Here is a 72,089-nt window from a genome sequence, read left to right on the forward strand (position 1 = left end):
AATCAGAACTTTAGATGAGGTCATGAGGGTGAGACCCTGGTGATGGGATCAGTGCTCTTATAAAAAGTGACACCAGAGAGTACTCGTTCTTCTCTCCCTCCCTCCCCCACCACCTCCTCCCTGCCGCTTTGAAAACACAGTAGGAGGAAGGCCATGTGCAAGCCAGGAAGATGGTTCTACCAACCATCCTGGCACTCAGATCTAGGACTTTCAGCCTCCAGAACTAGGAGATAATTAATTTCTGTTGTTAAAGCCACCCAGTCAATGGTATTTTGTTATGGCATCCCAAAACTAATACACAGCTGTTTCTAGTTAGACAGATGTTTGGCATTGCTTCAGGGGAAAATAATCTGAATGATTAAATGCATTTTTTACTCCAGATGTTTTGGCAAGGTGAAGATGAAGCCAATATGTGCTTGTGGGATGGCCCCATGGCTGTCCTGGGGAGTAGCTTCTGGGCAAAAGGGGAAATTCTAGGAGGGGCCAGAGGAAACCCCCTTTTCTTCCATGTCAGGAAAGCACATACACCTTTTTGGAAAGAGGATATTCCATAAGCAAGCTTTATGGAGATTTATGAAATACATACAACCCTCTCCTTTGAGTTGCAAGCACACTACATTGAATAAATCCACCTGCTGGTATGACAGTGTCTTCCTCCAATCTGGTCCTGGTAGCCACTGTTGAATTTGTGGTTGAAAACCTCAAGAAGGAAATTCTGACCAAGGTCAAATGAGTGAGGATCAGAATGTCAGAAGATGAAAGTGGTGACTTGTAGGTACTTGTACTGAAAAGTACCAACTGTATTATGATAAAAGGCATATTAATGCATAAATACTAGGTATGGATAATTGTGCTCTCATTTCAACTTCTTCACCCTTCTAAAACCCAGTAATTTTATTATTAACAATTCTGAATTTCTCACATGTGACTTGAAGAGTCAGGTTTGCTGACTCCACAGAGGAGAATTCTCTATTATAGTGGGCAAACTTTTTCAATAAACACTAAGTAGTACATATTTTCAGTTTTGCAAGCTATATGTGTTGCTATGACTCAACTTTGCTGTTGTCACACAAAAGCAGCCAGGCACAACACTTAAACAAAAGAGTGTGGTTGTGTTCCTAAAACACTTTATTAATCAGAAGAAGTGGCAGGCAAGGTTTGGCCCAGTGGGCTCTCCTTTGCCCATGTCTACTCTACTGGGTTAAATGAGTAAGTGTTTTTAGGGTGAGTTATGCAGTGCCTGGAATGTGATTATATCTCCGGAACTGTTGGCTATTGGTTTTCTCTGCCTGGCATGAAGCAAGGCAGAAGTATGCACTCAGGAGAAGTAGGTTAGTATAGAGTGAATGCGAGTCAAATGAAAATAAGGACAGGGAGCCAGTTGAGGGCAAGTGCACACAGCACTGGCACTTGGCACAGAATTGCCTTAAAGATGGTGTGTTTATATCAGATAAAGGGCTAGTTTCCAAGATCTATAAAGAACTTATTAAACTCAACACCAAAGAAACAAACAATCCAATCATGAAATGGGCAAAAGACATGAACAGAAATCTCACAGAGGAAGACATAGACATGGCCAACACGCACATGAGAAAATGCTCTGCATCATTTGCCATCAGGGAAATACAAATCAAAACCACAATGAGATACCACCTCACACCAGCGAGAATGGGGCAAATTAACAAGGCAGGAAACAACAAATGTTGGAGAGGATGCGGAGAAAAGGGAACCCTCTTACACTGTTGGTGGGAATGTGAACTGGTGCAGCCACTCTGGAAAACTGTGTGGAGGTTCCTCAAAGAGTTAAAAATAGACCTGCCCTACGACCCAGCAATTGCACTGTTGGGGATTTACCCCAAAGATACAAATGCAATGAAACGCCGGGACACCTGCACCCCGATGTTTCTAGCAGCAATGGCCACGATAGCCAAACTGTGGAAGGAGCCTCGGTGTCCAACGAAAGATGAATGGATAAAGAAGATGTGGTTTATGTATACAATGGAATATTACTCAGCTATTAGAAATGACAAATACCCACCATTTGCTTCAACGTGGATGGAACTGGAGGGTATTATGCTGAGTGAAGTAAGTCAGTCGGAGAAGGACAAACATTATATGTTCTCATTCATTTGGGGAATATAAATAATAGTGAAAGGGAATATAAGGGAAGGGAGAAGAAATGTGCGGGAAATATCAGAAAGGGAGACAGAACGTAAAGACTGCTAACTCTGGGAAACGAACTAGGGGTGGTAGAAGGGGAGAAGGGCGGGGGGTGGGAGTGAATGGGTGACGGGCACTGGGGGTTATTCTGTATGTTAGTAAATTGAACACCAATAAAAAATAAATTAAAAAAAAAAAGATGGTGTGTTTTAGTTGGTTCAGGCTTCTATATCAAGTACCATAGACTGGGTGGGTTACAAACAACAGAAATTTCTTTTCTTTTTCTTTTCTTTTTTAAGAGAGAGAGAGCATGCATATGCATGCACAGGCAAACATGGGAGAGGGAAGGGGAAAGACAGAGGGGTAGAGAGAGGGAGAATCTTAAGCATGCTCCACATCCAGTGCGGAGACCAAAGTGGAGCTCATCTCATGATGCTGAGATCATGACCCAAGCCAAAATCAAGAGTCAGACACTCAACTGACTGAGCCACCAGGCACCCCCAGAAATTCCTTTCTTAAAGATCTGGAGGCTGGAAATCCAAGATCAGAATGCCAGCATGGTCAGGTTCTGATGAAGAAACTCTTCCAGGTGGCAGACTGCCGAGACCTCTCCGGCAGAAAGAGAGCTAGAGGGCTGTCTGGGTTCCCTTTAATAAGGATACTAATTTTATTTATGAGGGCTCCACCTTTCATGGCCTAATTACCCCCTAAAGGCTCCACCTCTTAATACCATCACATTGGGGGTTAGGATTTCAACATATGAGTTCTGGGAGTACATATTCAGACCATTGTAGTGTGAGTCTCTTGCGGTGCCAGGACGTTAACATGTCATGTGCCATCTTGGAGCAGGCCATCCTTACTTTCTCTTCTACATCAGTTTTATAAACTAACAGTCTATACATATTCTGCATGCATAAGCTACCTTTATATCCTACACCCCACAGTACCCAGCAGCATTGGAGGCTATCAGTGTGACAAGACAAAGCAAATAAAACTCTGAACCCCAAGGCACAGTGTCATCGTACATGATCCAGATTAACTGTACACACTAATATTCCTGCATGATTTACAAATCTTTTCCCTTAATTCTGGTTGCATTAGCTTTTCCATTGCTGTATTGGCTTACTGCAGGTGTGTAAAAACATTTGAGCATGATGAATTGTTTCTTCAAGAGCCAAAAGGTAAATGATGAAAGAATTGGATAGAAAACATGTTAACAAGATATTTTATATTAGCTCCAAGGAGCTAGATCAATTACTATGATGTGTTACATGTTCAGAAGTCAGGAAATTCTAAATTATGGTTCCCAGTATGAACGTAACTCAGCCCCTTTGCACATGCAATATTTTATATGACTGTATATGGTGTTAACTTTAATGCTTTAACATCTATGCTTAATGTGGCAACTATAAATTTGAATTTCTTGACTTCAGAGGTTATAACATTTAACCATACAGCTGCACTGACATACTTACTGCATTCAAATATTTCTTGGTGTAATATTTTGAAAAATAAGTGCTCTATATGGATAGTTCCAGTCTTTTGTTTGTTTGTTTGTTTTTGTTTTCATGCAGGAATTAAAAAAAAAAAAAGAATATGGCCCTGCCACTGTTAGCTCTGTGACTTTCTCTAGGTCATTTGAAGTAAGTGGGATGTGACTGAACAATTTTCACTTTCCGGTGGTTTCTACACCAAATCATACCTTGAGGAAGAAACATTTTCTGAACATTGTTGCATCATTTATTTCAAAGGGTTTGGTCACCCTGCAGATGGTGTGGACAATATAAGACAAATTCAGAGTTTAATTTCAGGCTGCATTATTCACATTGTAATAACTATAAATGGAATCCCCTTCAGTTTAAAATCTAACACAAGAGTCTAATAGGTGATTTATAAATGAAAAATTATGCATGCCTGGGGTATAACCACTTTCCCCCATTAAGAATCTGGTATCAGGCCACTTGTTCCTTCTAGATATATTTCTTTGCTTCTGTGTACACATTGTTTTAGGTAAGCAGGTTTCTCTAGTTTCAGAGAAATTCACCTCTCCTTCCCCCCATCCTCATACTACTTGGGGCTACAACTTTCTCCGGTTTTAGCAAATACATTGTGAAACAGCTGTCCTGGCCACTGCTGGCAAGAAGCTCAAGGAGCCCGGAAGGAGTCTGTACTCTTAACCACTTTGCTATTATAATTGGTCCCAAGTTTCTTGTTCTGGGGCCAGGTACTCACCACACACACACACCCCTATATGTAGGTATAGTGAGTATGGATCTTATTTCATAAGCTCAGGTGCGCAGGAAATGTAGCTTTAAAATTTTTTTCTTCCAATCAACTTTGAATTCCTGGCACCTATCCTACTGGTCTATATTATGCACTGCCCACAAGAGCCATACTTTAAATATAAGGACACAGAAAGGTTGAAAGTAAAATAATGGGAGAAGATAGACTATACTAACATTAACCAAGTTAATGGTACATCTGCTATATCTATACTAATAACAGGGTAAGCTGGCATATCTGTACTAATATCAGACAAAATAGATGTAAAGGTAAGAAGTATTACTACAGATCAATGAGAACGTTTAATAATGTTTAAGGGAAAAATTCAACATATTTATGGTACCAACCTAATACCATAACTTCAAAAAATATAAAGCACACTCTAGCTGAAGTAAAAGGAGATATTGACATATCTATAATCATAATTGGATTTCTTAAAATAAGCAGCCAAAATGGTTAGAATAAGCAGTTATATGAATATAGCTTATTCTAACACAACCGTTAAATATGTAGATAAGACATATGTGAGAATATAAAAGATTTGACCAATATTATCTACCAACTTGACCTAATTGAAATTCATAAAACTCTACACTTAACAACTATATAATACAAATTTCTTTCCAAGATGCATGGAACATTTATTCACCAGTATTGACCTATATTTTGAGTCATAAAGCAAATCTCAAAAATTTAAAAAGATTAGAACCATGTGTAGTATATTTTCCAACCATAATGGAATTAATTTAGAGATAAGTGCAGAAAGATAACTCAGAAACCCTCAAATGTTTGAAAATGAAGCAATACACTTCTAAACAACCAGTGGGTCAAGGAAGAAATCACAATAAAGATTAAAAACATTTTCACTGAGTGATCATGAAAATACAACATGCTAAAGCTTGTAGGATAAAGAAGTGCTTTGGGGAAAGTATGTGGCCTCATATGAACATGTCTGAAAAGAGGAAAGGCTGAAAATCAAAGGTCTTATCTTTTTGTTTTTTTTAAATGTATTTTTATTTTTTAAAGCTTTAATTTAAATTCCAGTTAATTTAAAGATCTTATCTTACATCTCGGAAAGATAAAAAAAAAGCAGATTAAAAGGAAAGTCAGTAGTAGAAAGGAAATAAGAAGGATAAGATCAGAAATTCATGAAATAGAAAACAAACACACAACAGGGAAACATCAAACTGAAAGTTGGTTCTTTAAATACACTAATGAAATTGAGAAACTCCTAAGAAACCAATAAAAAGAGAAAACACAAATTACCAATATCAAGAAGGAAGACTGGAGATATAGTGATGTGATAGATATTAAACATATAATAAGAGGGGATTATGAACAATCTAATCCAATGTATTTGAAAATTTAGAAGAAATGGACAAATTCCTAGAAAAGTTAAACAACACTAAAAGAAGGAAAATATAATCTGAATTTCCTATTCTAGTTTAAAAAATTGGTTATGTAATTAAAATTCTGCCCTCCCTCCCCCCACAAAACTCTAGTCTCAGATGAGATATCTAAGGAAGAATTTATACCAACTTCTTATACACTCTTCCAGAGGATAGAAAAAGAGGCAGCCCTCCCAGCTTATTTTGTGAGATAGCATAATTTTTATGCCAAATTTTGATAAATACATAAATGTGTATATATTAAAAATATATAATAAATCAATACATAAACAAATACCCCCCCCATTTAAGATCAACCTTCTTTGTGAACATAGGTGAAGAAATCCTGAATAAAATATTAAATAATCAAATACAGTGAATATCTACCTACCTACCTACCTACCTATCATCTATCAGTGATGATACACAGCCACCAAGTTGAATTTATTCCAAGAATGTAAAAGATTAACTTAAGTTGGTTATAAGGTCAACCAATGTGATTCATCAAATAAATAGAAAAGAGGAAAAGAGCTTATCATTATGTCAGTTTTATAAGATTCAATACTCATTTATGATTTAAAATAAAACTCTTAGCAAGCTAGGAACAGAAGGGAAATTTTTAAATCTAAAGTGCATCTATATAAATCTCTGGCAAACATACCATTAATACTATGCTAATACTATTAAATGCTTTTTCCCTGAGATAGGAAATGAAATAAGATAGTTATTATTTTTACTTCTGTTCTTCATGGTGCTGGAGGGCTGAGACAGGCAAGAAGTGAATGAAAACATATAAAGATTGGAACGGAAGAGATGAAAATGTGTTTATTGAAGATAACGTTTCAGTTTATAGAATATTTGAAAGAATCTATATGTGAACTATTATAAACAATAAATTAATTGTGCAAAGTTGTTAAACATGAGGTCAATATAAAAATTATTTCTACAATCTGGCAACAAAGATCAAAATGTCACTTTAAAGTGAAAACATTTAGAATAAAAACCATCAAACATGTAAATACACTTAATTACTTTATATAATAATATGTAATGTGTGACTTTATATAGGGAAAGTATAAATGATTACCGAAAGAAATGATAGAAGATCTAAATAAATGGAAGGATATACCTTTCTCATTGATTGAAAGACTTAAAATGATAACAATTTTAGTTGATTTATAGATTCAAAGTAGTGTCAGTAAAAAACTCCAGCAGGTTTTTCTTTTGATAGAAATTGACAAGCTCTGTCTAAAATTTATATGGAAATTCAAAAGGACAAAAGAAGACTAATAATCTTGAAGCATAACAACACTGAAAGATTTACAATGCCAATATCAAATTTTATTGCAAGCAGAACGAATTAAAATGGTGTGATATTGGCGTAAGGAGAGAGCAAAGAACAGGATAAACAGAATAAAAAGTCCCCAAACAGACTCTCATCTATGTGGTCACCTGATTTATAAGTGTCACTGCACTGTGGTGGGCAAAGGAAGACCTTTTCAATAAATTGGTTCAATATTTTAACTATTTTGGAGGGAAAATGAATTTTTACCCCCCACTTCACACTGTATATGAAAAAGTCAAATTCAGAGGATCACTAGTCTAAATGCAGAAGATAAAAAATAAAGTTTCCAGAAGATACCACGTGAGAGTATCTTCATGATCCTGGGATAGGGAAAATTTCCTGAACAGAGCACAGGAAGCCTTAACCATGAAATATGATTTATAACCGTTCTCCATGAAAATTAAGAACTCATCAAAAACACATTAAGAAAGTGCAAAGGCAAGTCGCAGAATAGAAAATATTTGCAGGTCAAATAACCAAGAAAGAACCCACCTCCCTCCAAATGAAATAGCCCTTGTCTTAGTCTGCTCAGGCTGCTGTAACAAATAGCATACCCTGGGTAGCTTACAATCCGGAAACTTATTTCCTCAAAGTTCTGGAGGCAGGAAAGTTGCACATCAAAGCTTCTGCAAGTTTCAGTTCCCTGTGAGCACTCTCTTCCTGGCTTGCAGACAGCCACCTTCTCAGTGTTCCTCGCTGGCAGGGGGGGGGGGGGGGGGGGAGAAAGAGAAGATCTGGTGTCTCTTCCTTTTTTTATCTTTTTTCATTCATAACAACACCAATTCCATAGGATCTTCCACCCTTCTGACCTCATTTACTTTGTTCACCTCCCTAAAGGCCTTGTCTCCAAAATAGTCATGCGGGGATTAGGGTTTCAACATACACATTTTGCAGGGACACAGTCCAGTCCATTGCAACTCTTAAAAATCAATTTTAAAGTTCAGACACAGTTAAAACGGTGACAAAAGATTGGAGCAGGTACTCTGCAGAAGAGAATGGCTCAAAGGCCACTGTGTATATGAAAATGTGTTCAACATCGCTGGTTATCAGGTGAATTAACATTGAAACCACATTGAGATACCATCACACACCTGCCGTGTGGCTAAAACCAAAGGAAAACCTGACAACAGCAGGTGTTGGTGAAGCGGTGGAGCAAGAGTCCCTCTCATACATTATTGGTGGGAGTATAATTCAGGAAAACTGATCGGCGATGCCTACTGAATGTGACCTAGCATATCTGGGTTCATCAAAAGACATGTGGGAGAATGTTGTTAGCAGCATTAGTCCCAAACTAGAAACACCTAGTGTCAATCGACAGTAAGACAGATACATAAATCCTGGTATATATGTATCACATATGTACACATATTTACATATACATACATAACAATATTATATAGCAATGGATGAGTGCACACGACAGACAAAATGTTGAGAAAAAATGCAGCACAAAGGAGGACACATGGACATATTTATGTACTGTTAAAAATCAAGTGAAATCTGGTAAAATCTATGGTGACTGCAGCCAGAAGAGCGGTCTTTTCTGGAAGGGGTAATAGCTTAGAAGGGGTGCAGTGGGCTGCTGGGCTCCGCGAGGTTCTGTGTCTTGGGTGACTGTCCCGTGGGTATGTTTACTTTGAAAATACTCACTGAACCATATAATTTCATGTGTGTTAAAGTTCCATATGAAGGTTTTCAAGTGTGTACAAAAGCAAATCATTTTTTCCTGTTGCTTAAGCATTGAAATGGGCAGCAAAGAAGGAAAACCAATAGTTATTAAGAGTTTGCTGTGTGCCGGGCCCTCACTTCCTGCCGTCCGTCCACCAGACCTGCTGTGGTCAGACAGGGAAAGCCCACGGTTCTCTTTAACCTGCCTTCATTATGTGGCCTCCCCTCCCGTGTGGAGGCAGGAGGAACCGCAAGGTGCCCACTAGTTTGTGTCTGTGTGCCGTGGGCTAGGGATGGGCCCTACCTGGAGCACGGAAAATGACATTAGGGAAGGGAGACTCCCAAAGGAAAATCAGGGCTATTTTGAGAAGAAGGAAAAGTGGGTGCTAGGGCTAAAAGTCCTCAGTATTCCCTGGAATTGCACAGGAAATATCAGGATATCTTGTTTAATAAGGATTTTCTCCCCCCCTCCCCCGGCTTGGATCTCAGTGTACAAGTTATTCTTTTTGCTAAACCACCAGATAAAAGCTCACTCTTTCATGCCTGTAACGAGGCAGAGTAAGGAGCACAGGGCAAGGGCATAAAGAGCCAGCTGGAGAGAGACAGCAAACTTCTGGGCCCTGCAAATAGAGCAAGAAGCAATTTTCTTGGTGGTAAGTAGCCAATTGATGAATACGCCGGATTTAAGTGAACTTTGAATAACTGTATAAACTAAGCTGGGTTTTTGTTTTGGCAAGTAGTACTAAGGACTCTGGTAGACAAAACTGGCCTAACTCCAAAGCTGGCCTGGACGCGAATGGCACAAGTCTAAATTACTTGGGTAAAATTAGAACTTAACTATTGGAAACTCATTATTACGGTGGTTAGTGATATTTAATTTGGCTTTATCCTAAATTGTACAGAGTTCATTCCAGTATGTAAATTAAATCAATAAAAAATTGTCCTTAAAAGGCGTGTTTCTGCTTTTCTTTTTTAAAAATCCTGAGTTGAGATGTTTCTCTGGACATGCTGGGCGTCAATATGTGAATTAGCTAGGAAAGTATCTGATTCTTTGAAGAGACAGAGTATGCAGTGACTGTTAACAATCTCTTAAGGGAACATAAATTCTTGACCAAGGATCTTAACTTGGAGTGATTCTCTCTGGATGAGCTTTATAATACACATTTACCACACTTAGTTCATTGGGGGTCACACGATTTGCAAGATTAAATCATAAAACATATGTACTGCAAGGGGCAGATGGGGGATGGCCGATGGTGAGTTTCAGGAAATTTGAAAGGAGTTCACCGTGGGCTGGGGAAGACTTCATGAAAGAGGGACCCTGGCTAGGGACCCAAAGGAAAGTACAGCCTTCCATTCATGGCAAATGTGGGCTCCTACTGGCATGCACCTCAAAACTCTCCCAGACTCCACCCATTACCTGCTTGCAAAGCTACTTCCACGTTTCCAGGAATTCATTACAGCAGCCCCTGACGTCTCGGTGCCCATTTTCTTCGTCCATTCAGGCTGGTATAACAAAACACCGTAGGCCAAGTGGCTCATAAACAAGAGAAGTTTATTTCTCCCATTTACGGAGGCTGGGAAGTCCAAGATCGAAGTGTTAGCAGGTTCGGTGTCTGGTGAGAACCCACTTCCTGCTTGGTAGGCCGCCACCTTCCTGTTGTGCCCTCACATAGTGGATGAGAAAAACTCCAATCTCCTCTGCTCAGGATGAGGACACTAATCTTATTCACAAGGGTTCCACTCTCATGACCTAATCTCCTCCCAAAAGCCTGACCTCCAGACACCATCACATTGAGGGTTAGATTTAAACATGTGAGTTCCGAGGGACAAAAAAAACCCTCAGTCTGTAGCAGGAGTTAAGTCTTAGGGAAGAGGAGAGGGGAGTGGGTGTGATGAGGAGAGGTACCATCATGTGGAGGGACGCAGGGGCAGTAGTATGGAGGACCCAGACTGGGTATGAGACAACTCTTGAGGCAGCCGGTCAACTCCCCCAATTCCATCTTCTTTTTGAATTGCCTTTGAAACACAGGAGTGGGTCCCCAACAGTGATGTCTCTAATACATGACCCTGACTCTCTGTGCCTGGCTGATTAACCTACTTAGGATCTTAAGAACTTAGAATGGGAAACAGAATCACAGAAATGGTAAATTTTTGAGCATGGTCTCCATAATGATAGATGTACTACAGCAATGCCTCTCATTTTAAAGAGCCTTTTCAGACATTTTTTTCCCTAATGGCTCCCACACCCATGAAATTTTAATACCATAGATATACTATATATCTGTACATGTGCTATGTGTATATCTGTGCTTTACACATAAAAGAGCAAGAGCATTTTTTTGCCCTATCCCACAGGAATCCATTCTTGCCCCCTTGAGGGCAATATCACTGAGGAAATATTTTTTAGAGAGAACATTTCTGAACTCCTATAGTTGGTCCCTGGAGTATCACTGTTTCCAGACTTTTCTTAGTCTTGTTTGTTCAAGGCTTCCTTGGAATTTTTGAGATATTGCTTCATCTTCTAAAAATGTTCACTTTCTGTTACTTGCAACCAAAATAATCTAAAAGAAAAGCAAAAATATTTTCTAATAAAGGCTTTAGAGAAATTCAATCATGTTTAGAACACCCAGAGGGCTACCTCAGGGTCTTTATGCCATGACGCTCCTTATCAGATATGTTTTCATATCGGCACCTGCTTTTTTTTTTTTTTTTTTTTTTGCTTGGAAAGAAAGGGCAGATACTGTTTTTTAATTCAAATTGGAGGCACTCTGAATACCACATTTAAATCTACATGTTATAGAAAGGCAACAGGAAATTGTTCTGAATAATGGAAAATACATCTGTGTCTGAGTAATTTAAAGATACTGAACCTATTTTCATTTGCATTTTACACATGTATACCAGCCATTCCACAAAATGCTGAACAAGTAGGAGAATCGATAGCTGAATTTAATTTTGCACAGAAATTTAAAAGCTGGTAGAAATAGAGGATTAGAAGAAGAGTCTTATCTCATCTCATCTCATCTCATGCACTCTTACACCATCAAATCAAATCTGAAATAAGTGTGTGATTTGTTGTTTCCTTTAAGAAACTTATTTTAAAAGTTTATTTTTTATCTTGAAAATTTATTATAAGTTTCTCTTTGATAGGACTCAAGTTATGACTTTTTGATTAGATTTTTATTTCCCACATCTTGTGTGCGTGGTTTTATTTTTGTTTTCGCTAATAGTAGAAATTAAAGACCCTATTTTTTATAGTCTTTATACTTTGTTAATCTGGTTCTTGATGGTTTATCTCTTGTTCTCTTTATGCTGCCATTCTCCTAGATTTGATGAATCTTTATTACAGCTTTTAATTCCTATTCCTTTTGCAGATATATATATAATATATATATCTCCTTTTCTTTATTACTTCCATATTTGTAATGATATCCTCTCGAAGTCTTTAGATTATCTTCCCATTACTTCTGCTTTTAAGTATTTTTCTCAGTTTCAAGTGCTTCTTTATGTTACCATTGTATTATTTTCTCGAATATGTAATTGTTAAAAACCACAACATAAAAAAAGAATCAAACATCCTTCCTGTGCTTCTACTGGGGCCTCGCAAATATTTTACCTTCAGTGAAGCGGGTGAATACCAGCCCTTTCTTAGCATACTGATTTAAAGGAACCATCGCTGATTCTTTTCTCTGGTGGGAAAAGCCAATTACAAAAATTACGTTTAGTAATGTAGTAGATGACAATCTCCATTCACGGACTGGTTTCCTGGGTAAGAAGCATCGTGTAGGCTCTTTACATATGATCTAACTTAATCTCAAGACAATGCTAAGACATAAAGTTATAACTCCACTACCTCATGGGGTTGCTTAAAGAAACCGAACCTTACAGAGAGGGTGATAGTGAATAATTTTCTCAGGGCTGGAGAATGGCTGAAGAAAAAAAATTCAAATCGAAATAAAATATAGGTCTATATAATCCTGAGGCCTCGTCTCTTTCTACTTGGGTAAATGCTTTTAGAAAGTTTAAACATATTAAAAGGTAACAGGTCCATGCAGATTTATCAAATAACTTGGGGTGTTTAGGGACTACACAGGTGCCTGGAGCATACTAGGTACTCCTTGTTTGCTTTTGAATGGATGTGTGATGAATTAATTAATAATTAATCAATGATTAATCAATGATTTAGAAGGTGAACCAGGGGATCCCTGGGTGGCGCAGCGGTTTAGCGCCTGCCTTTGGCCCAGGGCGCGATCCTGGAGAACCGGGATCGAATCCCACGTCAGGCTCCCGGTGCATGGAGCCTGCTTCTCCCTCTGCCTGTGTCTCTGCCTCTCTCTCTCTCTCTCTCTCTGTGACTATCATAAATAAATGAAAAAAATTTAGAAGGTGAACCATTTCTTGGAGTCTTTTCTAACCAGGTAGTGAGTCCGTGGTTTCTTTTTCTGATACACTTTGCACATTCGTGCAGTCATACTGACAAGGACGATCCAGTGTGGAGAGAGAATTCATGGTTTGTGTACGTGATTGTGGTTTCAGTAAAGCAACATTTCGTCCCCTCCTTCTGTGCGCCTTGCTTTGGCTCTCACACCAGCCTGCTAATGGCCAGGACACCTGCAGTCTGCGGGCTCAGCTATTGCCTTGGTAGCTGACAGCAGCTGTCAGCTGGGGGCCGAGGAAGTTTCTCTCTACTAGTAATCAGACGGTCTCATCACAAGGACGGTGTTGGAACTTTGTCCACTTCCTGGGCAGAAGAGCTCTCTTGTGGTTAGGATGGAGTCAGGCACCCTCTTCTCATCAAATTGTGCATGGGTCTTTCCAGCTACTTTAAACTGGCCTCTATTTGCATCCACCAGCACCTTGACTGGATGTAGGCCCAAGGGTAAGGGGCCTGCCTTTCCCATTGGAGAGAGCAGAATTGGCTTCTCTGAGGCACAGAGATGGTTTTCTTTTTTAAAAAATATTTATTTATTTATTTATTTATTTATTTATTTATTTATTTATGACACACAGAGAGAGAGAGGCATAAACACAGGCAGAGGGAGAAGCAGGCTCCATGAAGGGAGCCCCATGTGGGCCTTGATCCCGGGACTCCAGGATCACGCCCTGGGCCGAAGGCAGGTGCTAAACCGCTGAGTCCCCCAGGGATCCCAGTTTTCATTTTTTATTTTATAGACTAAATTACAAGATTCTGCAGCAGCAGGGGAGACTGGCTAGAGAAATTGGAGGGAGGCCTTTGAATATGTAGGCATCTGAACACGTATAATGGGTCACAGGCAAGTTCTTGTTTATAGAGGAGTTGACAGGAGCCATAGGTGTGCATCCTGGCTTTCCAGCAGAATCTCTGAAGGAATGGAAGCCTGGCTCTCTTCCTGTATCATCCTTTTTGTTCCGTGTCCACTTATATTCAGATCTATGGTATTTATCAAACACCAACAAGGAGCCAGTCCCTGTGCTGGATATCTTGTGGGCAACACAAAAGAAGAAAAATTCTTGAGCCTAGTGGAATGTTCCAGCAGAAAATTTTTATAGATATAAAATTTATATGGTAATGTAAGACGGCATAAATCGAAATGATTGATCATGATACAGGCGGTCAGTGACACCTGCAAGCTGCTGTGGACCGCAAGCTCCAGGAAGGCAGCCACGCTGGATCTTGACTGCTGTACCCTCAGCCCCTGGGACAGCCCAGGGCTCATGGCAAGGGTTGTCATGTCAATTGTCAAATGATTTGTCAAACAAACAAGTGAATCGGAGCAGTAAGGAAGGTGAAGTGGTATATATGGCAGTTAGGTGACCGAGCTCTAGACTTTCAACCACTGGTCTTTCCTTCACTCTGTGACGTTGGGCTGGCTTCTTAATTTCTCCAAGACTCATTGTCCTTGCTTGCAAAACAGGGTGGTCATGAACACCCGATTCGTAGTGTTGTTATGAGATCAGAGTGAGATCTCGTCTAAAAGAAGATTAGCACCGTGCGAGGTTTATAGTAAGGGTACAATACAGTTTGGGTATTAATGGCTAGAATGTCAGTTGGGGTTGATATCATTTGGAGGTGAAATTGATGGATTAAGGGAAGACCTGGAATCTATATCCAGCTCTGCCACTAGCAAGATGGGTGATTTGGGGCAAATCAGTTTCCCTCCCTGAATCTTCACTTCCTTATTTACGAAGGAGGATTTTGGAGAACAGGGTCTTTGAGATTGCATCCAGCTTTTTCAAAGTGGAGTTGAAAAATTAAATGCTTACAGGGGCCTGGCAGGTTACAGGAACAAGTCAAATAAGCTCAGGATAAGAAAAATTTGACCCCAGCGTCCAGGGACAACTGAGAGGCATGGAGACTTTACAAACCAAGCTCTGCTGCTGAATGCTGCCTTGGAGAATGTGTCCTTATCAGTATCCCATATTCCAGATTTTGCAGAGAAGCCAGGGATCCACATTTTCTATGGATTCTGACAATTTTTGAAAAGTAGCACCTAATTCAGTTTTTTTTTTTTTTGTTAATTCGTTTTAAATATTGTTTGAGCCATTACTTCATGAGCCAAACAAAATCCCTCTGTGGGTTACTGATTCGTTGCTTCTGATGTGGCTCCAGGAAGATAAGAAATCAGAGCCTGAAAAATGAATCTTTAGGGCAAGTTTTAACAGAAGCAGAATCATTCTGAGATATGGTGGCTTGCCCTTGCTTTGCTTATCAAGGTTTTTTTTTTGGGGGGGGGTGCTGACCTGGTGCTCACCAACCCAGACAATTACCTACAGGTAGAAAGAGGACTGAAACTGAATCCTATTCCTAATTAGGTCAGAAATACGAAGTCCTCCCTTTCTCTGATATTTCCAGCCACTTGCAAGCTGTTTTAGCTGCTTAAGAGTATGGAACATGGCTTAGGATTCTTCAGAGGGAACCAAAGCTAACATACCCACGTGATAGTCTCCGCAACCACTTTAACACCAGCTCTCAATGGGGGATTCTCAGTCTGGGAAGGGGGATGACCCCTCAGGACCCCAATGTTGGTAGAAGATATAGTATAAGGATGTCTCTACCGTCAGGGGTTTTGACATGCTTTTTGCAGGGTGGGAACAAGAGACTTGGGATTGCCCACATTGCTGAGAATCACAGTTGCAGCGTTTGAGGTCTTGGGAAAGACAGAAGATCTTACTGAGTCCATCCATTCAGACTGGGTCAGTCGAGGTTTATGTGAGACCCGGGTCCATTAAGAATGTCCTTCTGGATGGGTGGCAGTCAATTTCTACAGTTGGAAAATTCATCTTGATTCAATTGACTGGCTTCGTGTAGGTATCAGCGGGAGTCAAACTGAGCATGATGTGGTCTTTAGATCATCCAGCAGCTGACCGAATCAATTGATTTTTTTGTAACTGTAGCTTTTCATTTGGCATCATAAAGACATACCCTAAATAAAGCATTAGCCTCTAGAATGTGTTTAAATTGAATTTCTGGATACTTTGGCATGTATCCAGTTTTAAATAAGTTCTGATCTAACTGTATCTAATCTCTAATCAAAGGATCTTAGTATATGGAACATTCTCGTTAATAATGATACCTTAGACATCCATTAAGTCTGGACATTAATTTTATGGAAATTCTCCAATACATCTCCATTAGAATTTTTTTCTGGGAAAAATTAGTAATAAAAGCTTTTAATAAATGTCATAAATATCTATGTTCAATCAAACTGCTACCCTAATTAAAACCAGACCAAAACAGAAATTAGTTACTTGTGCTAAAAGTCATGACCTTCAGAAGACATTTGGAAGAAAGAAATTATGTGCTCTGTTATTATTCAAAATTTGTTTGTGGCAAAGAATAATTGGCTAGAGCAGATTACTGGCTCTTTGACTACTGTGTGGATTCTCTAGTCTTGTACACCTAGTGGCTCGCGTGATAAAATGGTCTGTTCATCTGTGGAAATGAGCTTTGCAGCCAGGAATGTCAAGGTTTGAGCCCTACACTCTATACTCTGTAGCCCTATACTAGTTCTGAGATCCTGAGAAAGTTACGCAATTTCCTGAGTCTTGCGTCCAGCATCTTTAAAATGGGTCAGTGATATCTAGTAGGAGTATGGTGAAGATCACATCAGATTCTGTACAGAGAGCATCCAAGTGCTGCACTTGGCCCAAAGGTGGTACTAAGTTAATAGAAACCATTATTCTTAACATCCAGGATTGAGGGGGTGGGAAAGAGGGGTAATAAAGAGTGAGCGCTGGCTTTTATTCTCACCAATATACCTAACCACATTTAAACCCTTTCTTGCAATTCTTTGGCTCTTTCTACCCCTTGCTCTTGGTAGTTAACTAAATTTGATTGTGAATGAAATGAAAATATGTGTTCCAGTCCTTTTCTTTCCATGAAAGCATTGAGTGTAGAGTACAATTGCAATCAAGGATTTGCCCCGTTTGACTTGGCCTGGATAACCACAATCCAGCACTTAAGGGATGTGGGTGTTGGGAGTATATTTGGAAAACTAGGAAGACAGAACGTAGAACCAGCTGCCCAGCTGCCCAGTGCATGCTCACTTGCATTTGACCTGTATTATATGACCAAAGCCTTGGTTCTCAAGCTTCAGGCATCTGGTCCCTGCATCCTCTGTTTCTTGACTTTGGCCACCCCCTGAGATCCTTCTAGGTAGATGGTTATAATTTGGAAATGAGTTAGAAGTCATCTAGTCAGTGAATTTCCAAGTTGCTTCATAAAGGCAGTGGAACCCTTTCTTTAAACAAAATCTTAAGAGGAAATGTAAATGAATAAAAGAGATAAAAATTATAATTGCTCTGGTTTTAAGCCAGAGTGGAGGGGCTGGGGGTATTTTCCATTCATCCCTTGTTCCATCCCCCTGCTGTTTCTAAGAATAATAGTTAGAAAACCATTAATTCTGGTTTGATCTTCTCTGGAAATAAATTCTGAGAGGATAATTGATCTGCTCAAGGTCACATAGTTAATTAATGGAATAGCGAGTCTAGGGCACAGGTGTACTTACTTGAGGAGCTGCGTGAGGATCATAGTATTTGCGGTGCTTTTGTTGGACTATAACATCAGTAAAGTTTTATCCTTTATCTGCTGTGTTCCTGCTTCCCATGGCCCTGTTACAGGCTCCGGTCAAAGCTTTTGATGCCACAGAAAGTATGTATGGTTTGCACGTGTAAATACAGGTGTGGAGAATGAAGGCTAATATCAACAATGGCATGACATAGACTAGGTCATCAAGGCTTTCATTCAGGGACTCCTTTATAGTAGAGGCCTCTGCTTAACCACCCAAGGTCTATAGGTACCCAACTCAGGATTTAAAGATTGTTTTAGCCTTTTTGATTATTCAGGACCTCTTTGCCTTTCTCTGGTTCCTGTGTGCTTTTGTGCCTGCCTTAAATGTGGCTTGTGGACTCCTGAGAACTGGAAAAGGTCTAGCTTTTGTCCAACTTTTCAGATTCTAGGCCGAGCGGGCTCATGCGTGGGCAGGTCTGTCGGGGAGAATGTCCTCACCGAACCGGCTCATTCTGTGTTGTGGTGTGAATCCAGCAAACTCCAGACTAACAAGCGAGACTGGATTTGGCCTCTTACAAAGTAGAAAGCTGTAGACAATTTAGGACGTAAAGCTAAATGAATGGAAAGAACAATTAAAAATTGCTCACAGTTTATCATGACTCTACACTTTTAACTTCTTGGTGTGTTTCTTCTCTCTTCTTTTTTTTTTTTTCTTTTAAAGATGAATATAGGGCAGCCTGTGTGGCTTGGCGGTTTAGCGTCGCCTTCAGCCCAGGGCATGATCCTGGAGACCCAGGATCAAGTCCCACGTCGGGCTCCCCGCATGGAGTCAGCTTCTCCCTCTGCCTGTGTCTCTGCCTCTCTCTCTGTGTCTCTTGAGAATAAATAAATAAAATCTTAAAAAAAAAGATGAATATAGCTTTAATGTGTTAAAATGGTTTCCTACTGTAAATAATTTGATTTTCATACTTCTTTCCTTTTATAAATGATGCTGTGACAACCCATGTAGCTGAGCCTCGGCTCACCTCCCGTGAATATACTCCTGGGTGTTTGCTCTCTGGCTCATTGGGAATGTGTAATTTTAAGGTTTTTGAGATCTACTGTCTATTACGTAATCTTGATTTTTTTAAAAGGTGTGGTTCATTTAATTCTGTTAGACACTCTTTTTAACCTATTAATAATGCTCTAAGTAATCCTTCTGTTTTATGACATAAACTGCTGTTCTGATCATGGCTTCAAAAAAATCAAGTGACATATTGTTTCAGTATGATCATAAATATGTCTTTCAAACACAGGCAATGGGAAAATTGCAACACTTTGAATTATAAAAGCTTCAGGCCCACTGCGTCATTCTTCTTGTTGTTTTATTTTTGCTCTGAGTATTATTAAAGGGTTGCAATTTAATTGCTTGCTCTGCTAGCTGGGCCCTTTGCTGAATATTCTATAGCCATTATTTGATTTAATCCTCAAAATAACCAAAAATTTCCACTTGATAGATAAAGAAACTGAGGTCCATCAGTACTGCACCTTGCCAAATGTCAGATAACTAATGTGGCCAGTGAATAGCAGCCCCTGAAGGTGCGCATGTCCTAATTCCAGGAACCTGTGACTATGTGGCAAAGGGAGATTGACCAGATATGATTAAATTAAGGAGTTTGAGATGGGGGAGAGTATCCTGAATCGTCTGGATGGGCCTAATGGAACCACAAAGATCCTTATGAGTAAAAGAGGGAGGCAGGAGGAACAGAGTCTGAGGAGATGTGATTCTGGAAGTAGAGGTCAGGATGATGGGATTGTGGGAAGGGGCTATGAGCCAAGGCCGACAGGTGGCCCCCGGAAGCTGGAAAGGCAATGAAACATCCCCCTTTAGAGCCTCCAGAAGGAGAAGTTAAGTAACTTGCCCAGGATCCCAGGGCACCTGTCACCGAGATGACCCCCCAAGCCTGTGCTCTTTTTCTTTTCAGCATGCTGCCTTCCCAGTCCATTACAATTTTTTTTACAGAGAATCGAGGATGGTTTGTTTAAGCTGCAGCTTAAAAAATGGAGTTTGAACTCTTTGGGTAAAACTAGTTTGGATAGGAAGACTGCTACCCACACCTATTGAAGCTGATTTATTCCCTAGAAATGGTGTCGTCAGCGAGAGTGGGTGCACAACCCTCAGGCTAGCTTGCTGGAGTGACAAGTGGGTAAGATTGGCCTTCTGTGTCTTCCTGGCGGATTTTAATTGTTCTTTTGGCTGGAGTGAATGCAACTTTTGTTCTAAAATTGATAATGAGAGACTTCTATTGCCCCTCTTATCTCCATGAGAGATATATCTACATTTTTTTTTATTCCATTACATGTACATCTGTGGTTACGCTCTTCTTTTTCTAAATGTAATTATCCAGCTAGGCTAAATTATGGAAAAGAAATTATAAAAATCTTTTCCTGCCAACAGTCTGAATCCAGCCAGCACATTCTTGGTGGTTTGAATGTTGGGTATAGTTTCACTTTATTTTGCCTTCTCCCCTGCCCCACCCCCACACACTTTTAAAGCTCCTGCACATTTTTTAGTGAGACGGACATTTCTTAAGGTGGTTCCTTGGGCAGAGCACTATTGCCAAGTGATATCTTTGTCCAAACTTGGTTGGGGCAGGTACATTTTAACTTGCATATTTAATTTTGAGGCATTGTTATCCAGAAAGCAAAAATGCACACAGTAGCTTTTATGTATTATGAGTTATGCACAGAATGAAATCACATTTAAAATCGTAACTGGGATTCAGAATGTGGCCTATGTCATACACAATCTATTTTTAGTGAGAATAAAAATAATTTAAACAATTCTTTAGAAAGTTGGCTTAACCTACAAAGGGGTTTATAGAGCAGCATGGCAATTAGAGAATAAGAGACACTAAATTGTGTTTGGTTTTCCAGTTTTGCTCGGTCACAGACCCTGCACAGCGCTCTCTTACTCACCCATTATTGGCAGGAGCATGAACTGGTCTAGTGTTCTTGAAGAGTAAACTGGCATCGATTAGTAATCTGTGGGATTACCTTACACCACAGATGTTTCACTCCTCATTAGACATTCTGGAAACGCATGCAGAAGTCCACAAGGTAAATACAAGGATGCTTCCTGCTTGTCGCTCATGGTAGCAAGAGTTGGAAGTCATCTGGTCTCCATCGCTGGAGGAATGGCTTTGTAAATTATGTCCTGTGCTTCTGCTGGAACATAATTGTCAGAAGCAATGTGCTTGCTGCGTTTCCATATAGCATCATGGAGGCCTAAAAAATAATGTTGGGTGGAAAAAAGCAACAAATTGGGAAATGCGTGGTCTAAAGGAAGACATAGTCCGTAGCAAGGAAAGGGCTTCATTATTCACTCACTCTTCACAAAGAAGCAGCTGCTGGAGCCAGCTGGCCTGGAGTGGGATCCCAGCTCTTCTAGTTTTGTGATTTCCTTTTAGCTCGGTGACTGATCAGATCATTTAACCTCCCTATGCTCCAGTGTCCTGAATTGTAGACTGAGTTTCATACTAGTACTGACTTCGTAGAGCTTAATGGAGCTTAAATGAGTTAATATATAGAATGTGCTGGGCCCATCGTAAGCACCATACCATTAAGAGTTATTGTTATTCATCTAGTCAACTAATGTTTAGTAAGGATGAAATATAAGGTGTCCTGAGCCGTACACGGTGCTTCCACCATCCAGACAGGAGGGGAAGAGCCAGGAAAACTGAAAGGTCGATATAGAGCTGGCAACGAGGCTCCTGCAAGACTCTGTAGATTTGGGGATTGTTACTAGCTAGCAAGGTATTAAAGTAAATGCTGTTAGTGACTTTTCTTTGGTGGTGAGGGTAAATTTAACATTGAGCACAATATACAATTTTGAGTTGGATCTTACTGGCTGGGTGGAATGGTTGGCAAAATATTTCTTTGGGTTTTGTAGAAAATAACAGCTGTCTGTTTCTGTACGGTGGCTGCATCCACACACCTGCTTCTCCGAATTCCAAATGTATTGGTCCCCAGGACTTGGCTCCCCAGGGACTTTGCTACCAGAGAAAGGCATGCACATAGAGGCAGCAAACGTGGGTGACTGGTTGGGGGGACCCAGGAAAACTGGAGAAGAGTGTCCTAATCTTGGACTCTGTCTCATACCCTGAAGGAGGTATAGACCTTGATTAGTAGTGGTCTAAAGAGGTTGAAATAATTTTTACTCAGGTGTTGAGAGCCACAGAGGGACCCCCCTCCTGCATTTTCTCTTGGCATGCTCTCTCTTTTAGGCCCGGTGAGAAAGTTGCACTCAATCCTGCTCCCCCGGGTGGCTGACTGTAGCATCCCACACAAGCAAATTGTAGCCATAAATGGGACCTCTATTCACATTGCAGAGAGTCCTTCTATCCCCTCCCCAATTTGGGGGGGGGGGTGGCTGGCTCTAAAATGTAATTGGGAGTTAGTTTGGCTCCATCCCAACCAAATCACAATAATTAAATGTTTACTGACCTTAGTATTTTTTTTCCTTTACTCTAAGCCAAAGGTTTTCAAATATGGTGGCATATTAGAATTATCTGGAGAGCTTTAAAAGGTCCTGAGGCCTGGGTCCCTGCAACAGAAGCTCTAATTTAGATGGTCTGGGGTGGGGGCCTCATATCAAGATTTTAAAACAATCTTCTGGTGATTCTAGTATGTGGCAAAGTGTGAGAACCACTGTGCCTTAAACAGTGACCCAGGTGGGCCTCTCAGTGGAGAAAACTTCCTTATATCCCAATTTAAAGGAGAATATACCCTTGGATACATGTCACTGAGAGTGAGCATGTAGTGTCGAGAGCCATCCTCCGAGAGCTCCACATCAACCCCCGAAAGCTGCTATGAACTTTGGGAGATTTTTACAAGGTTCAGTATTCCCATTACTCAGGACTGAGGAGACAGGGTGACTATTGGGGTTCTCTCTGAGATACAAATAAGAGTAACGAAACCTGAATCCTAAGAAAAGTCTAGCCAGTTCAAAATAGCATGATTTCTTCTTTCCACTAACATTCTGTTCAGAAAAGGTCTTCTAGAAGGTTTCCCAGAGAGGAAAACATAGTCTTTTGCTTTTGGGTTAAAAGATATCAATTATGATGAGCGTAAAATTAGACATATATGTATATGCACATGTACAGAGATCTTCCTCAACTTCCAATGACGTTACGTCTCAAAGAACCCACTGTAAGTTGAAAATAATGTTAAGTGGAAATGATTTAGCGCACTTACATTTCCAAACGGCCTCGTCTAGCCCAGCCCACCTCAAACATGCTTCAAACACCAAGGTTAGCCGAGAGTTGGCAAAACCATCCAGCGCACAGCCGTCCCGTGCAAAGCCTGGTCTGTAATGTGTTGACTATCCCATGTAATTTCTTGAATACTCAAAGTGGAAAACCTAGTGGTTGTCAGGGTACAGAATGGTATCTGCGGTTTACCCTCCTGGTGCGTGGCTGACTCGGGACCACGGCCGGCTGCCCAGCGTCAAGAGGATCCCACAGTGCATCACTAGCCTGGGAAATGACCAGAAATCAATATTCAAAGTACAGCGTCTACTGAATGCATCTTGCCTTCTCACTATAGTAAAGTTGAAAAATTGTAAGTTGAGCCATCGTTAAGTCGGGGACCATCTGTGTACACACGGGTGCTCACACACACACACACACACACACACACACACACACACACACACACACCCTGAGCAGGAACAAGGTCCTGAAATGGGTGGGTGCCAAATACATTTCTATGTACTCCTTGCAACACATATTTTCCGGGGAAGGAAGCTAAAATGGGGTATTACGGGATCTGTTGAAGGCGTGGCGATGGTTAAAAAACCTGCTGAGTGATCTTCAGAGGTTCTGGTGAACTGTTGGAAGCAGATTTCATTTAGCAAGTTGCCTTTCTTTTACCGTTTTTCTTTTCTTTCTTTTTTTTTTTTTTTCGTTTTTATTTTCTTGATTTGGTATATTCAGATACCACTCCATCTGCCAAAGGTCACAGATCACCCAGGCGCCAGCAAAACCTACCCCCCACCCCAGGAGCCCAGTTATGGATGCGCTCCGAGGGGGGTGCCCTGCCTCCGATATGGCAAAGTTAATTAGTGGAACTAACACCAGCCTCCGTGTTTTGTCATTCTGCAGCCCACGATGACTTCCAACAATTGTTTGGGGGCCTCCCTGGATCCTGGGGGCCCTGTGTGCTAATACCCATCCCGCCTAAGTGTGCGCCCCCGGAAACCCAGATATGTGGGATGGAGAGGCTTTGTGCCTCCGACCTTTTCAGGGTTACCCAAACTGGGAACGCACAGATGCTTACCAGAATGGGTGCTAATTAACTATATGGACCGTGGAGGTTAGCATCTCTAAGTAGGTCTGCGCTGGCAAGGTGGGTTCGACTTGTTTTGTTTTTGATATAGGGACACTTAAAAACATAATCAGAGTATGTGCTCTGACACGAGACTCAGTCTCTGAAGCCAGAGCGGTTTCATATACTCTGTTCTTCCCATCTGTATAAAAGGATTTCCTCCTGAATATTATGACTTCTACTCTTGCTAGCTTTCTTTTTTTTTTTTTAAAGATTTTATTTATTTATTCATGAGAGATACAGAGAGAGAGAGAGAGGGAGGCAGAGACACAGGCAGAGGGAGAAACAGGCTCCATGCACTGGGAGCCCGATGTGGGATTCGATCCCGGGTCTCCAGGATCGCACCCTGGGCTAAAGGCAGGTGCTAAACCGCTGCGCCACCCAGGGATCCCTCTTGCTAGCTTTCAAAAAATAAGTGGTAGCTCTCTGATCCATGCATAGATTATCAATAGATCGAATAGAGTCTCTTATCGAATGGCTTAGTTTCATTTTTAATAAAATAAACTATTCACATAGACCAACACTTGTTCTTTCAAACACAGATTGGTTTTGTGTTTAAGGTAAAATACCATTTGGAGCAAGGTTTCATAAAACTGCAGATTTGGGAAATGCCGGAGCTTACTCCTTTTAAAACCCCTGCCCTAGCGATGACCTCCGTGGGCCTGTGCACGAGAGGAGCAGCCTCTCCTTTCTGGGACTTTAGTTCCACAGCTCTCTCGTGTCACCTGCTCATGTGTTTGTCTTTTTTTCCCCACCAAGTCAATACCTTTTACTTGTTTTCTGACTCATTTTCTTAGAGCTTTCGCTTTATGGATTGACTCTCTCTACCTTTCAATAGCTTCCAGCCCTGGGCTTCCCTTCCTGGCTTCTGAGCTAATTACTTCTCCCTGGAGTTAATTATTCTCTGCTTGGTGAGAGAGGCAAGTGCAGCCCTGACTGCTGTCGGCTCGGGCTGTCTGGTCCTAAAAGGCCACGGAGCTCTGTAATTTCTGGCCTAACGTGAGGGGCTGTTGCTTCACGCATCACAGTGTTCATGTCACTCTGACCCTTCTGTTGACCAGGAAAAAATGCTTAAGATGCTTAATGAGGGAACTGGTCCTGCTTTCTGTCAGCACCGAATCCAGAACAAAACCATGCTTCCTTGAGCCTCCCTTACACTCACCTGTAAGTTCAAATCTTAACTGACGCTCCTTCTAAAACCCTCTCGTGGAGAGGCCCAGCCCCTGGTTCTCCATCGTGGTGTCTCTCTGTGAGCCAACAAATCTCTCTCTGTGGCTTACTGGAGTGTTTCTGGTGGTTTCTGCCTGGAAGACATCAGCCATGGAGACACCACCTCCCTGAAATATCCACTTAATGACAATGTGCTTCTTGCCTGGGGCCTACTTCTTGCCAGGGCCTACAATCCCAATCCCCCAGCGTTGGGTACCAGCCTCCCAGGCAACGGGCTGGCTGTGTTCTATGAGCAAACCTGAGCAATGGGATGGAAGTTCTTCAGTTTTCAGATTAAAGTGACACCAGCGGCGACAAAATGCCATGTTGTGATTTTCCCTCCCCGAGGCACCAGGCAGTTAGTGGCAGAACCATGATCAGCCCCCAACCCAATCTCCGCATGCCTGGTGCTGGGCCTTTTCTGCTCTGCCGTGCTGACTCTTTAAAGAAGTGCAACTCCCAAGTATAATGCACCTTTGAGCACTAAATTCAATTTACTATCCATCTCCACTTAATTGAATTTGGTTTCCATTCTCTCCTTAGAAAACACTTTAACCTTCAAATGCTGGGCCTTGTCCAATGCATGGCTTCCCACAAGTCACTTTTAGCTTTGATTTTAAAAGCTCCTGTGGGTACTTCTGGTGGGGCATGAATTTCTTAGGTGTGAGAATCTTATTTAGTTGCCAACTTGTCAAAGCTGCAGTGTTCTCTTCTGCCCAGATTTCGCCGTTAGCTCTACAGAGCCGCTAACCGAAGGGAGGTTTTTAATTTTTGTTGTTGTTGTTGTTTTAATCTCGCACCTTCTTCAATTAAAAGAGAAAAATCTTCAGAAAGCAAAAAAAGCTGCAACAAAATTTAACAATTCTCTCCTGGGATTCCTTGTGTCATTCTTCTCCTTGTTGAAGAAATGCTTACTGCTGAGACGGCTTTCCCAGACACCATTCCCCACTCTTTTTACTCTTTTTACTTTCTTTTATTTTTAAAAATTTTTATTCAATTTCCAGTTACTAAACACACAGTAATATTAGTTTCAGGTGTACAATACAGTGATTCAACACTTCCATATAACACCCGGTGCTCATTCCCTGTATTTTTTAATCTCTAAATTGTCTACATTGAAAGAGAATTCTTTAAATACATTGTGATTTTACCATCTGGATTTATATCAGAGCCACATTGCCACTTGAAAGGACTTTCTTAAAAAATACACATTTGAAGAAACAGAATAGTTTGTTTGTTAAGATCACAAAAATAAAATCAAGGAGTTTTTAAACAAGAAAAAACTGAATCTTACTCTCGGATACAACTATTTTTATTATTTTCATATTGCAAATGAACACGTTCAACCTATTTTTGACAGAAGGTAGGTAGTACTCGATGTCCTGTTTTTCCACTTAACATTATGTAATAAAAGGAGTCCCCTATTTTCAGATGGTTTGCATTACATGTGATTCCAATGAGGCAGAATGCATTATTATGTTAATGTATCATAAACTGATTTTGAACATTTAGTTGCTTCCAAATTTTGAGTTTTTTGTTTAGTTTGATGGTGTAGACAAGACTGTTGTAGATATCCATGCACATGGCTCTTTGCTTTTCCTGAATTCTTTTTTTTTTTTTTTTAAGGTTAATTTTCAGAGCTTGGATAATAGTGTTGCTGTTCAGTCTGGGGATATCTCTATGGCTCTGACTATATATGTGCATGTTGTTTACCTAAAGATTGTAGGCCACCAGCAGTGAGTATACTAGTATCCCTGAAACCTCATCAGAATTAAGAATTATCACGAAAAATATTATCTCCTTAATCTGGGAACTGTAAAATAACACCTCTGTTTTATTTTGTTTTGTTTATTTTCCATTATAAGGGAAAATTATCTTTTATCATCTGTTTGCTGTATTTTCCAATGGTAATTTCAGGTTTTCGTGCTGACCTAGGGTGAATAGATTATTTAATTTTGGTCCCTCTCTAGAGCTGTGCGCTATAATAAAGTGCCCTTAATGCTCAGGCTAGGGAAAAGACAGACTTCTCTGAGATTTGGAAAAAAATTTGAGGATGAGAAGCAGAAATGGTGTAGTCTTTGCCTAGCAAAGCAATGGGGATTTCTAATAGACTCCTTTGTAACCAGAATTGTCATTTGAGATCTCTTTTGCCCTCTTAACTTCTATGGGCATTTTAATTTTTGATCTTGTAATAAGTTTTTCTTTCTGGTCTTCTTTGGCTGTGATATTGGGCACTTGCCTTCTCTTCATAAATTGGGAATAGTGTATGTGCAGTATACCTGTATAGCAGATTTGGATATTTTTTTTATTTGAAATGAAGCCAAAAGAAAAATTTTCTTCCTCCAAGCCAGTGGAGGTAACCTTTTGTTGAAAGAGAAGTTTCATTTCCTGTGAAAATCCAACATTATATATTCTACATGTTTAGCAGTATTTTGTTTTCATTGAGAAGAGCATGATGATTCCTTCCTTACAAGAGTTATCATTCCTGAAATAACAATATTCTCTGGAAAATACTCTTTGTTTTCTAAATGAAAAACAAGATTATGTGAACAACGGAACAAACTATTTATAGGCAACACCAGCTGCCTCAGATACTCTGTCTCTACCAACTATGGGCTAACTACATGCAGTCTTTGAGCTAGATATGTAAAAAATGCAACTTTATTTTCCATAGTTGGCCTTATCCTTAGTTTTGCTGATAGTGGAATTGGGAACTTGATCTTGTCAGTTAAGGGTGACTGATCTATGACAGTCCCAATCATTTCTTTCAGGTAGTTATTTAAAAGCTCAAACTCCCACTCAGACTCATTTTTCTTCCTTTTAAGAGATCTCCCCTCCTCTCCTTCCCAATGGCACATGGTGTAAGAAATTTGCATGGGCATTGGGTGATGGGGCATGGGGATGGTGCTGCTGCTGGGTCCTTGCTGGACTTTTCCAAGATGTCCTTTGTGCCCTCTGGTCAGTGGCATCCTGTCCTAATCCCTGCTGAGTATGGCTGGACTCACTTGGTTTTGGGCACCATGTTGGCCTGTGCTGCTGAGGACCACAGGACCACGGCTTAGGTAGGCTCTCATGAAGGCTCACCAGACCTCCCCAACAGGGCTTACTGGGATCTCTGGGTTCCCAGATGCCACACCGCCACAGAGAACTGCCTGAGTATCCATTTGACTCCATGCCTGTAGCTTATCGTTTCAAAGAAGCCAATGCTTTCTATGGTGTGTGCCCTGAACAACAGAGAGAGGCACCCTCCCCTGTGGAGATTACTCAATCCAGTCTGGGAGCTTCCACCAATTCCTCCCACAGAGCAAAGAACTTCACCTGAGTCTGACTCTTGCCCTGCCCTTCCTCTCTCTCCTGTCAGGATCCTTTCCCCAGTGTTGGGAGAGCTTTGTATTTTTCCTTCTTATATGATGGGAACTGCCCCTACATCATAGCTTTCACTTTCCCTAAGGGTTTATGCCCTCCTCTTTTGGCAATAACAATAAGATAATTATGAGGAGGGGGAATCAGATTATTGAAAAGGGAGATATATCAGAAGACTTGTCCAAAATATCATCCCCACATTAAGGTTTTAGAATAAGAAGGGGACATAGAAGAGCCAACTGAAGATTAGAATGGTTGGGGATATGAAGAAATGAATTACACAGTACACATTTTGGAGAAAACAGGAACTGCCTATAATATTTTAAAAGCTGCTTGAAGGCTGCTTTTATAGTTGTTTTTAGGCCTATTTTAAATAATCGGCCTTCACACACATGCACGCACGTGGGCAGACCATACACACATGGAATCTGCCATTCTATAATGAATATTTCTCTTGAATAATACAGGGATTTTTTTTTCAAAGGGTGGATATCTAGGACTGCTTACGGGAAATCCTTGAGAGTTTGAAATAGGACCATATGTGGTTTGGAACGAATAGTATAAATGCTTCATATATTGAGATGTAGACTAATCCCTTAGTGCTCCATCACTACGGCACCCAGTTAGAGCCATCCTGCAGCAGCATGTTATCCTTTTGGTGCTCGGGCCTCAGGAGGACCAAAACATTTCCTCTCAATTCTCACTCAGATGGACTTCTACCCCAACTTACAATATAAGCTATTTCAAAAGGAAGACGATGACATATCAACTACTGGTTCCCAGTGATCACTGCAGTGCTCAGCACCTGGGCAGCGCTCAAAGTATTTGTTGAATAAGTGAATGGAAAACAAATCCATTCTTCTAATGTTAAAACTCATTGCTCTTAGCTTTATACCGATTCCTTTTGTAGATTTTTCCACCACACTTTCTAAGAAATTGTTTACATGTCTGTATTTCCTGAATAACCGAGTTTCTTGAGGACAGGGACTCCCACCTTATCACTTTCTGTCTTTATTCATTAAATCCAGCACTTTGTCAGTGCCAAGCACAGAGCAGACACACCTAACATAAGACTGTTGATATTAGATAAAACAAAGGCATGCTGACCTGGGATTTTGGCTGGCTTTCAGAGAAATCATCCAGTATAGGAAGAGAAAAAAACAAAAACAAAAATAAAGGGAGCAGGGGTTAACACTCCTCAAGACTGATAAACCGGAAACTGAAATATAAGTCTGCATTACATTTCAAAGCAAATTGACAAGACATATAAGCCACAGCATATTTCTCAAGGTCGGTGTCATTCCTCGGTGAAATTTGCAGAGGCTGCCCTAGCTCAGAGTGGTCCTTTCCTTCCCTAGCTCTTTGTCTCAAATGAACCTTTGTTTGGTGTTGGTTTCCTGTCCCTGTGCTGTCAACCGTATTTTCAAGTGTTAATATTTTATCCTCCTAGCTTGATCAGGAGCTCTTTGTGGGCTTTCTTGTGCCTTCCTTTCCTGCAGACCAGGGAGCCAGCTCAGCCCTCTTAGTTAGCATCTGTCTCCTACCCTGGGGTGAGGCTGTATGTGCTTCACCGTAAACCTCAGATGACTCCTCACCCTCCAGAACCCTCTTCCCCACCATTCTGCTTATGGCCTCTGGCTCCTGTCTTGTTATTCTCTGCTTTCTTCCTGCCACTTTTGCTTCTTCAGGCTGAAGTTTCCATAACCTGCTCACTTCTAGTCTCCAGCTTTGCCCTGGATGGAATCCTTTAGATTCCTTTCTCCTCCTTTCAGCCTGATCACATGCCAGTCCTGCTTTTTCCCCATTTCTCCAACCGGCCCAACTCTGATGGCTTTTTCCAGGTCCATGGCCATGGGCCCCAGCTTACCGTGGAGGAGAGTTTGCATAAAATACCACATACATGTTTGTTAAGTGTTGAAACATTCTCTCTATTGCTCTTTCTCACCTCAAAAGAGCTGGTGTTGGGCAGTCCTGGTGGCGCAGCGGTTTAGTGCTGCCTGCAGCTTGGGGTGTGATCCTGGAGACCTGGGATCGGGCTCCCTGCATGGACCCTGCTTCTCCCTCTGCCTGTGTCTCTGCCTCTCTCTCTCTCTCTCTCTCTGTATCTCTCATGAATAAATAAATAAAATCTTAAAAAAAAGAGCTGTTGTTGTTGTTGTTATTATTATCATTTTTTTGACCAGAAGAATGTCATCACTATCCTTAAAGAGATACATGTTTTTTTTAGGTTACTTGATTTAATCTGAAAGATAGGGGACTATAGGTTATTAACATTTGTACATGGGTGCAATATTTTTACTGCCTCTTTATTAAACATGACTTGGGAAAGAATTGCATAAAGCCAGCTAGATGCCCCCTGACTATTTTCTTGGGCAAGTCACTTACCTCTCTGAATTTGATTCTTTTCTGTAAAATGAGAATGGAAACAGAGGTTGTAGGTATGGCCTAGAAGTTTTGAGAGGCTCAATTAACATTTGTGAAAAAATTGGGAAACATTAAAATATTATGCACATATAAAGCATTATCGCTATGACACAGGATTTAAACTGCAGGCAAGTGCTTTAAAAGGCAAATTTTTCCTCTTGCCCGAGAAATATCAAAATTGAATGTAACATACTTAAAATTCGCTAAGGCAATAAATCTTAAAAGTTCTCACCACAAGAAAAAGAGTTCTGTAGCTTATGTATGTTGACAGATGTTAAATGGTTTCCTTGTAGTGATCATTTTGTGATATATACAAATATTGAGTCATTATGTTGTATACCTGAGACTAATGTAATGTTGTACATCAATTATATCTCAGTAAAAAAGGGGGGGTACCCTCTGGAAAAAATGGAACATAATGCTGAAACAGTTAAATAACCATGAATCTGAGTACTTCTCTCAGTTCTTACTGCGTCTAACTGAAAACTATTTTTTTTTTTTTACCCATGAGCAATAAGACATGTTTGACCAATTCCATACACCACACAGATCTATTGACATACTCCACAGCATCCAGAGAGCTGATGTAACATAACCATCATCAACATCTTTGCTAGAACCAACCAATTTCAAGTCTTGCTTACCTCCTCCATGTTTATTTGCTGATTCATGTCCAGGGTTTTTCCCTTCTATTGAATTCTTTTGCAGGAATTTGGGTAATACGCATTTGCCATCTTCTGGAAGCCCTTCGTGCATTCCGCTCTACTGAGAACACCTCAGTCCTTTGGGGAGACTCACTGGGTGAAGTCACAGAGGAATGACAAATCAAAAGCTGCTTCCCTCCCACATAAGAGGTTGGGAGGTCCTCAGGGGCTACCCACACCAGATCCCTCCTATTATTGCCCCAGGATAGCCAAGGGGACAGTATTCTCTAAGCTCATCCATTGGGCTCTCTCTACTAGGACTTTGAATCTTGAGCAGATTTTTGGAGAGATGAAAAGAAATGGTTAGTAATTGTTTGTCCATTCCAGCAATGACAGCTGAGTTAAGCCTTCAAAAATTTCCTTTTACTAAGGCACTTTGGAGCTTCCTGAGCATGCAACCTTCTCTCCTATCCTCTGGCTCTCCATATGCTTACACTGTATTTCTTTTCTGCTTCAGTCACTGATGCCTCCACCAAAAGAACCCTAAATGATACATTACTTCTTCCACTCAATTACACCTGCCATTTAATGTTATGAATTAAATGGGTCCTGGGTGTTTGTCTTGTCCTGTGCCTTCCATTAGATTCTTCCAGGAGGACAGGGACCGTAATTTTTCTTTGCATACATACTTCTCACTGTCAAGTACTAGGTGAGGCTTACATTCCGTGAGCTTTTGTGTGTTGGTGGGTTGTAATCAGTTGGAGGTCCTTAGTGCCAGACTTGCCCATTTAAACCTTGAGTGCGATGTGCTCTTGAGAGCCATGGAGAGGAAACCAGATCCACCGCTGCATCTTTGTGTGCCTCTGGGCACGTTATTAGATCTTTTCCTTTAATTTGATTTTGTTTCCTCCAAGGGGAAAATGAGATGAATAAATGGCCTCCATCAACCACACAGTGGTAGTCTGGTGCAAAATTTAATGTGCTAACTTTGGTTATACTTCAAGCTTCTTAGAGGTATGTTCCTTATAAATACTACTACATGGGTGTAACCAGGAACATTTCTTTTTAATTTAACAGGGATTTAGTTTTGAAAAAATATGTTCTTCATCTTCTTTATAAACCCTTGTTTAAGTACGTACTCATTAATCTTCCCCAAGGATATGTTTCAATGAGAAGAGTGAAACTGTAGTTTGGCACACCCCCTATTTCTTCTCTGTTTTCTCTCTGTTTCTGTTTTATACACTGCATATGGTTTCACCACATACAGACACATTCCTTGCTAAGGTCTGTTTATCCTCCCAATATATTTTTACTGAGCACCTACACTGTGTGAGGCACTGTACCAGGCTCTGAGGACACTGTGAATAAAAGCAGTGTCCCTGTTGCTGGTGGAGACAGAAAAAAATGGATTCATTCATTCATTCATTCATTCATTCATTCAACAAATACTTAAAGAGTTGACTATGTGCCAGGCACTCTTCTAGATTCTGGGATACAGTGGAGAATATGCAATGTAAACAAGTATTTTAATTCTCCGGGACAAATGCTGTAATACAGGCATGTGCAGGATTCAGCAGGAACGATTGCCCAGGGGGGCAGGGCTGAGACTGAATCTCCAAGGGTGCATATGATAGGACATAATAGAAATGGAGAACATGGATGAACTTGTGTGGGTTTTGGGGACTGGAGTTCCATATAATTCTAGAAAAGCAGAGAGATGTGAAAAGAAACATCATGGGGCAGGAGTCTGCAGGCAAGGTGAACTGATTATTTTTATCAATACAAAGCATATCCTTGATAATCTGAAAAAAAAACTTTTATCTGGTGGAAGTTTCCTATTGGAATATTTGACCCACTGTTTGGTATAAGAAAATGTTACCTGCTCGGCTTGCAAGAGGCATTTGATGTTCATTATCCAGTCTTTCTGAGGGGGGAATCATTGCAGGATTGGAAACTCTTCACAGTAAGAGCAGCAGCTGAACAGCAGGGTATTTCTACATTTCTCTCTGAGGCAGAGAGCATTTTATTATTTCAAGATGCACGCCAAGTATTATCAGAAGGCAGAGGAGCTTGGGAGTTCCCAAAATTTCAGATGATTCACAAGCAGGCTGTTACAGATGGTGACATCTTGATTTAACACTCCCCTGGCTAAGAAACAAACACAGCAATTTAAAAAACTGTGCCCGTGACTCTGTTCAGGTCACTTTTGAACCATTGGTACACAATTTAGGATTTATAGGATTTATTTTTGAACATTCATACATAATCCCAGGCTTAAGAGTTGCTCTATAAATGATCAAATATTTATATTGTTTTTTCCCAAATGTATTTATTATTTACTGTACAATCTATGAAATATTTACACTGAGTTTTAAGAAAATATATACATTATTTACATTGCCTTGAACCTCCTCTTGATGCAGGTAAAATGACAACACAGCAGGCTCTGAGACCCTCAGGTTTGTTAGTAACCACACAGAGGCCCTCTCCCCTCAGGAAAACACCTGGCCATAGAGTAATGTAATTAAAACCTATGCTGGGGACCACCCGGATTTCCTTGGAGCCCCCACTTCCTGTTAGTTCTGGAGTCTCAAATGGCAAGAGGCAAAGTCGGGACAGTCCTATCAAGTCTCCTCTCATTCTCCTAGGTTTCCAGGTGTCTTTTCTGCAAGATGGGCAGCATCTTGATTTTCTCTCTGGGACCCAGAAATCCCCAGCTAAAGAGGGAATGATTGTGTTCTAGGAAAATAGAGTAGATCCCTGAATCCAACTAATCATCAAACTCAACTTGGTGATATTATTAATAGTAGGTATTTTCAGACTCTACCTGATTCAGGGAGATTCTGAATAAGCAGGTCTGCAATTCTGCTTGTTGATTTTTATTCTTAAAAGTGTGCTGATTGATTCTGGGAATCTTTAGAGGAGAAGCTAAATGTGTGTGTGTGTGTGTGTGTGTGTGTGTGTGTGTGTTTAATTTGCAACAGACTTGGTGACTCAGTCACCTGGCTGTCCAGCCTCTCTTCTCTTGTTGGCAGGTGTCTGAAATCCCCTCACTAAGTCTTGGTGTATGACTTCTCATCCACATTCGAGATTGGCTTTTGATAAGTTTGGACATTTCCAGGCTTACTATTGGCACATAAATTCAGCAAAAACAACGTGGATTGTTCTCTGGGTTATATGAATTGCCCTGCTTTTTCTGTAATTGTCATGCAGTTTTCTCCAGGGGAGCCATGATCTCTTTGGGCCAAAAAAAATTATTTTGTAGGTATTTGAATACCATCAGAAATATCATTAGAGCAACAAGCAAACAGTCATTACTGATTTCACAAAATGATATTTTGATGGTCTTATCCTTAAAGCCACTCCTAAATCTTTCCTGATGATAAGATCTTAGATCTATTCTTCCCTGAGTCACATGACCTTCATCAGCCTATTTACAGTTGCTTCTCCAGCTCTGCCATAGCTGGTTTCTGGGCTTTGACATCAGATACTCTTGATCCACATTGAAACAAATCTGAACATTGGCTTAGGGTCCTACCCAAGCATATATCACTAGATATATATCTCTCTATATATTTATATACACTTTTAAAAATATTTTATTTATTTATTTGACAGAGAGAAAGTGAGCACAAGCAAGGGGAGTGGCAGGCAGAGGGAGAGAGAGAAGCAGGCTCCCCGCTGAGCAGGAAGCCTGACTCAGGACTAGATCCCAGGACCCTGGGATCATCACCTGAGCCAAAGGCAGATAATTAACCGACTGAGCCACCCAGGCGCCCCCCCACCAAGTATCTATTTTTTGATGTCTATTTAGTCTAACATATATACACTTTAATGACTATATTTGGCACCTATGCTAGATGCCAAGAATATATGTGTGTATATATGTACAAACATACACACTCCAGTGCATACCATGATACATGCCTCTCTGTATATTATACACTATTATATGGTATATAATCTCAAGTGATATATATATTAAATATAATCATGTGCTACTATGTGTTAAATATAACCATGTACCATAGAATAAAGAGTGATACATATATAAGTATTTTACATCCACATAATATATTTTGAATATGTATTTTATATATATATAAAATATTATATATATTAAAATTTATATATATATATAAATATATATAAAGTGAAGAGTGTAATCCACATAAGAGAAAGAACAGTAAAGGGAGATACTATGTGAGAAAGATAGATGGTGAACTGGGCCATTACTGGTGGGTAAGATAGCCTAAGAGCAGCAACAATACGACTTTGCCGTGAAGTGAAAGTCATGTGATGCCAGAAACTGGGCTAAACAATTAAATCATTGTCTATTTTAGTTCATTATTATAACAACTCTCAGGGATGAATGTTATTTTTATCCCCATTTTAGAGATGAGAAATTGAGGTTTAGGGAAAGTTAAGTCAATTTCCCAAGGTCTCGGAGTTAAAGAACAGTGGAGCCATGATCGGAACCAAAGAGTAGTAGGTTATTATAGAGGATGAGGAAAATGTGTGCAAAAGCAAGATGGAAATGAGCATGGCATATTTGTGGTACCAGGAGGAGACCGCCCAGACTCAAGCACCGGGGTGGTCTGCCATTAGTAGAGTGCTAAAGCTACGTTTACTTCCCAGTTCTACGAATAGTACACGCAAATCTCTGAGACCTTTGGGGAAATAAGCATGTTTGTGGTCTTAAAAGAAATAAAATAAGATTGTTGCCCTTGGAAAATAAGTTTTGACTTTTGGAGATTTGACCTTTAGTTTTTAAACATGCTTTAAGGCATTGCTGACCTATGGGATTATGCAAAATTTACTCCCGTCACCAATTTATAAACCTCCTTGTCTCCTGCCAAACCTTGATGGCAATAAGAATGAGTATAAGTGATGGCTGTAGAAATTTGGATTTGGTTTCTTTCTTTCAAGAACATCATGAAGCTTATTTGTGAATAGAAACAGATTTGAATGATGGACACATATGGTAATTTGGAATAGTGAAAACAGCCATGTCCATCAACTTTTGAAATATTTACAGAGGATGATGTCTGCCGATGTGGTTCTCAATTGGAATCCCTGCTGACTCAACAGGAGTCTGAGTTACCTAACACCCTGAATTACTGAGTACCTGAATTACTGGCTATTTGTTCTCACACAGAGAGGAGGCAAATCGAGGGAAGAATCAGCATAATTCAAAAACAAAACAAAACAAAAGTAACACAACAAAACTCTCAAAAGGAGGCTCAAAATATTTTCCACCAAAACCAAACACCAAATAATTGAGAATTTAACTATTAAAATAATATAGATATTAGATGAAAAGACTAACTTTGCTTTAATTATTGAGTTAATAATAATACCAAACATTTATTGAATTCTTGTTAAATGTTAAGAATTTGACTAAGGAATTTTCTAGACATTTTCTTATTTAATTGTCACACCACGTTTAGGAGGTTGGTGATACGTGTGAAGGTGAGGAAATCGACACTCTCATGGGAAAGTAGCTTGCTCAAAGTAACAAAGCAAAGAAATAATCAGGTTGGTTTGACATGTTTCAGGTTTTTTTCTTTCAAATAGCAGCCTTTCAAGATAATTCACTTATTCAACCTATATTTATTAAGCTCCCAGTATGTGCCAGAGGCAATGTAGGCTTCAGGATAGTTAGATGAATAAGACATGGTCCCATACTTCAGGAACCTCCTCATGCTTCAGGGAAACATACAAATGAACAGGTGATAATAAGTTAATCTAACTAGAATGAGAGATTTATGTGCAAGGTATTATGGGAGATGAGAGGAAAGGAGGTCTTCAGGGAGGACAAGTATTACAGCTTAGATGTTGGCCAGGGGGAGGGGGCGGGAGACAATTCCAGGCAGACAGGAGAATCTAAACAGAGGTCCAGAAGTGCAGACAGTTTGGGGTAGGTGAGGTCCCCAAGGAGTCTACTTTCACTTGAGTGCACAAAGGGGCAATGAGTGACAAGAAACACAAGAGTGGAGCCAGGGTGATGCGTGCACTCATGTGCCATGATGGCTCTTGGCACTCAACCTGTGGGTGAGAGAACGCTTGAGAGATTTGAATTCAGTAACATGAAGAGGACCTCAGTGTTCAGAGTCAAGGGCTACAGAGTTTGAGGTGATGAGGGACAATATTTGCAATTTCCCAATGGCTGTCTCCAACAATCTGTCCTTTCTAATGTTTTGTGATGTTTGAATCATGTCAATATGGACACTCCCTCCCTTCCTTACTCAGAAACAGGGTGTGTGTCATCTGCTTTCTGTGTTTTCTTCCTATAGCCCACGAGAACGTGTCTTTTGGTGGTAACGCACTGCTTTTGGTGGTAATGCAATATCTTGATCTCAGAGAGTGATTGGGCAACTAGTTTTGGGGTGGGGTGAGGAAGGAGGAAGCTTGGTAGATGTTAGGCCGTCCTAGCCAGCAATCTCCACCTTGTGACAGCAAGGTTACCCATTGTCTGTGGGCACAAGGAAATCCAACACAGGACTGACACCAGAATTAATGAGAAGGGGCCATTGCTAAAACAAAAATACACTGTACAAAGTCGCGTATATATGTCACAACAAAAAAACAAAGGTAGAAACACTTTCTATCGAGATTCAAGGACTGTAGAGTATGGCATGTCCGTGAAAGAGGGGAGCCATCAATATGTTTAACAGCGTTATGCAGAGTAGCACCCCGAATCTTTTTCATGAGGGAGCACAGTTTTTAAATCCTAAGTGAGCCCCCAGTCCCCTACATGTGTAATAAAAGGTCTAGTGAGTTTACAAAGAAAAATCATTGTCCTGTACTTTCTTCCACAAGGTCACACAAGCCATCTCTGGAAAACTAGTACTGAATGAGCTTAGGATAATCAACTGCAAATTTGCTAGAATGTAGACTAGCCTCACACAATAAAAATCAATTACTACAGCAAAGCTGTCCAGAAAAATAAATTCAACAAACCGAGAAGAGATGCCGGACCTGTAGTCATGAGAATTGTGGGCACTTCGATTTTTTAACCGAGTAGAAATTCCAGTGACGTTGAGGAAATTTTATTTTGCAAACTCACACATGTGCAATGACAAAAAAAAAAAAAATCATCATTTAGTTGCAAGCGCTGGATACAAGGTCTTGCTACTGATCATAAAATAAACCGTTTCCTGTTTTGTGCCCGGAGAGAACGTGTGCATGTGCACACACACACACACACACACACACATGCTCTCATCTTCCTTTCTCTTCATACAGAGTCAGTTGTTCTAATAATCATGCTGTGTGCTATTTACAGAGCAAACGCCTGTCCTATTGTCCTTGCCTGCTGAGCTGGTCCAAATTCTCCTGAGTGCAGTGGTCGTGTGACGGGAAACGCAGATGCTGAAAGCTGGACTGATCTGCGTACAAGAGGGAATGGCTGGCTGACCCATAAGTTTGTATTTTAAGGCCCCGAATCCACTACTTGGACTTAGGAGTCACAGCATTGTTGATAGCAAATCAGCACCACGGCCACGTAATTCTTGAGGAGGCCTACGGTTGTGCTGCTATGGCACTGGTGCCATATGTTTCTTCTTGCTCTGCTGCCTTGGAATATAGAGAGAGTTCAAGGGCAGTCATTTCATTTAATCAAACTGCAGAGGTAATGACTTATCAGAGGCGAAAGGAAACCAGCAAAGAGGAAGACACACATGCGCACATAGATATTGCGAAAAAAGCAGATATTGTGAAAAAGCATCCCAGAAAGTTCCAAAAAAATTGTAATTAGTTTTGTCTGTGCCACAAAAGCAGCCATTTTACATAGAGATAACTCATGTCTATGCAGCACATTACACGTCTGTGCTGCACCCAGCGTATACACATACAGCACACACCCAGCGTATGTGTATGTTTGTGACCACTTTTGCACCTTTTGCAGATATTGTCTCCTCGCTGCATGGATTTTTGACCCTGGGGAGGGTTTAAATCGTGCCTCAGCCTTTTACCAAATTGTGAATTTGGATGAGTTGCCTAATCTCTTGAAGCCCCTTAGTTTTCCCTTTTGCGAAATGGGAGAAATAATCGCAGCAATCTCCTGGCGTTGTGAGGGCTGAACGAGATAACACGCTTCTATGGCTTAGCATGTAGCGTAGATGAGCATACATGTAGCGCAGCACGTAACATTGATATGGTTATGGTTATGGCTATCGATACAGTGATAGAATGCTTCCTTACTGGTACTGAGTAACAGCTGGTTTGAAAATCAATTGTCAATCAATTTTGACAAATTATTACATGAAAACCCATCTAACTCTAGAGTGAAAGGGATAATAGGGGAAAGGAGGGAAAATGAGTGGGAAAAATTAGATGGTGATGGAGCATGAGAGACTCCTAACTCTGGGAAATGAACAAGGGGTAGTGGAAGGGGAGGCGGGCAGGGGATGGGGTGACTGGGTGATGGGCACTAAGGAGGGCACCGGTGGGATGAGCAATGAGTGTTATACTATTTGTTGGCAAATCGAACTTCAATAAAAAAATATATTTTTATTATATAAATATATAATTCCTTTTTTAGAGATGAATGTTCTTTTATTTTTTTATTTTTTTAAATAATAAATTTATTTTTTATTGGTGTTCAATTTACCAACATACAGAATAACACCCAGTGCTCATCCCGTCAAGTGCCCCCCTCAGTGCCCATCACCTATTCACCCCCACCCCCGCCCTCCTCCCCTTCCACCACCCCTAGTTCGTTTCCCAGAGTTAGGAGTCTTCATGTTCTGTCTCCCTTTCTGATATTTCCTCCCATTTCTTCTCCCTTCCCTTCTATTCCCTTTCACTATTCTCCAAGAAAATAAGAAAAAATTAAATTAGATATTTTCTATTCATATTCTCCAAATGAATGAGACCATATAATGTTTGTCCTTCTCTGATTTCTAGAGTGTTCTTCCTCCACTAGACTGTAAGTTTCACAAGAGCTCTTGGCTCACCTCTAACCTCCCAAAGTCTAACATGGTGAGCACAATGAGTTGGTACTCAATAAAAATATGCAGATGTATCTATTTTTATTCGCTTGATTTTTTTTTAATTTTTTGAGGTGGGGATTAGTTTTCCCTACAGGTTTATAAGGGCTTTTTAACTATTCAGCATTTTAACCTCTTTGACTGTCATATTGTTGTAGATGCTCCCTCATGTTTTTCTTGCCTTTTATAATGTCTAGAAAATCCTTCCCCAAATGAATATCAATTAAATGTTACTTTACAGTCTTTTCTAGTTTGTTTCATTTTTAAAAATATTCTTTAAATTCAGTTAGCCAGCATATAGTACAGAGTTTCCAATGTAGTGTTCAATAATTCTTCAGTTGCATATAACACCCAACACTCATCACATCATGTGTCCTCTCTAATGCCCGTCACCCAATTACCCTATCCTCCCATCCCCTCCCCTCCAGCAACCCTCAGTTTGTTTCCCAGAATTGGGAGTCTCTCATGGTTTTTATTCCTCTCTGATGACTTCCCATTCAGTTTTTCCTCCCTTACTCTATGACTTTACATTTATCTCTTTTATGCATCTAGAATTTATTTTGATACAAGGTAAGATATCTAATTTAATTTTTTCTTATTTTCTTGGCAAAATTTATTAGCTCATTTATTATTTCTTATTTTAGTTTGTGGTACTTCCTTAATTACATACACATTCATGCATCTATTTGTCAAAAACTATGAATTTCTATGGATATATGTATGTGAATGTACATATATATATATATGTATTTTCTCAAACCGGTTTTATTTTATTTCTGTCAAAGTACTAATAAATGTACAAAAGGAAGTACAAAGGAAAGTAAGTCTTCTTCAACTCTATACTACTAGTCTTCCAACCAAGAAAGAAATATCACCAATGGCACGTTCTTCTGCCAAGACTTTCCTGTCTAAACAAGTATTTGTGTGTGTGTATACGAGTATGTGTGTTTACACAGAATATTTTTTATATTTGCACAAATGGGAAAATCCTGTATACACTGACAGCTTACTTTCCTTCCTTTACCACACACCTGGGAGGTTCTTTCTGCAAAAGCTTTATCCCATTCTTCAAATGTATTTCATTATTTGAGTGTTTCCAGTTATTAAATCAGTTCTTTTTTGATAGCCATTTTTTCCCTGCCTTTTGATATCACAAATTCTATTTCTGGTATTTTTTTTTTAATGCTTTGTTTTTTGTTTCCTTACATTTCATACTGTTTAGCCTGTACTATTTTTATTTCATTTTTCTGTTGATTTTTCTTCTATGATATAGAAATATTTTAGTTTCTGCTTCTTAACTTATTATCTTTAAGTATCATTTACTATCTATATTATTATTATTATTATTTACAGATTTTATTTATTTATTCATGACAGACACAGAGAGAGAGAGAGGCAGAGACACAGGCAGAGGGAGAAGCAGGCTCCATGCAGGGAGCCCGACATGGGACTTGATCCCGGGTCCCCAGGATCACACCCTGGGCTGAAGGCGGCGCTAAACCGCTGAGCCACCAGGCTGCCCCATTTACTATCTATCTATATTAGATGAGAGAACTAATATTTAAAATGATTGCCATCTTCCTTCCGCTCTTCCACAACCTAACTGGTGTTGTTTATATTATTAACCTTAGTTTCTCTCTAGGAGTTGTTTTGTACTTTAACATATTATACTTAACCCTGTGCTTTGTGTACTTTAAACTGTATCTTTTGACACAAATTCTGAAGAGGAGGTTAGCAAGTTTATATTATTTTCCTGTCTCATCCTTTCTTTATTGCTTACATTTTTTAGGTATAATATTTGTACTTGATGTGATTTATACTGTTAATAGTCTCTGCCCACAGTTACTTAGCCTTCGTTCTATATTTAAACTTTATTCAGTGTGTAGGATCAGTCTTTTCACTATAGTTTTACCATTGATAGTATGACTGGTTGAGGTTTACTGTTAAGTAATTATTTTCCACATGCAGCATCCATGGGTACTGCATTACTCAACTTTTAGAACATATGAGGGTTTATATCTTTGACCTTTCTAGTCTCATGTTACATTGGCCATATATAAAATTATTGGACCACATTTCCTTTCTCTAAGAACTTTGTATACAGCTTACCACTGTCTTCTAGGACTGAGTGTGGCTGTAGAAAACCTGAGGTCATCCTAATCATTTTGATGTTCACAGTTGACTTGGTGTACTTGATCTGGTGCCTACAAGAGTCTGGTAACATGATCAGGACAAGTCTGCATTGATCATTCAGTATCTTCCCTTTTTGGAACATTGTGTGGTCTTTTGATTTATAGATTTTGGTTCTGTCCTATTTTATCTCAGAAATATTTTCTTCTCTTAGATCTTTGAAAAAAGTTATTTCCACTTCTGATTTTCTAATGGTCTTCGAACACCAATTATGTGTATGTTGGATCTTTGCCTATATAGCAAGTTTGTGATTTTCTATCTCATTCGATTTTAATAATTTTCTTTTCCATTTCATTTTGCTTCATTTTTTTTCATGTTTATGTTTTTCATTGTCCTCACTGCCCTTATTCTTTTAAGTAAGATTTCTTTCAAGTTTGAAAGAATTTGCTTGAAAAGCTCCTTGTGATCTATTTTGTGTTTTTAGTAGTCACTGCATTTTGGTGTCTATTTTTGAGTACCATATAAACTATGAAAGAAAAAACTGCACCTGAAATGCTCTGCTATTTCATCTATTCTATATAAAAGAATAAACTGCTTTCCGCATATAGTTGACATCTGTTAAATTTTAGCAGAAGTCTTAAATATTTATTTTATGAAAACTGGTCAAGTTATGTCAATGATTCCTTTCTCTGTACCACAGAATATAGAAGACTTCTGCTGATTTAATAATGAAAGGAGCAGTACATTCTCTCTATCCTAAATGATTAAGCATTGATTAAAAATGACCAATTTAACAGTGAAGGCTCTCATTTACTCTTCATAGGTAACATGAGAGGAGGTACGTCTCATCATGCCATTGCTCTTATACATTATTTAATAGAATTTATAAGGGCTCAATCACTTTGAAAACAGTTATATTTAGTATTTCTTCTTCTTGTGAATACTGTCCATTGAAATAAAATCTAAAATTTTCTTCGAGATGATTGGCTGTTTAATTTTTTATTCTTAAAAATGAACATCCTCAAATAATTCTTAAGCTCATTTATGGGGCAGATTTCATGTATAACCTTTGATTTAAAGATGGGTAATTGGACTATTTATTGGCCTATTTTTTATTATTATAGTAATGAAACAAATCAGTAAATTCTTACTGAATGACCACTTTGTAGAATATATTGTATCATGCAGCATAACTAAAACTGTTGTTTTCCAGAACATATCATCTCTAGCCCTGAAAGGGGTCATCAGCTTATTTTTAAACAATTGATTGGTTGTCTGGTTGACCTGATTTAGTCAATAAGACAGCAGAAAAGTCAGGCAATGACATCTGAGTGAATCTGACACAAAATCTCCCCAGACTATAGCTAGGTTTTGCTTTGCCTTGGATTGCTTACTTTTGGTTTGGATTAATTTTAGAATTAGGCATCTGTCCTTACTTGTTCCATGTTCCCCTTCCTTTATTCCTCCTTTGCTTTTATCTGGTTTGCTATATAACTCTGGATTGTGTTGTGATGTTTTTGCATCCATAAAATACATAAATAAATGCTACAGTTCAGTAAGACCGATTAGTTAATTCTGCTAATTTAAAAATACTAGTGTAGGTGTGCTTTTTATTCAGTGAGGTTATAATCTTTATCTGGTCCTTTCTATGCTGAACTTCATGCTTGTCAGGTACATTTCATCAAGTTATTTCCAATGGGGAGCCAGCAGTCAGGTGGCCATATAACTCACTGGACTGCTGAATATATTCTGGCTTGAGTTTGGCTGAAATCTGTGTGTGTGGGGTTGATAGTGCCAAAATCTGGAGACATCTGTGTCCAGTATGCATTCTAGTCAGTTTTTAGGTCTTTCTTGAGACTAGGCTTTGGCTCAATATTCCCAGGGTTAGAACAGGAATCCTGATGGAGTTAAACCTTCAGGGATATGCTATGAATGGCTCAGTTGTATTTAGCACCAGAAATGTCCTGGAATATGTAAAACAAAACAAAACAAAGCTCCAAGAGTGTCTGCTGCCAATGGGAGAAGAGTGGGACCTGGCTTAATAGAACCATATTTTTGAAAAAAAAAAAAAAAAAGAACCATATTTTTGGACATGACCAATGTATATAGGCTGCATATAACCTCCCCAAATTGAGTCTCTGTTTGCCTTCTTTCTAAACCTTTTTGAAGAAGGTGTTTATATAAATACCAGTAAAATATGAACCATATATAGACAGGAGTGGGACTGAAAGCAAGCAATAACATATGATAATAGAAGCTTGTCTTTTTTTCATCTTTCTTTTGCTCTATCCTTTATCCTTTTGTTCTCTTTTTATCTTCTCTTTGAAGTAAATCTATTTTCAATGACTTGATAAATGAGTCGAAGTTATTTACAACAGACTATGAATTCAAACTGGTGTATTGTTGGTCTCCTCTTACACTGCAAAAGAAATTTGGACATTGGCAAATAACATTTATTTGTTTTATAAAAAAATGTATGTTTTCCTTCATACCTCTGGAAATCACTTGACTGTAGGAGGTCTACCTTTGGCCACCTGTGTGGTGGATGCTTCAGGGAAAGTGTCCTTTATACAATTAGATGCATAATACACATTATATCAGAAAACATTTGTTTCATGTTCACTATGTAACAAGTACTAGAATAAGTGTTTTGTATCTTCTTAACTGCGTGAGATACAGGTACTGTTATTATCCCATTTTACAGATGAAGAAACTGAGACGCAGACAGCTTGGGTAATTTGACCAAAGTTACACAGCTAGTTAGTTTAGAGAAGAGACTGAACCTTGTCAGACTAATAGGTGAGCCCATACTCCTAATCATCATCATTCCTCTCCCACCACAAACCCACCACATATGAACGATGGCCCCTAACCACTTCCTAGGAGGGAAGATGGAAACGTAAGAAGAATAATAGAGTCTGAAGATCAAAGTGGAAATGACCTCAATGATTATCCAATCTAGGTCCCTTATGTTATACATGAAGCAAAAAAGGATCAGGGATGCTCATTCATCTGTTCAATTCCACCCAGCCTTCATGGGTGACTAGAATCTGTTTCTGCAAGTATCTTTCTACTATAAGAGTTATAGGATGAAGGCTCATTAAAGATTCATGTTCTATAGATAAATTTCCCTGCAGTCTTTTATTTAATTTGGCCTAGTGCATCTAGGGAATTGACTAATGTCACTGTAAACACAGAAGGCTCAGGACTCCAATTATGGGAAAGAAGGAAATCATTATTGATGAGAAGTTGGAAGAACTGAGCCCCACATCGCATAGTAACACCCCAATGTCTCCAACCTCTTTATGTAAGCTCATTTTGTGATGTTTTTTAAAAGCAAAGGCAATCTTGATGAAGATGCAGATTTCCTGGGTTGAGTTATAAAAGCAGTTAATTTTCTAGATGCCAGAACACAGCCACCAGTGTGAATACTGCAGTCCTGTGGAGCCCTAGAGTCTTGCCTTTTCTCTGAGATCTCTCGTATTGCGGAGATGTGGGTTTCCTTTTTTTCTTTTCTCCCCAAAGGCTCTTATGATGGGCATTTTTAATTAGGACACTACTGATGCACAAATGGTAGCTAATCCTGACAGCTTCCTTCTCAACACATGTTTTCCCTCTCATTCATCCATCTTACTTGTCAGCCTCCTTTTTCCTCTGTGACTATGTTTGAAATGCTGTCCCACACATCCTTCCATTAGAGAAAGGAAATTTGACACCTGGGGAGGCAATATTTCCTCTTACTCTCTAACTGTGCGGAGGGCATGCTGGCTATTTCTCAAAATAGCACAGTCAGCAGTATTGAGGACATTAGTGCTTTGTAGAAGAAACCAAGAAATTTTTTTTTCTGATGAGATGCAAATTGTACATTCTATATCTCCCATCAGTGAGAACATCGTTTTTTCTTGAATAGTTACGCCAGCACCTTCAAATCAATTAAGGGGCTGTGGTGACACTGCTGTGACATCCCATTAGCCCTTGCCTTTAGTTATGTGTCTATTAGAAGCAGAAATAAAAAGTGATTTTGCCAGTCAGAGCTGGAATTTCAAATATCCTGGTGTTCCAAGTCAGATACAGAATCATGAATTTAGGGTACTCAGTTTGTTTATCCTAACCAGGTAATGCTAGGTTAAGTTCTGAGTTCTGTGAAGGCAGGGGCCATATCTTTGTCATTATTATGACACTGCAGTGCCTAAGGCAATGTCTTGCTCACAGTAGAATCACAGATTACAGACTTTTCGATTGTTTATTCATGTGTGCTCAAATATTTAATGAGTGGTTATGACACAGGGACCCTGTGCTTGGTGTCTTTCTAACGGGAAGGACTTTCTGACATAATTCTTACCACGGAGCCATTGTTCAACAAAAATTTATGGAGCCTTTGCAACGTGACAGACATTGTGGTGTATAGAGGTTAAAAAGACATGGTTTCTGGTTTCAAGAAGATGCAACTCTAGTGAAAGAAGCTGAGTTGCAAAAATGTCCAGTGTTGTGTCAAAAGTTAGACACATCATTGCTATCACAGGCACCAGATGTGGGTCTCCTTACTCAAGTACTTAGTGTTCATCTGGGGCTTAATATTATAGAAACATGGGACTAGGGGGTCATTCCACTCATCTGGGATTCAAACTCTCCAACAACTGCTGTAATACATATTTGTCAAATTGAATATTCATGGTGTATCAGACAAGGGCTAGAGTGGTTCAATTTATGCTTATAAACATTTATCAGATGAATTGCTCTTAATTTTCTGCTTACTAAAAAGAATTGGACCTATTTTAATGTGGTTTAAGAATAGTAAAGATCTTAAATAATGGCAGAATCAGATGGTTTATGTGGTGTAATTTGAAAACTATGGAAATATGTTTGGAGTATTAAAAAAATAAAAACCTTACCAGTATGCCAGTGTGCCTAAAAGCTTACCACTAATCACTTTATTTGGTTGTCAACTTGAGGAGGGCAAGATTGAAGGTAAATTTTAATGTAGGAAGAATAGGTGGGAAAAGACAGTAGAGAAAGGATAGAAACTGTCCGCATCTAGAACACAGTGGGTACTCAGTACATATTGCCCATGTGGTTGAGTATTCTAAGTGTGAGTCAAGAGACAAATTTCCTCAAAATTAAGGAGGAAGAGAATTCTAAAGAGATGTCACAAGCAGTGGTTCTCAAAGTGTGGTCCAGGGACCCCATCTGGGAGTCCTCAGAAACCTTTCAGGAGGTGCATGCGTTAAAAAACCCTTTCACAATAATACTAAGATGTTCTTTGTCTTTTCCAGTCTCGTTGTTCCATGAACATCCACACAGAGTAGAGCTTTTGGAGGCCACACAATATGCAGTATCACGAGAGTTTGGATGCAGAAGCAGATACAAGATTCCTCTTGCCCTTTATTAAACCAATTATTAGATTTAACATGTAAAACAACGCTATCTTTTCACTCAATACATATACTTTTTATTTTGGAAAATATAGTTTTTATTTAGGAATATATATGATTTACATTAACATATACTGAACTTATTGTTATCGTTCAATTAATTGATACTTAAATAATTTAAAACTTTCTCGGTTTGACTTCTAATATGGTAAAAACCAATATGTAGAACCTATTCAGTGTGGGAAAGAGGGGGATGAAGTCTAAGCTTGAGACCTGAGCATGGAAGGTACATGGTTTGCTGGCTTGTATCATTAAAAATGGGTGAAGGCAAGTTGGAGATATGGGCCTCCAGCTGTGGAATGAATAACCCACAGGAATACAATCAATGATATTGTAGTATGGTTGTAAGGTGACAGATGCATGGTAGCCACACTTGTGGTGAGGGCAGCATAATGCGTGGACTAGTGGAATGTCTGTGTGGCACACCTGAAACTAATGTAACATTGTGCATCAACTATACTGGAATAAATTAAAAAAATGTTTATGTTTCATAAACCCAATCTCCAGTTCCCGTACTTACATATATCTGACAGATGGTGGGGTTGGAGAGATTGGCTGTTGGAAATCCTAGGCAACTTTTTCAGAAGTTTGCTTTTGTTGAGTGAAACTTTTTGCTGGCAATTTCACCAGGTGCTTTACCTCTCCCAAGACTTGAAGGCACAGAGGAGAGCGATCATCTGAAGGCTGGGGGCAGGTAGGGCAGGGGAGAGGGCAAGGTAGGGGAGGTGTGAGGAGGCTGTGGCAAGTGTAGGACATAAAGATTGTACTGACTGGCAGCTCACTTAAAGTGGCCTCATGTTCTATCTTTAAATTCAAGTGAATTTTTTCATTTTATTCTGTAATGTATATAAGCTTATTTTGGGATATAAAGATGTTTTACATTACTTACCATTAAGGAAAAAATTATGCTTCAGAAAGAGGCCCCATGCTTATTGAGTACCCCCAGCACACTGCCATACACCCCCCAACCCCCCAGTGGTACTCTGATTTGAACAGCACTGATTTAACTCAATTATACAGCCCCAGTAGGGGAAAAAAAAATCAACTCTGGGTATGCTTTAGTTCTTTGCAGGAGAAACAATGAATCATAAAGATTAATTGTGTCTTTTCTTGTGAGTTTAATAAATAATATCAGTTTACAGGAAGGATGAAAAGTTGATATATGTAATTAATGCTGAGTGAAAAATGCTATAGTCAAAGGTTTGTACAAAATGCTATCTTTTCAAATATATGGAGGGGGTGCTTTTATTTTAAAATTCATGAAGACTTGAGTTTGAGCTCAGCAACGTTTTCTGCAAAGGTAATTGAGGAAACCTTCCCCATGCACTTACCTCCCTGTCCCCACCCCAGAAGAAAAGAGATAAGGGAGTTTTACAAGTAAATTAGCTTTTGAATTGTGGTAAGGGCCAGAAAAAGGAATTTAACTAGAATTACAATTATAAGCAATTTTCTAAAATGTGCTTGAATGAGTTATTGCTCATATAAAGAGGACAATGCACCAATATGGAAGACAGGCCAGGCAGTCACCATGTTAGTCATATGATTAATCTTGGCACCCCCCAAATGGTGGGCATGCCAACATATATGCCTCCCAATAAGACTCAATACAAAGTAAGAAGCATTGCCTATCAAGTATTCTCAGAAAACACGTTTAAGCTGAATCTAATCAAGTCTTTAGGCCTAACTCCTAGTTTCTAGGATATACAGAGACTAGAAGTTAAATGACGTCATAAGGGAACAAGCAGACAAATTCAGAATACAGAACATTCTACAAGACAATTGAATTGGGCTTTAAGACCTTAAAACAAACAAAAATTAATAAAAAAGTGTATGTGCGTGTGTGTGTATGTGTAGGGAGTGGGGGATGGACATATGTGTTGGGAAGTGTTTCCAGAATTTTGATTATATACGGCTTAATAAAAATAAAAGAGCTTTACAAGTCATTTGAGGAAACTTGAGTATGGTCTGGGAGTGGGAGGAGATTGTGAGGAATTATTGCTAGTTTATTTAGGGTAGCTAATGTATTGAGATTGTATAGGACATTCACCTTACTTTTAAGAGATGTGTACTAAAATATTCAAGGGAAAACATGCCCTGACATCAGTCACTTACTTTCAAAGATTTAGCAATAAAAGTTGAGGGATAAAGAAATGAGAGAGATCTTTAAAAAAATGGCAAAAGTATGAACAATTATTGAATGTAGGGAGTACATCTATGGCTATTTATGGTACAAAATTTTCCATTTTTCTTCCTGAAAAGTCGGCAAAATTTTGTTGTGGAGGAAACTCATTGGTATGTATAGTCATTTATTCAAACCTTCACAGGCTATAATTTGCACACCTATCACATGTCAAGTACTGTGTAAAATGTTAGGGAAATAATGGTGACGACAACAAATCAGACCTTCTTGCTCTCATAGGATTTCAGTTTGGACAAGAATACTATTAAACAGGGAGACATGCAAATAACTGAATACTCGTGTATTGCAATATGCTGCAAAGACAAAAGTCAAGTGTCAAGTGCAATATGCTGCAAAGACAAAAGTCAAGAGAGAGTGATAGGGGAGTAATTTGAATGAGGGTGGGGTGAATGACTGAGAAGACCTTTCTAGGGGAAGGGATCCTTTCAAAGAGACTCCATGGGATCCCTTGGCTCTTTGCAACCTCTCTGACCCATAGGCTCCTGTGTCTTCACGCTATTCCCCCAGCATATCCTTGTGCAGCCATGTAGCATTTCACACCCCACACATTTAATCCTGGTATCTCAGATAGATGGTAAGCTTTTTAGAGGATAGTTCTCTTGATTTATTCATCCCCACATTCCTCAAAACCTCATGTGACATGAGAGTTAAATGTTTATTTAAAAATGAGTATTTGTGGAGCTCTTCACATCTTTGAAATTCCTTTCCTTTTTTTTAATTTATTTTTTATTGGTGTTCAATTTATCAACATACAGAATAACCCCCAGTGCCCGTCACCCATTCACTCCCACCTCCCGCCCTCCTCCCCTTCCACCACCCCTAGTTCGTTTCCCAGAGTTAGGAGTCTTCCATGTTCTGTCTCCCTTTCTGATATTTCCCACACATTTTTTCTCCCTTCCCTTATATTCCCTTTAACTATTATTTATATTCCCCAAATGAATGAGAACATATAATGTTTGTCCTTCTCCGATTGACTTACTTCACTCAGCATAATACCCTCCAGTTCCATCCACGTTGAAGCAAATGGTGGGTATTTGTGGTTTATGTATACAATGGAATATTACTCAGCCATTAGAAATGAAATTCCTTTCCTATGTATGACCTCATTTAATGTGACCTTGGAAATAGCCCTGTGATGGTTAATTTTATGGGTCAACTTGACTACATCATGGGCCCCTGTTGTTTGGTCAAACACCAGTCTAGAGGCTGCTGTGGACGTGGATATGATTAATTTGCAATCCGTTGACTTGAAGGAAAGCAGATTATTTTCTACAATCAGGGCGGGGGCGCTTCATTCAATTAATTGAAGACCTTAAGAGCAATAGCTGAGGCTTCCCAATGAAGAAGTTCTGCCTCACGACTGCAGCATAGAAATCCTGCCTGAGTTTCCAGCCTGTTGCCCTGTAGAATTTGGACTCAAGGCTGCAACATCAACTCTTCCCTGAATTTCCAGACTGCCAGCATGCCCTACAGATTTCAGACTTGCCAATCCCCACAATTATGTGAGCCAGTTCCTTAAATCTGTGTGTGTGTATGTGTGGTGTACTTGTTCTATTTTTTCTGGAGGACCCTGACAAATACAAGCCCTGGGAGACAAGAAGGAGAGTTACTCTCCATACTTTACCAATGGCTAAAGAGAGGCACAGTAAGGTGAGGCCATTGACCTCAGGCCATGTGCTGAGTTTCTGAGACTGGAAAGAAGCAAAGTCACTGACCTTTCTAACTCCAGCTTTTGAAATGGAAGCCATTGCTCATCATAACGTCCATCTGGTAGCCAAGAGCTCAACCAGCTGGAAGTGACATTTGAAACACATTTACTCTCTCTGGCATGGTATTGGGTCTGGATGCTAAGCCAGGTGACACCGAAGGGCTTCGAAGAACCACACACATATTTAACAATCACTGTTTCGATGGGCTTGCTTCAAGGAGGTATAAGCCTTCACCCGAACAAAACAATCTCCACACTGTAAACGTGTACGGGGACATGAAACCATCAGCAAGCTGAAAGATTTTTATCCTTCGCAGTCAGTAATGAAAGCCTGGAAAGGATTTCTCTTGAGATATTCTGGTTTTGATGGATTTTCTTTGTTTACAATGAACCTGGGACTTAAGTATTGCAGCCTATCTACTTGCCTGACTGAAATAACTGACCCACAATATCTGGAACAATAACCTGGGTGTTATTTGAAGCACACTGGCCCGAATCTTGACTCTGTTCACATGAGGTGTAAAATTAAATGCAGAAGAATTACAGGCTGATGACTCCCTACCCAGTGGATTTTGGAATCACACAAGCATTGGTGGGGTGGGAGTGGGAGTGCTCCACGAGCTTGGTGGGAAAACCCACTGTCAGTGGTTTAGGGAAAAAAGTGATCTTCTTACCAGGAGTGAGTTTCTCTTTGACAGAGTTAGACTCCACAACCCAAAGGTGAAGGTGTAGGCACTAACAGTGTCACTTCTCTGCTCAAATATCAAAAAATCATGGGAGTCTGAATTCACAGTAGAGGCTGCTGCCTACAAGGGAGCTAAGCTTATGTGGTCTTGTACAAGCTCTGTTACAGTCTATGCTTCATTTTGCTCATCTATGAAATGGGAATAATATTTGCTTCACAAGATTGATAAGACAATTAAAGGACCCTTAAAACTAATCAATGGTCTTTCTTGAATATGAAGCTTGGGCCATCACTGGGTCAATCATGGCATTCCTTATCTTGCTTAAGTGTCATAAGTATTCCATGCGGGGGCAGGGGGGTCGTGCAGTTATTGGTCCTGTTTTAAAATGAGGGAATTGCACTTACCAGGTTAAGCACCTTTCCTGTTGTCACTTAGTGAGTTAACAGCAGATAGGAACCTACACTCAATCAATGACTCAGGAGAAGCCAACTACTGGGTGGTCAGGGTGGGTTGGTTTTCTCCTCCTTTGGTGTTGGTTTTCACCCCTTTCCTTTTTTGCTTCTCTTAGGGTTCTAAGTGGAATTCCAACCAGGAGCAGAGGGGGTACAGTGATTTTGCTCCAGCTCATGGGCTTTCCTTGAGGCCAGGCTGAAAGCAGCTGAGGATCCTTCCATGTAGAAACGAGGGGAGGATGGCTCTAATACAAAGAGAAATAAAATAATTTGGTTCTGTGAGTGCCACTCTTAATCTGTATTCCTAAGAAATTATAAACCGCTGGAGGTAGGAGAGCAAGTCAGTTAGCTTGCAATAGACCCCTGGGTTTTATGTTAAACAAATGATTTTTGATGAGGAAGTTTGTAGTTTCCTCCGATGATAATCTGCCCTGTTCATTGCTTGTCTCATTGTCAAACTCAGCTTCCAGGGCTTTGTGAGTTCTCATGAAAAGCTTTCTTTCCAGGCAGTGAGAAAGTTTAAGGTCAGAAGAAGGACACAGCGCTGAGAAAGTAAAAGCTCACGGGATTTGTTGAGTGATGAGACCCTTTCCAGCTCATAGAAAAATAGAAAGCCGTTTCTTGCTGTCAAACTTAAAATTTATCAAGACAAGTGGAAAACAAACACAGGAAAAATTATTTCAAAAGCATTATGCTTTCAGGCCTCCCATTCCATTGAAGATGAAATCGACAGCCAAGGGGGTAGGAGGGAAGGAGCCACCCAGAACATATAGGAGATTGGACCAGAATGTAAACTGAAGGCATTGTTGTCGTCCTTGTTAGATCCACTGTGTTGAAGAGGTCGTGCTGAAGATTTCAGCCAATAAATAGTGAGTGTCTACATAATGAGCAGTAAGCCCGGCTCTGTATCCAGGCATCCATATGCCGAGTAACAGCCTCCCAAGGGCATGGCTGGCTAATTGTCTGGAGCCTGGATGAAGAGAGAGAGGATTATATTACATGCTTCGGCATATTACATTAAGCTGAGCCCTGATTCAGGGCCAATATTTTTGTTCAGTGATGCTTGTTGCCTTAGATCTCTCCCTGGTGGAGTTTATCTCCCCGAGGAAACATGGTGATAACTCTGAAGATCAGCCTATAGACTATTAATCAAAACACTGGAGCACTTTTCCTTATCAGGGAAGAGATTCCTTACAGAAAGAGGAGCACTGGACTGAGAGTCATTTAGGCTCTACTCTAGACCTAGCATTGCCACTGAGCAGATGTTCGACTCAGAGCAAATCTTTTGTACTCACAAAAACACCATTTTCTAATCTACAAACAGAGAAAATGTAGGCTTTCTTCAAATTATAACCATTTGGAAAACCCAGTTTATACTGATATAGATATAGATATAGATGATATAGATATAGATAAATTTAGAGAAGTTTGGGTGAGCAACACCTGAGGGAACAAAGACTCATTATTTACCCCAACATTTACGTCTTCCCACCATCCCTTCAACAAGTGGCTTCACCAAATCTTTAGGCATCCATAGTTTCCAGAATAGCTTCCCATGCTACTCCTCCCAGAGATTACATAGCAGAAATGTCAGAATTTTATTACTGAGGTTTTTAGACTTTCACGCATTCTCCTAAAATTTCAGTAGGAGAAAAACCCTGAAGGTGATTTTTACAAGGAGCTTAGAAACATACAAGAGGATGTCTGTGTTCTACAATGTCCAGGCTATAAAAAAAATCCCAGTCTGTCTCTTTTGTGTGGAAATCTGTGTTGATTTTTGCTCAAATTAAACCACACTGATGCTAGGTTACTGCGTGGTTCATGGTAGCGTGCGCTATTGTTGGTTCCAAAAGTTCATCAGGTTGGTCAGTTTCAAAAGGGACAGTGTATGATGTCAAAGGCTTATGTGGTAGACGTTTTGTCCTAAGAGAAGGAAAGAAGCAGTGGGAAAATAATAAAAGCAGAGGTTTGTGGAAGGGGCTGTGTATCTGGTTCTTGAGTTAAGCTCTCGCTAGACCAAACTGTCAGGTGAAAAAACAGGAAGCAGAGAGATGGACACATTTGAACTATTGGTTTTTTCATTTACAGAATGTGTCCAAGTTATGAATAGATTTTATAGAATCATAAAGTATTGAAATTTTAAAGCTAGAAGGGATCAAAATGATTTTCTCCCAAGAGTGGCTTTAGTTTTTGAGAGAAGAGCTTTTTCTTTTCCTTTTAATGAATGTTCATACATAAGCAAAGGATTTTGATCTTTTTGAATAGCCACTTAGGGAATGTTCTTCTTTGCAACATACATGAGATTTTTAGAATGACTGGCAAAGCCTTTCTGGGAAAGAGAATGTTATAGTACATTGGGATAAATTGAGAAATTGAAATAATTACCCCGAAATTTATCAAGATAATTTCATTAATGCTGGTTATTATCAAAGACCGTTTTTGAGGTTACTAAAACAGTCTTCAATTGAGCTGGAGTTGCTTATGTACTTTAGTGATGGTATTTTTATTACCTTTTTATCTGAAAAACAGAATGCAATCAATTAAGCCACATGTCTGGGGAAAAAAGGTCACATTTTAGCAATTATTTTAACATAAAGAAGTGTTACATATAGAGTCACTGTCAATTACTAGAAATAATTACATATTTTCTTGGGTAATTTCTTGGTAATTAAAGTGTCACTGAAGCATAAGATGCTTTGTTAATGAAAAGATTAAAAAAAAAACCCTTCACATGAGTTTATCATATTTTGTTGAAATGTGGTTCAATGTTTATTATCATAATTTCTGATTGTTATTGCATAACCTTGAATGGTATTAATGCACAAATCATGAATGTGAGCCAAATGATAGCTCACAAAGTACAAAATACAGCACTTGGAGGTGGTGCAATAGCAATCAAAATTATGATAATAAACATTAAACCATGTTTCAACAAAGAAAGAACAAAAACACTCTTAAAATATTTTTCCCCTGATTTTGAAAGAATCCATGACATTAATTACAAAAGGAATACTAAAGAGGAAAAAAGGACCCCAAATATTGTACTAATTTCTTTCCAAACATTCTATGCTGAATAGCATAAACATACAAAACAATAAACAGAGTTTTTATGAATAAGGAGATTTTCAAAATGACACTTCTTTAGTCAATTTATCACATCCGGTGTGTTGTATAAAAGACAACACACTAATTTCTGTTTTGAACCTAATGATATTAACCCACTGTTAGCTGGGCAAGGGTTTTTACTGTGACTTAGAAGGAGGAGAGGGCCTTAAATTGGTTTATTTTTTAATTTCCTATCCTTCTTGTGACCAGCAAAGATGTGAAAAGAGAGAGTGAATGGGTCAATATGACTTTCTTGTTTCTAGACTCATTGATATTTCTGGGGAGGAGAGGGAGCAACTCAGTAAATCTCATAGGAACACAAGCAAGTTAACTGGGATGCTCAAGGAGTTGGAACCCAAGAAGATACGATAGAGGGTCCATTTCAAAGACAGCAAAGTTAGGAGTTGGTGCAATGCTGTGCTACGGCTGATTCCTCCCAGTACACAAGGGTGCATTTTGAGCATTTTGTTCCAACTCTATTTTTCCACGAACCTTGGAACAAGACTTGCATATTGGAAGCTTGAAATTGGCCACAGTAGGAGAATTTACACCATGCACATTCACAATCACTAACAACTGGGGCACTTTTTTTCAGTCACTTTTCCAGCATACAACTGTGGGAAGAGAAATGGATCATGGATTTCAAAGTCACATCAAGCCAAAGAGAGACCACCATAGGGGTCAACTAGGTAATGTGAAGAAGAGGCAAGGATTTGTGTTTATTCATCTTGTGAAAAATGACCTCTGATATGATCTATAAATCTGAATAAATTGGGAGAATCTGGTCCAGTGATTTTGATCTGGCTCTACACCATTCACATAAAGCTCCCAATAATCATATAGCTTTATTCCCTCCTCCCCAACACACTCGCGTTGATATTTTCTTCAGAAACCTACCAGACACGGATATTCTACAAGGGCATTCCTGTAGGGCAGGACTTGTGCTTATTGCGACATGATAGTCCTTTGATTTTCCAAAAAGTCATCACCAGCTAGTGAAAGCTCATGCACTGTGATATATAGAAGTCACCTCACCATCTGGTCCCCTAGGCTCTCCTTGCATTCCCATCTCAAATTTTCTACCGCACTAGTACCTTGCTTTGATCAGACTCATCTCCTGTGCATGTTGGTTTTGTGCATTATCTAGGTGCCTTTGCCAAGAGTGCCCTTCTTTTTCTGCACCCCCTTCTGTACTCCTCCAACACTCAGCTAGAATCATACCTTCTCAAAAAAAGCCTCTCCTTGTTGTAGCTTATTTTGTCCACAATCTTCACTGATTTATGCGTCACACTACCAAGCAGAGGGGCCCTTTAGTTAATGGCTATTCACTACGTATTTTTGAACAATTTGGAAAGTGCAGCTTCAAGTGTGCCTACATCCTCTATAGTCAAAGGTTCTGATGAACCTTGGAATGAGTCTGGGGAATCATTGTTTTCATAAGTGAAGGAATGAAGGGAAAGTGAAGAAAAAAGTTCATCTATTCAAAGTCAGGTTGTACTTGAAGTTCTTAGAACTCATTAATTTGGGATTAATATTTGTGCTTGTATATGTTGATGTTATTGCTTTTTGTTAGAAAGAGCCTGGTCTAAGACCATGTACAGATTTTCTGATTTGTAGCCAGGAACTGAATCTCAGAGAGCCAGATTTACTTTTTACCTCATTGTCAAGAGTTGGAAGTTGAGCTGGACCAGCTGAGAGAAAGCGTTAAGAGCCTTTTGGTATATTTGCCATCCTACTTCTTTATTTTCAAATCACCCTGTTTTTCATCTTCTAATGACCACATTATGACTTATTAATAAACATTTGCGTTTTCAAAGTGGGGCTATTTAAATAGGACTTTCACTGAGATGTCATTTTTACGAAATTGGCTTTTTTGGTGAAAATATTTTTTTTCTGGTGAAGTTAACTGGTTTTTGTTTTTGTTATTGTTAATCCAACTTTTAAATAAAGGGTTCTAATTCCAAACAGAGACTTTTAGATTTGCTGAGGGGTTTGAAGTTGCTAGACCCACATCTGAACATCTAATTCCTTTGCTCTCATCTCCTTGTGTTGTCAAACTTTTCTGAAAGCCGATTGGTGTCCCGGGATAAAAGTCTTGTTTTCATTTTGCTGGGGGACAGCATTGTTTTAAACATTTCTGTCTCCTCACTTTGCTCAAATGTGTTTCTCTTGGCAGGGATTCTAACTCGCCTGTATTCACTTTGGTGTGGGTGTGACCTCGGTTTTCCTTCAGCCTTATTTTGCATGGCCATGCCAGTCTGGAGAGCCAAACTCTCTCTCCTGACTGAAGATCATAAAACGGCAAAGACAAGTGCTCAAGGCGCTTTCCTGAGATGATGATTTAAATTATCATGCTCTCCTGGGGTCCTTGAGAAATAGGCCACTCTCTGATCATTTTTGAGCACTTGCCAGCATGCCTGAAATATGAGGAGAGGGAGAAGATGTGTCTGCTTTTCTAATTAGTTTTTTCCTCCAGTAAGTCATATCCCCTTCCTTTTAAGTGACAGAAAACATTAGAGTTCTTAAGAGATGTCTATTTTCCACTGGGGTTTACATCATCATTTTATCTAATTATTTCCCAATTACGAATAATAATTAAACCAAATGGTGATGCAAACTGGAACAGGAACAATATATCTTTTTAGGAGAGCTCCCCAAAGGAGTTACAGAACACCAGGGTTGAAGATTCTTTGTTCCGTCTCAGTGGTCAGTCTTGAAGGATGCAAAAGTTACAAGTCTTGATTTTGAAACATCTGATGCCCCTTGGCCCTCTCCTGAGAGACAACCCTGACAAGTTCAGTCAACTATTTTTGACACCTCAATATTGTTTTGGTAGTTGCAATAAATATAGGTATGCTACGGAAAGAGGCCTTTGTTAACCGAAGTCACTATTAATGGGAAATATCCAAGGATGATCCTTAATGTGGAGTCAGAAGATTTGAATTTAGAGTGATGACATGTCTGAGTTTGCCAGAAACAGTCCTGGTTCACTCCTCTTGTCTTGGCTTTGTTATGGATGGTGCCCTTTTCCACTATCAAAAGGGTCTTCCTTCCAATTCTTTTACAACTTGTTTGGGTAGAGATTAGACTCAAGGCACTCTTTATTGATATCTCAGTCAAGATTCTAAGTCTTAAATCAAGTTGTCTGTGGTATTTTGCAACCTGTGGTATTTTGCAACCTCAAACATCTTATTTAAGATAGAACAAGAAACTCATGAATAAAAATATACACTTTTCACGATAGCCAGAAATGTGGAAGCTAAATCTGTAAAGCTTCTAGAAGAAAGAAAAAAAAATCTTTAAGACCCTGTATAGGCAAAGATTTTTTTAAGTGAGACTCCATAAAAATTAAAAAACCTTTCTGCACTTCAAAGACACTATTAAAAAAGTGAAAAGTCGCAAATAAGGAGAAAACACCCATAATGCATCTATCTAACAAAGGACTGTTGTTGGAATATAAAGAACCCTTATAAACCAATGATAAAAAGACAAATCACCCAATTTCTTAAAAAACTGAGCAAAAACTTGCATAAGCACTCATATAAAAAAAGATACTAGAATGGCAAATATGCATTTAAACAGGTATTTAACATCAAGAAAACACAAGTTAAAGCCATGATGAGATATTTTGAACCCATTGCAATTGTTGAAATTTAATATACTGATGCCACCAAATGCTAGTGAACAGCTGAAATTCATACTTAGCTGGTAGGAATATAAAATGGAAGAGCCAATTGGGGAAATTGATTGATAGTTTACTGTAAAGGTAAACATGCAGGTACACTGTAACCTAGTGGTCCCATACCTAAGTACTTATCCAAGAAAAATAAGAACAGATGACCACAGAGAGGCTTGGACACAAATATTGATAGCAGCTTTATTCATAATAGCTCCAAACAGGAAACAGCTCCATAGAACAGATACGCAAACTGTAAAAAATTCATACAATGGAAACCTATGCAGCAATGGGAAAAATTAACTTCGATTATGATTAACAACATGGATAAGTCTCATAGGTGTTATGTTGAGGGAAAAGCAGCCAGATGCAGAAAGGTACACACTGTGTGGTGCCATTTACATGAAGCTCTAACATAGGTGACAGAAATCAGATGTGTGGTTGTCGGTGTCAGGACTATGTGTGTGGAAGGGAGCTACTGAATGGAGAATGGAATGAGGGAACTCTCTGGGTGAAGGAAACATTTACTACCTTTATCTCAATGCTATACATGTGTATACATACGTACAAAACCTCCTTGAATATACACTTGAGATGTACACATTTCCTTTATGCAAATTACACCTCAATGCTGTGCTGTAAAAACAAGTTGCATTGCTTTATCAAACACATTCTAACACAACACTGTTTTTCAAATATTCCTAAGCATTATAAGTCATTCTTTAAACAAAATTCCATTTTTTACATGGAATTCCAATATATAAATAGATGAAAGCAGAGTTGCTGAAGTTGAAATGAGGAATGTCTCAAGTCCCATATGACTGTCATCCACTGCCAACTCTTTCTTTGTGATGGAAGCACTATTTTTTTTTAATTATATCAATGGTGCTGATGAAGAAACTGAGGCTCAGAGAAGTTGTGACTTGCTTTAGGTTGCATAATACATAATAAAACAAAACCCTGCAAGTCATGACTCGTGACTCGTGATCTGTACCTTTCCCCACTGCATGTCTGTGATGTCTAAAGCAGTGTTCCAAACATTGTGAGGGCTATAAAGTAATCTAAGAGATGCTCCTAGTTGCCAAAGAGTTTGTAGTTCATTTGGAGAGAAGAGATGCATGTGCATACCCCGAGTGAACAGAGAGGCGTGGGGGAGAGGCCCTCAGCATTCTTTGCAAACCTCATCAGGCAGGAGGCATCATGTCTGCTGGATGAGAAGCAGCTATAGGTGAGGAGCTGCCACTCATCAGTACACAGGTGATCCTTTGCAGTCATTTCAATAACTCTGACAACTAGGTTGGTGCTGTCTTTTGCTCCCCTAATTGTTGATGTTTGTGGATTCTTAGTAGGAGATGGGGTTGCGAAGGAGTTGGTCAAGTTTACCCTAAATGCCTTCTTACTCTCTAGTTTGGGTGTATCATCTACACAAAGCCTTAAGTGTTTATTTTCATGTGATCATCAGTCTGTACTGCTGAAAACCTCCTTAATTCCCCATTTATATTAGGACCACGTCAAAAACACTAACTTGGATGTTTTCAGAACAGTGAATACTGAGGTTTCCTGTCTCATAAAGGTCCTACTCATCTGCCTCTGCATTTCCCATCCCATAGCAGCTGGTTTTATTCATTTATTTATTTTAAAGTTCAATTTGTGATGCAGTTGGAAGACTGTCAGCAAGGGAGAGTCAAATGGAAAGTTTATTTTTTTTCCCCAGTGGGTAAAAGCTGGAAGAGTCAGGGACTGCTGGTAGGGGGCTCATTGGGTTTATTTGGTTTATTTTTTTCTAGAAGTCCTTGCCTCTGAGAGAACAAAGTTCTTCTTTTTTCTTTAAATGCAAAGCCCAAAGTGGAAAAAATTAAAAATTTGACTTTTTTTTAATGTGGAACAGACAAAAGAAAACAGTGATGCTGTCTGTGAATTTTCTTTAATTTAAATAAGAGAGAGATTGGAATTCCCATGAAAGGCTTGATTATTCAGATTATTCAGAATCTGATTATTCAGATTCTCATATATATATATTAATCTGTCACTGGGGATACGTTGATTTTGATTGATAAAACACAGAATCAGGAGCTCAACAAATGCATATGAGATTAAGCCATGGAAAGAATAAGAAGCTGAAACCAGTCACAGCCCCACAGAGTGAGGATGGCTAATGAGGCTGTGAGAAAATCCCCTGCCTCTACTATTACCCTTACTGGCCCCCTTTAAATCTCCTCATTTGAACTATATCATGACTTGTATATGAATCCTGCAAAAAAAAAAAAAAAAAAAAAAAAGTAACAATAAACCCAGAAAACAAATAAAGAAAAAACAATTCCATGGTTGAAAAAATTGGGGAAAACTGGAGTAAACAAAGAAACCCGATGTCTTCACTGCATTTCCAAATACCTGTAATATTCTCATGTAAATTACGAATCTCCAAGAAGAGGAGCTGCAACAGGAGGACATCTAAACTTGGCTGAAAGAGGGATTGTTACTCATTTATGCTCCACCAACGTCTTGAGAGGCTGAACTTCACTGAAACATAATTGAGGAAATGCTCAAAATGAAGAAGCATTGATCAAGGTGTTGAAAACCACTGGCTAAAATGCAGAGCAGAACAGGGAGGTGATAATATTTGAAGCCATTATTAACCAACCTAACTCCTCAGTTCAAATCAGTTTATTAACTACAAGTGCCTTGCAAAACTCCAGGATGGTGGTTGGCCTGAAATAAAATATATTAGGGGCCAGAGAGTTTCAACGAGCTAATTGGGAGGCCTCAAAGAGTTGGTGGATTGATGAAAGAGGACATTTCTGACTTTTCAATGTTTACTCTCCGAGATTCAATCTGTGTAGCAAATGCCAGCCTACCTCCAAATAAAAGACATGTTCCATCGATTTGCTCAAACACAGGAAGAATCATACAAGGCAGATTCTAACCTTTCCATATTAATTTAAAGCATACAATCGAATATATGATCACCAGCAACAATTGGGGGTGTCTCAAGTTTTCTCAGCATTGATGTATGGAGAACTGACATTAGCACTCAAGGTTTAGCTGGTTTTTTGGTGACATTACTAGCACATCAAACCTATTTCCTTTCATTTCTTTGCACACCGTTAAGTGATATTTCCCCATCTGTTCATCCACTAAATGAATCTATATGCTTGAGTCCTGGCCAGCGCACTGGGGGCAGAAGTGATGAACTCTGCCTCCAGTCCCCGCGATGTCAGAGTTCTGCTTGGTCCTTCATTTTCTCAACCCTCTGTTGCCACGTGTCCACCACCAGGGCGGCAAGACGGCAGGGCCACATGGCTGAAGTGGCCTAAGTCACTGTTTGGAGGGTCATACAGACGTTCATACTGGACTTTCTAACTTGTAAGTTAGAAATAAATTTTTATTTTGTTAAGCCACTGGGCTTTTGTTTCTGGTTTCGTTATGGCAGTTCATGTTAAGTACCCCGACCAGCACAAATTCAGAAAATGAGAGCATGTTTAATTGTGGGAGCTAAATTTAGAGTAAGTTATTGGTTGTAATCCTTTCCTTACATATCGAGTGTAACAGGATGCACCTTGTCTTACTCCTGCCTTGTCCCATGGAAACTGCTTTAAAATCAGATTATATAAGATTAGCTCTAAAGTGTTCCAGCTTTCTAATATCCCCCACTGGGATCCTGCTCTTCTTTCCATCTGCTGCATTGAAAGTGACCACCCTAAACTCAAGGGCTCGAATTCCACTCTGGTGTGTCTTGGGTCATATATAGCATATGCGGCTGTGGGAGTCAGTTTCCCCAGCGATGAAGTGTAGAACCGCCCCTCAGAGGATGCAGCCTGAGCAGAACCCAGCCAGGATCTGCTGACCCAGTGGCCTTCCACATATTTACACACATTGGCCCTTAGCCCAGCCCCGCACAGCTGGCCATAACAGTCCTCAATGCTTCAGGAACTTCTCCCAAGAGAATTTCTTGAAAGTAGGAGCTGGTAGGAAAACAAAGATGAAATTAATGTAAACCTTGCTTAGGAATTAAATGAATTCTCAGGAACAGGAACTTTGCCAGGCACGAAATGATCCTGTCTTCTAACAGTCAGAATGAAGAGGCTGGGGATAATTTATGTGCATGTTTACATCTGGTGAAAGTCTCATTTGATAAGAATATATGCATTTATTTGATTCTATGTGTGAATGACTCCTTTTGGGAAGTAAATACTCTAGTTCCTACCCAGAGGAACTCATAAATCCACATGTCTCTTTTTATAGCCAATGGCAAATTTCAATTGACAAGTCAGCTATTTTGAAGTGTGTAAGATGTCACCCTATAAACAGGGATAGATCTAGGTTTTGTGAGCCTAGAAGCTTATACAATTTTGGGAACCTTTTTAAAACAGTGAATACAAAATTAGATATGAAAATAAATATTTATTTAGAATGAGAAATGAAATCCCAGCAAGTTATACATTTTAGAAGTTTATTACCATATAATCACAAAATACAGATCTATTAGTAGACTAACAGTCCTCTGTAATACATTTTCCTACATTTTTGGTTGCATATTCTTTGGCCATCTAGCTATTATCTTGTGATAATAATTTTGTAACATTTCTTGTGTATGAAATGGAAAGATAATCCAGTTTCTCCTTTGGCATGCTTAGTATTAATGATTTAGAAACTTCTTTGGTCTCACACTTTGTTATTGATAATTTTATGTAAGATATTAAGATTTTTGTTAAATTTAAGGAAATTTCCATATGTTCCTTTCATATATGAACTATAAGGATTAAAAAATTTTTCCACAGACTAGCTTCTGGCTCTCTACTTTCAAACTTTATTTCTTATCCCTACCCACTACCCACATTTTTCTGGTATAAGTATCACATAATAACATCACCTCTGGCCCTTCACCTTTATATCGTTATGCTGAGTGAGTTGGCACAATGGATTGTAAGAGTTATTTCGGGAAGCCATTTCTGCATTGGGATGACTAGCAATAATTTAGTTACTCGTGGAAACAATGGCAAGCCAATAAATGTATTTCACTAAACTATCTAAATACTTCATCTAAATCAACATCCATTTAACTACATATTAAAAATGCCTGTGACCAGTATTTATCCTTAGACTCCAGAGAGTAAAGCTTCTACCCTGGACAGTGTGTCCCAAGGGGCCACGTACTTTGGAGCGCCTTCCTTAAATTTGTCTAAGTTTGTCTCTGATTCCTGAAGGTGGCCAGGATCGTAGTATCATCTACAACCTGGGAATTCTGGGGCATCTAGGGATAGGATCCAGGGGCAACCTGACACTGGACCTCAGCCTGCATGGCCCTGGTCCGCATTTCAACACTTGGGATGTTCTCTGACCATCTCCTCATGTACAGGATTGATGAAACTCCCCAAAGATCTGTAGGATACAGTTTTAGAGTGGTTTTATTGGTAGGTTGCACTCACTAGACAGTGGGGCATTTGTTTTATAGCATCTTGTAACTTGGGCCATCAGAAAGATGCTAACAGACTGATTTAAGGTGACTGTCACTCACATCTGACACAGGATGAGTTTGGAGCTCTGAGCTACTGATGGTCCACTGTGAACCATTAGCCTGAGCTCTCACCAGTTCTTGTTTGAACTGCTTTGACTTTATTTCAATACATCCATGGATTTTACAATATATTTTAATAAAATTGTTTATATAGACAGGGGCCCCACAAAAATATTTGCCTGGCGCTGCATATCCTATGGACAGCCCTCCCTGTGACCACTCTAGCACAACCTAACAAAATAAAAATGTGAAAGAGGGAAAGCTTGATGGAAAAAGTCTAAACTTATTGTGGTAAACTTTCTATTTTAGGCCAATTTTACAAAAGCATATGGCCATCCTAACCAAAGAGGCAAAAGATCTGTATTCAGAAAACTATAGAACCCTAATGAGAGAAATTGAGGAAGACACAAAGAAGTGGACAAATGTTCCATGCTCATGGATTGGGAGAAAATATTATTAAAATGTCTACCAGAGCGATCTATACATTCAATGCAATCTCTATCAAAATACTGTCAACTCATTTCACAGAGTTGGAACCAATAATCCTAAAATTTATATGGAACCAGAAAAGACCTTGAATAACCAAAAGAATGTTGAAAACAAAACAAAACAAAACAAATCTGGTGACATCACAATTCTGGATTTCAAGTTCTGATGTCCATCGACAGATGAATGGATAAAGATGTGATATCTATATATACAATAGAATACTACTCAGCCATCAAAAAAATGAAATATTGCAACAATGTGGATGAAACCAGAGATATTAGGCTAAGTGAAATAAGTCAATCAGAGAAAGACAATTATGAAATGATCTCACTCATGTGAAATTTAAGAAACAAAACAGAGGATCATAGGAGAAGAGAGAAAAGAAATAAGATGAAATCAGAGAGGGAGACAAACCAGAAGAGACTCTTAATCATAGGAAACAAACTGAGGGTCGCTGGAGGGTGGAGGTGGGGAGATGGGGTAACTGGGGACGGGCATTAAGGAGCGCACGTGATGTAATGAGCACTGGGTGTTATATAAGACTTGTGAATCACTGACCTCTACCTCTGAAACCAATAATACCTTATATGCTAATTAATTGAATTTAAATAAAATAAAAAAATATGGCCATGAAATACTTTATTTTTTTTTTATTTTTAATTTTTTTCATGAAATACTTTATTGAGTCTCCTCCCAGAGCCTTGGGTGGGGCCTATGCTAGTGAGGAGCTCTGAAGCTTCAACTGTACATCAACCTTTGCTAATTAACTTGATTCTGCAACATAGTGGTAGTTTTGTAGACTGTTAATGATGCTTCATCAAGACAATAGGTTTAGGATTTCCTTAAAACTAAAATCATTTTAAGAACTTTTGGTTTTGCATAATCTTCTCTGCTGCATCCTACTCCAAACCCTGCAGAGAATGGCTTTTTTTCCCCCACACAATTGACCCTAATAGCAGATACAGTGGAATTTGATTAACTCATCTTATATGTCCATAATTAATGTAAAAGGGCCAACAATCTCTCAACTCTCTTTGCAGAAAGATCTAATAATGAAGTTCAAGTGCAGTTTAATATGACCTAATTTTAAGAAATATAATAGCTGGAGAATTACTTTGAAAAGTTAGAAGTGTTATGCAAATGTAAAGTATCCTCATTATTATTGCTATTATTAGTGGGGTATCTATAAGCTAAGATTCAGTTGTTTGCTCCATGACAAAAGTAAAAAATAAAGTAGTCTCTTGGTATCTATCTCTGGGCTCCTTGAGGCATCACCTTGGTCTTGTTTACTATGGTGTCCTTGTCACTTAGCCCTATGCCCAGAATTTAGTAGGAGGATTTACTGAATGAGCGAATTAAGAATCTCCAATTGTATATTTAGGTTATTTCCATTTTTTCAAATGTTATGGTATAAATGAACACTTCTTTAAATACTAAATGCTATTCAGATGTAAGTATATTTTATTTTTTTAATTTTATTTATTTTATTTTATTTTTTAAGATTTTATTTTTTTTATTCATGGGAGGCACAGATAGAGAGAGAGAGGCAGAGACACAGGTAGAGAGAGAAGCAGGCTCCATGCAGGGAGCCCGATGTGAGACTCAATCCCAGGTCTCCAGGATCATGCCCTGGGCTGTAGGCAGGCACTAAACTGCTGAGCCACCCAGGCATCCCAGATCTAAATATATTTTAAAGATAAATTTCCAGAGGTTAAATTTCTGGGCTGTAGGCTTTACATATTTTTTAGAACTTTTGATACAAATACAAACTGCTAATCTGCCTTCCAGAAATGTTCATTCATTAAACAAATATTTATTAAGTGCTGATTAAGCATCAGCCACTGCTCTAAACTCTGGGGATACAGCAATGAATACACCATCCAGTCCTCATGGAGCTTGTATTTTAATCAGGAAGATAGAAGATAAACATTAACCAGATAATCAAATAAATACTGATGTAATTTCTGGTAGTGATGAGTATTATACATAAAAATAAAGGAGACAAAAGGGTTTGGTAAGTTTGTATTATTGTTTTCAAATATTCACTTAATTCTTCTACTTACCAGGGTGGCTATAGGGAAGGGTGGGGGTGGAAAGAAATACATAGACAACAGGGTAATAAGATGCTGGTCCTGAAATGGTGTTAATTCCTGGGGACCCAAAACAATTCAATGGCCCACGGGTCAATTGGAGGTTTGTGGTTTCAAGCAGTAAATGAAATTTTGGCCCAAGTATGTTTCATAATTGGCCAAGTGGGTCAATGAGCCCTCCTGGGATTATTTCTCCAGTTGCTAAAGGTATAATTGGAATAGAGATACCCAGCACAAGGGCCCAGTCACTTGTGGAGTGAGGTCCATCCTGGTAGGAAAAGAGGAGATTAGCTCCACTATCAAGGACTTACCATATACTCCACTACCCAGAAGCAACTGGCCTGATAGAATGGTAGAATGACCAATTAAAGATGGAGTTAATTTTCCATCGAGGGGTAACACATTGGGGTTTTATCTTAGAGGGCAGAATCAGTGATCAATATATAGCAGGAATGATTCTTCTCACTATTATTCTTGATAAACCTCTTGCAGAATTTTAAATTTCCATCTTCAAATGTTAAGATCTGCAATTTTGACGGTTTTTATTCTCAAGAGGGAAATACTTCCACACGGGGATATAGCATTGGTTTCACTGAAGCAGAAGTTGAGTCTGGCCATTTTGACAAAGAATGGAATATCCTACTGGCTGGTGTAATTGATCCCAGTTACCAAGGGAAATTGTTTAGAGAAAGAACAGAGCTAGGATGATGGAAGGCAAATGCAGTGAACAAGGAGGAGAAGAGTTGGAGATGCTGAAGCCTGACATGTAGGCCATGGTCAAACACTGGATTTTGTTTTCAATGCAGCCTGCATAACAATTTTCAGAGCTGCATATTCAATACCATGGATAGTTCTTACTATCATGGACTTCTTCCTTAAAGGAAATTGAATTTTGCCTCTGCTCACATCTTTCCTTTTATACTATTTCTGTTCTTTTGTGTCTTCTATCGAGAGTTTGTCCCTTCTCATGTGACCAGCCTTCACAAGTTTGAGAATGGAAGTGATGGCTTCTCAAGTCTGTACTTCAAGGGAACAGTTCCATTTAGTCAAATTAGTTGGATTGCCTTGTGTTTCACATAGTTTTTTTTTTAAGAAAACATTTTAGACTTTAGTTCTAATAATTCATTATCACATAATAATCACTTCAGTGATTCCTAAGGTGCAAGTATTTAGAATCCCAAAGGTAACACGTGTCCTTGTGGGGCATATCATTTGTGTATATCTGTCTCATTCAGTACATTATTCTGAAGATATAGGTCCAGGGCCGGGTATTTGTAGGTGGTTGCGTGACTGACCCATCACGCTTTTCCTATTCAGTGACGTATCAGGAAGGAGTTAATTATCACAAGCCAAAGAAGGCAGTCTTGAAAGCAGTGATAAGTGCCCAAACTTTAATGTACATAGGAGACATCTGGGGGTCTTGTTAAAATTCAGATTCTGTATCAGTAGGTCTGGGGTAGAACCCTGGATACTGGATTTCACTGGCTGCTGCTTGACTGTGAACTATTTTTTCGAGTAGATTCCAAAGAATTCAACTCAGCAGAGAATTACTCTGCCAAGGCAGAGGCATTCTCATCAACCCATTGGACAGTTAATATAAGTGAATCTCTTCAATCATTTCAGGGTGTTCCTGGATGCCAGCAGAACCATATAGGACACCACAGAAAAATTGCCTTTCAGCCATTTCTAGGTTCAATTCATAGAAACTACAGAAAATGATTGACTCTCAGAGTGCTCTTGTTCAATTTCCTGTGTAACTGCATGAGTGTCTCCATGGGACAGTGATGTGATTGATGGTAAGAGGCCAAAAGACACAGATATTGAATACAATGTTTCTTTAATGGCAAAGGATATGGAAGCTGAAGATTGTTACAAAAGCAGGAGACAATCAGGTGTGCTCCCAGGTGAAGGCTTCCGAAGTCCCAGGTCTTTATAGGAACATAGTGCAGCTGGTGATACAATCTGCATGGAGTTGGAATTCTTGCATTGGTGAGACATGCCCCCTTCCCATTACTGGGGTGCAATTGTATCCTCATGTCCTTTGCTGATGATATGGAGACTCAATCAGTCTGCCTGAGTGCCAGCTCATGGTACAAAGCAACCTGGGAAACTTCCTGCATGTTCTTGTAAGACCAACTAAATCAAAGATCGGTTTCTCAGGTATAGCATCTGTTAACAGGCTGCACGTCTGCCTCAAGTCCATTTTTCCACTTGTCATGTGGAAAAAACTGTACAGATCATAGGGTATGATGGAGAATATCTAATCCTAGGATGGAAAAAGAGAGCAAAGTCAATGCCCTATGTTTCTCTTTATTTCATCACATTTTTCTGTCTAAGTCACCAACATGGCAAGTGATAAAAGCTTAATTTTGCTTCACTAGAAAAGTTTTGGTATATAAAAATATTTCTATAGGAATATTTTTCCCTCTGGGAAATGTTAATAAAAACTGAACAATTCATAACATCATAGAATGCTAGAATTGGAGGTTCACCTAGAGATGTGCTAATTGGTAAAGTTTATGATGAAGTCATCATGAGCTATTATTCTGAAGACAGTATAAAAATTGGTGTCTCTGTAGGACTCTGTAGGACTGTATCTATTTCTAAAGCAAAATACTGTAGTGGACAGTCTGGTTGTCTCTTGGATGTCATTCCATCACAGATAACTCATTTGATTCTGTTCGTGTCACACTCTTAATGGCTGTTTTGGTCTAGGGTTGGGTATATGTCCTAAGTTGGCCCAGTTAGATTGGAATGCAAGCTTATATTTCATAAATGTTGAAACCCAAGGTTTTTTTCCCCCCTCTTCTCTTCTTCCAAATGCAAACAAGGATAATCTGTATCCACAAAGGAAAACTGCCTTAGAATGAACAGCAAATCATGTGGTGGGACAAATAGATAAACAAAACAAAACAAACAAACAAACAAAAACCATGGATATTATTGAAGTCAAAGTATTGATCCATGATTTTACCACCCTTGGAACTTACTCTACCTCTGGAATTCTAATGCTTTTTTTCTTTTGTTTCAGCCAATTAGAGTTAAGTTTTCAGAATATATAGCAAGTTAGAATATGGACTCTGGAACCAGACTGCCTGGGGTCCAAATCCTGGCTCTGCTACTTACTAGTTGTGTAGTCTTTGGCAAGTTACTTAATATATGTTTCTTAGTTTTCTTATTTGTAAAATAGAGATGAAAATGGTATCCAACCTCCTAGGGTTACTCAGAGATTAAATGAATTAATAGATATAAAATACTTGGAGGAGTGCCTGGCTGATACACACACTAAAAAGGTGTTGGCTGTTATTATGACTGCTACTAACATTTTTGATCATAATTTGAAATATTTCAACACTTTACTCATTCATTAATTAAATATATGTTGAGTGACCACAGAATATATGGTTATTTGATTGAGTTGAGATTTGAAAACATGTTTATACCACCATTTAAATGTTTAAATTTCCTTTCTTCCTCCTTCCTTCCTTCTTCCCTTCCCCCTCTTTCCCTCCCTTCTTCCCTGCCCACCTTTTTCTCTCTACTAGAGATTATGATATAGGAATTATATGTGTGTGTATATATATATATATACAATCAAATGTGAAAACATTGTGGAAACTCTATGATTGAATTTTGCTGTTCATTAATTTTCCAGAAGCATAGTTTTTCTGGGCCAGATGGAAGGTTTTCTCTAGTCCAAATCAGTAAACACTTGGCTAATATGATTCACTCCCAAACTGGTCATAGGAAAATGCATTCTTTACCATCGAG

The sequence above is a fragment of the Canis lupus genome, chromosome 37, assembly GCF_011100685.1.
Source record: "Canis lupus familiaris isolate Mischka breed German Shepherd chromosome 37, alternate assembly UU_Cfam_GSD_1.0, whole genome shotgun sequence".
Classification (NCBI taxonomy): domain Eukaryota; kingdom Metazoa; phylum Chordata; class Mammalia; order Carnivora; family Canidae; genus Canis; species Canis lupus.